The sequence below is a fragment of the Phocoena phocoena genome, chromosome 16 (assembly GCF_963924675.1).
Source record: "Phocoena phocoena chromosome 16, mPhoPho1.1, whole genome shotgun sequence".
NCBI lineage: Eukaryota > Metazoa > Chordata > Mammalia > Artiodactyla > Phocoenidae > Phocoena > Phocoena phocoena.
Genome location: NC_089234.1, coordinates 44,229,348 through 44,301,436, shown reverse-complemented (window position 1 = coordinate 44,301,436; position 72,089 = coordinate 44,229,348). Strand labels below are relative to the sequence as shown.

Sequence of the window (72,089 nt, the reverse complement as noted above, 5' to 3'; positions counted from 1 at the left end):
ATAAACAAGACAAAAAGACAACCCTCAGAATGGGAGAAAATACTTGCAAACAAAGCAATGGACACAGGATTAATCTCCAATATGTACAAGCAGTTCATGCAGCTCAATATCAAAAAAACAACACAATCAAAAAATGGGTGGAAGACCTAAATAGATATTTCTCCAAAGAAGACACACAGATGGCCAACAAACACATGAAACGATGCTCAACATCACTAATTATTAGAGAAATGCAAATCAAAACTACAATGAGGTATCACCTTACACCAGTTAGAATGGGCTTCATCAGAAAATCTACAAACAACAAATGGAGAGGGTGTGGAGAAAAGGGAACCCTCTTGCACTGTTGGTGGGAATGTAAACTGATACAGCCACTATGGAGAACAGTATGGAGGTTCCTTAAAAAACTAAAAATAGAATTACCATATGATCCAGCAATCCCATTACTGGGCATATACCCAGAGAAAACTACAATTCAAAAAGACACATGTACCCCAATGTTCATTGCAGCACTATTTACAATAGCCAGGTCATGGAAGCAACCTAAATGCCCATTGACAGACAGACGAATAGATAAAGAAGCTGTGGTACATATATACAATGGAATATTACTCAGCTATAAAAAGGAACAAAATTGGGTCATTTGTTGAGAGGTGGATGAATCTAGAGACTGTCATAGAGAGTGAAGTCAGAAAGAGCAAAACAAATATCGTATATTAACGCATATATGTGGAACCTAGAAAAATGGTACAGATGAACCGGTCTGCAGGGCAGAAATTGAGACCCAGATGTAGAGAACAAATGTATAGACACCAAGGGGGGAAAGCCGCGGGGGGGTGTGGGTGGTGGTGTGATGAATTGGGCGATTGGGATTGACATGTATACACTGATGTGTATAAAATTGATGACTAATAAAAACCTGCTGTATAAAAAAAAATAGAAAAAAACTTATTAGAAAAAAAGAATTGTAAATCAGGATCTGCAACCATGGCAATCCATGTGCAAAAAAAAAAAAATATATATATATATATATATATATATATATATATATACACATGTATCAACTGTATAGTGAGATATCTCAAGATTCTATTTCTAATCAGGACATTTCCACTGAACTCCCATGACAGTCACCTCATCTCTCCACCAATAATCCCTAGAAACTGCTGATCTGTTCTTCATTCCTATAGTTTGCTTTTTTGAGAATGTCATATAAATGGAATCATGCAGTATATAACCTTTCCACAGTGGCTTCTTTCATCCAATATAATGCCTTCGAGATTCTCCCAAGCTGCTGTGTGGATCAACAGTTCCTTCCTTTTTATTTATTTTCTAATATTTATTTATTTGGTTGTGCCAGGTCTTAGTTGTGGCATGCAAACTCTTAGTTGCAGCATGCATGTGGGATCTAGTTCCCTGACCAGGGATCAAACCCAGGCCCCCTGCATTGGGAGTGGGGAGTCTCAAGCACCACACCAGCAGGGAAGTCCCCTAGTTTCTTCCTTTTTAATGTACTTTCATATTGCATGGATTTACCAGTTTATAATTCACCTGTTGAAGGACATCTGGATTGTTTCCAGTTTTTTTACTACTATAAAGCTGCTACTAATACTGTTGCACAGGTTTTTATGTAAGTATTTCTTTTTTCTAAGGCAGATACATAGGACTGGGGTTGCCATGCTTAACTTTATAAGAAAAATTTTTATATGTTACATTTTTATTGGAGTATAGTTGCCTTACAATATTGTGTTAGTTTATACTGTACAGCAAAGTCAATCAGGTATACATATATATATATATTTCTTTTTTGGATTTCCTTCTCATTTAGGTCACCACAGAGCATTGACTAGAGTTCCCTATGCTATACAGTAGGTTCTCATTAGTTATCTATTTTATACATAGTATCAATAGTGTATATATGTCAATCCCAATCTCCCCATTCATTCCACCCCCTTTTATCCCCCTTGGTATCCATACCTACGTTCTCTACGTCTGTGTCTCTATTTCTGCTTTGTAAATAAGATTGTCTATACCAAATTTTTCAGATTCCACATATATGTGTTAATATACAATATCTGTTTTTCTCTTTCTGACTAATTGACAAATCATTTTCCAGAGTGACCATATCATCCTGCATTCCTATCAGCACCATAAGAGAGTTTCGGTTTCTCTGTATTCTCATCAGCACCTGGTATCATTAGCATATTTTTTATTTTGGTTGTTCTACTAATTGTGTAGCGGTTTCGTTATTTTAATTTCCATTTCCCTAATGGCTAATAACATTGAACAACTTTTCATGTACCTGCTTACCATCTTTATATTCTCTTTGGTAAAAGCTCCTTTGTATGAATATCTTTTACCCATTTTTAAATTGGGTTGCTTGGGTTTCATTTTGTTTTGTTCAGTTTGGGTTTTTTGTTTGTTTGGGGGGGTTTCTGTTTTGTTTTTGGTTTGGGTTTTTTTTTTTTTTTTTTGGCCATGCTACGCAGCTTGCAGGATCTTAAGGTTCCTCGAGCAGGAATTGAACCTGTGCTGTTTGGCAGTGAAAGCACAGGGTCCTAACCACTGGATCCCCAGGGAATTCCCTTGTTTTCTTCAGCTTTAAAATTCATTTTATATTCTGCATATAAGACCTTTAGCAGGTATGTGATCTTCTCCCATCTATAGGTTGTCTTTTCATTTTTCTTGTCTAGAGCAAAAGTTAACTTGGATGAAGTGCAATTTATAAAATTTTTTCTTGCATGGATTGTGCTTTTGGTGTCATGTCTAAGAAGTCTTTACCTAACCCAAAATCATGACGATTTTCTCCTATACTTCCAGAAGTTTTATAGTTTTGTGCTTTACATTCAGATCCATAATCCTTTCTAATTTATGTTTAAGATGTGAGGTTTAGGTCAAGGATTTTTTTTTTAATGAAATGTCCAACGGCTCCAATATCAATTATTGAAAGGGCTATGCTTTCTGTAATGAATTGCTTTTGCACCTTTGTAAAAAAGAAATTAATTGGGGCTTCCCTGGTGGCGCAGTGGTTGAGAGTCCGCCTGCCGATGCAGGGGACACGGGTTCGTGCTCCGGTTCGGGAAGATCCCACATGCCACGAAGCGGCTGGGCCCATGAGCCATGGCTGCTGAGCCTGGGCGTCCGGAGCCTGTGCTCCGCAACGGGAGAGGCCACAACAGTGAGAGGCCCGTGTACCACGAAAAAAGAAAGAAAGAAAGAAATTGGCTGTATTTGTGTGGATCTATTTGTAGGTTCTCTGTTCCACTGATCTCTGTTTCTGTGTCTTCACCACACAGTCTTAATTACTGCATCTTTAGAGTAACTCTTAAGTTGTATAATGTAAGTACTCCAAGTTTCTTCTTCTTTTTGTTCTTTTTTTTTTGAAAACTGTTTTAATTATTCTTAGTTACTTTGCCCTTTCATATAAATTTTAGGATCAACTTATCTACATCTACAAAACAACCCTGCTAGAACTTTTTTTTTTTTTGTACTTTGTTAAATCTATAGATCAGTTTCTGAAGAACTGACATCTTGATTATGTTGACTGTTCCCCTCCACGACCATTTATTTAGGTCTTCTTTCATTTCTTTCATCAGCATTTTGTAGTTCTCAGTGTGCAGACCCTGTACATCTTTCTTAGATTTATACTTAAGAATTTTTTATTATTTTTTATTGGAGTATGGTTGCTTTACAATGTTGGGTTAGCCTGAACTACACAACAAAATGAATCAGCCATACAGGTACAGATATCCCCTCCCTATACTTAAGAATTTTTTTAAGCTGTTGTATATTGTATTTTAAGTTCAGCTTTCAACTACATATTGCTAGTATACAGAAACAGATGATCTTTGTGTGTTGACTTTGTATCCTATAATCTTGTTAAACTCACTTATTAATTTCTAGCAATTGTTTTGGTTTTTTCTTTTGTTTTTGTAGATTCCTTAGGATTTTCTACATATTCAATCATATCACCTGCAAATAGGGACAGTTACATTCCTTCCTTTCCAATTTCCTTTTCTTGCTTTGTTGGACTGGTTAAAACTGCCAGTACTATGTTGATTACCTGTGATGAGAGCAGACATCCTTACCTTGTTTCAATCTTAGAAGGAAAGAATTAATTCTTTCACCATTAAGTATGATGCCAACTCTAGGGGGTTTGTAGTTGCCCTTTATTACCTTGAGACAGTTCCCTTCTCTTCCGAGTTTTCTGAAAACTTTTGTTATGACTGGATGTTATATTGTCAAGTGCTTTTTCTGCATCATTTGGTACGACCACGTGTTTTTTCTTCTTCAACGTTTAATCTTCTTTAATGTAGATTACATTGTCTGATTTTCAAATCTGGAACCAGCCTTAAATTCTTCGGATAAACCCCACTTGGTCACAGTGTATTATTCTTTCTATATTCTTCTGGATTTGATTTGCTAATATTTGAGAATATTTTGCTTCTATGCTCATGAGAAATATTGGTCAGTTCTATTTTACTGTCCTGTCTTGTCTTAATTTGGATAAATGCCACACTTTTAAAACAGAAAAATCTTTGAAAAATCCAGAATTATTTTAAAAATCCAATAATTACTATTACCATTTTGTAATATTTTATTATTTTTCATATGCTAAATTAGGTTACCTCAAGAAGATAAGCCAGTACCCAGGCTATGTTCATGGTGCTTGACAACTTGCTTCCACTGAACTGTGTACATGATGTAGGTAATGGTAGAGCATGCTCTTCTGAGACTTTTAACCAACTCAGTCAGATACATTTTACACATTCATATGCACACACGTTATACATACATATATGTATGTGTGAATATATGTATGTATGTATATAGATATATCTATATAAATATATATACACACACTCACACACCAAAAAAAAAAAAAAAAAAGGACAATAATTATCCCTAACATGGTACCAGCTAACATTTACCTTAGGCTTACTATGAACCTGGCATTCAGTTAAGCATTTTAAAAGTTTCTCCTTTAAGCTAAGCCAAGAAAGGTGTTTTGTTTTACCTACAAAAGGTAGATACTTTGATAGGCTACATAACTTGAAATGGCCTTACAAAGTAAACAGAAGTGAGCTACATTTTGCACCCTGACTTCAAAGCTTATGTTCCTAATTGCTGTCACACAGCTTTTATATACTATTCTGTAATCTACTTTTTTCACTCAACATATCTACTCCATCTTTTTTACTGGCTGTATCATATTCCAGTGGTTAACTGTATCTTCCAATATGGGCACAATGTCTCTCTTCTAACGTGCTCTTCTTGCAATGTGATTCTAACACTCCTCCCATGACAAAGTGTGGTTTGTGTTCCCTCCCCCTTTGAATTTGGATCAGTTTGACTACAGAGGAAGTAACAGTTATTTCAAGGTTAGTTCACAACAGATAATATTGGTTCTCTGCCTGATTCCCTTGGAATACTCTCTTGGAATCCTGGCCACCATGCCGTGAGGAAGCTCAAGCAGCCACATGAAAAGACCATGTGTAGGCATTCCTGCAAACAGCCTTAGCTGAGATCCCAGCCAATAGCATCTACCACCAAATTTGTGAAAACGTCTTGATATCACTATCAACCAATTAAAAATATTATGTGAACCCCAAGTGTGGGTCACAGATGTAACTTTAAATTTTCTAGCAGCCACATTAAAATCAATTTAAGTAATGTAAATATATTTAACCCAACATATCCAAAATATATATAAATATATACATTTATATAAATAAATTTGACATGTAATCAATCATTTAAAAATTGAGATATTAGTTTCTCTTTGTCATACTAAGTCTTTGAAATCTGGTATATGTTTTACAGTTACAGCACTTCTCAATTCAGACTAGCCTCTTTTTAGCTGCTCAATAGCCACTTCGGGCTACTGTGCTGTGGCTGCTTCAGATTATTCCACCAACTGTCAATTCCCAGCAGAGACACAATCATAGAGTTATAAAGTTGTTCCTGCTATACTCTTTCTGAATTCTTTCCCCTGCACACATACACACACACACCATGCAGAATGTGGGATCTTAATTCCCCAACCAGGGATAAAGTCGTACATTGGAAGGCAGAGTCTTAATCACTGGACCGCTGGGAAACGACCTTTCTGAGTTCTTGATCCACAAAATCTATGGGCCTAACAAAATGATAACTAAGTTTGGGGTTGTTTATTATGCATCAATAGTAACTAGGATACCAGGCTATGAAAATCCTATAAACATTTCCCTACTTGGCTGCTTTTTCCATCTCTTTCCAGGATTTTATTACAAACAATGCTATGATGAGCAATACAATCTCTTTAAGCTAATCTAATTATTTCCTTAAATAGTTTGAGAGTGGTTTTTCTGGGTCAATGAGAATATACATTTAGTAGACTTTCATTCATATTGTGAAACTAATATCCAAAGATTAACCAATTTTCACACTAACAATAATGCACATATGCCCAACTGTGCTGCTTCTGATTTATTTTGGCCCTTTTCTAGGTTCTTGAGTTGAATGTTTAGTTCCTTTCTTTTCTATTCCTCTATAACATTGCTTTATTTTATATTTTAAACTACCAGTGATATATTTTTATTGTAAAAGATCCAAGCAATGTGTAAACTATATAAAAGGGGTACGATTATTGAACGATTTGGGTTTTTCCCCACTTAATGTCTTAGACGTCTTTCCCTGTCGGTTCATAGTTTAACTCATTAAATGTTAATTGATTAATTAAACGACTGCATGACAGTCCAAAGAATGTATGTGCTGTATTTCAAACATTGCCCTGGTGATAAGATACTTCAGTGACTTCAACTTTTCATTACTATAATTATCTAAAGACTATTTATACAACTTTAGAAATAGAAATGTTAGGTCAAAGAGTAAAAGCTTTTTAAAAGTTGGTGGATATAGTAAAATTTATGCTTCTCACCATCACACTGTTAATTCAGAATTCTTTCAACATGTTAAGTGTGCCTGTTTTCTTGCACCTTCAAAAGCACCAAAAGGACTTCCCTGGTGGAGAATCTGCCTTCCAATGAGGGTTCAATCCCTGGCTGGGAAACTGAGTCCACATGCCATGGGGCTACTCAGGCCATGCCTCAACTAGAGAGCCCACGTGCTGCAAATTATAGAGCCCATGCACTCTGGAGCCCGCGGGCCACAACTAGAGAGAGAAAACCTGCACTCCACAACTAGAGAGAAGCCCACACACCACAATGAAAGATCCCACATGCTACAACAAAGACCCAACACAGCCAAAAAAAAATTTTTTTAAAGAAGCACCAAATATCTTATTAATTTTTGCCCAATAGGCAAAAAAAAATGTGATCATTTTAATTCACATCTCTCTAAAGCTGGTCATCTCTTTTTAAATTTGACCATTTGGGGATTGTTTTTGACAACTGTACAATCATACCCCACACAACTTCTCCCCTAAGGTTTTTATATTTTTCTTATGGATTTTTAAGAACTCTTTAGATATTCTAAGTATTATTTGTTACATACAATGGTGGTAGTATTGTCTTCAAGTCTGGTTCTTTGTATTTTAACACTGTGAAGCCACTGGTCATACAAAATTCTTTAATATTTATGTGTTTTTTATGGCTTCTGAAGTTTCTACTTTAGAAAGACAACTATGTTAAATGATAGAAGATACATGAATGTATGCTTGATTAAATATTTCAAACAACACAGCCAAAGTCAAAATTTCACTTCATCAAATCAATATCACAGTCTTCTCAAAGATAACAACTGTTTTGGCCTTTATCTTTCCAGATCTCTTTCTCTCTCTATATTATGTGTGTGTGTGTGTGTGTGTGTGTGTGCACGTGCGTGAGCGCACGCATGTGCACGCATGTATATATTAACAAGAAATAGCTTCATTTTTTAAAATATAAATAAGACAATATATAAAAGCAACTTGCTTTTTTTAAAGTTTATTTACAACATTGTGTTAGTTTCAGGTGTACAACAATGTGATTCAGTCATCATATAAATACATGTTCTTCTTCAGATTCTTTTCCATTGTAAGTTATTACAAGATATTGAATATAGTTCACTGTGCTGTACAGTAGGTCCTTGTTGTTTATCTATTTTATATATAGTAGTGTGTACCTGCTAATCCCAAATTCCCAATTTATTTCCCCCCCATCCCCACCTCAGCTATCCCCTTTGGTAACCATAGGTTTGTTTTCTATGCCTGTGAGTCTGTTTCTGTTTTGCAAATAAGTTCATGTGTATCATTCTTTTAGATTCCACAAATAAGTGATATCATATATTTGTCTTTCTCTTACTTCACTAAATACGATAATCTCTAGGTCCATCCATGTTGCTGTAAATGGCATTATTTCATTCTTTTTTATGGCTGGGTAATATTCCATCATATATATGTGTACCTATATACCACCTCTTCTTTATCCATTCATCTGTCAGTGGACACAAGTGGCTCCCATGTCTTGGCTATTGTAAATAATGCTGCAATGAACATTAGGGTGCATGTATCTTTTTAAATTAGGGACTGCTGGATCATATGGTATCTGTTTTTAGTTTTTAAGGAGCCTCCATAGTGACTGTATCAATTTACCTTCCCACCAACAGTGTAGGAGGGTTCCCTTTTCTCCACACCCTCTCTAGCATTTATTGTAGACTTCTTGATCATGGCCACTCTGACCGGTGTGAGGAGATACCTCATTGCAGTTTTGATTTGCAGTTCTCTAATAATTAGCAATCCTGAGCATCTTTTCATGTGCCTATTGGACATCTGAATGTCTTCTCTGGAGAAATGTCTATTTAGGTTTTCTGCCCATTTTTTGATTGGGATTTCATTTTTATTCTTTTTAATTGAGCTGTATGAGCTGTTTGTATATTATGGAAATTAAGCCCTTCTCAGTCACATTGTTTGCAAATATTTTCTCCTGGTCCACAGATTGTCTTTTTGTTTCGTTTATGGTTTCCTTTGCTATGCAAAGTTTGATTAGGTCCCATTTGTTTGTTTTTGCTTTTATTTCTTTTTCCTCGGGAGACTGACCTAAGAAAACACTGCTATGACTTATGTCAGAGAGTGTTTTGCCTATGCTCTCTTCTAGGAGTTATATGGTGTCTTACATGTAAGTCTTTAAGCCATTTTGAATTTATTTTTGTGTACGGTATGAGGGCATGTTCTAACTTCACTGATTACATGCAGCTGTCCAGCTTTCCCAACACCACTTGCTGAAGAGACTGTCTTTTCTCCATTGTATATTCTCACCTCCTTTGTCGAAGATTAATTGCCCATAGGTGTTTGGGTTTATTTCTGGACTCTCTGTTCTGTTCCATTGAGCTATGTGTCTGTTTTTGTACCAATACAATGCTGTTTTGATTACTGTAGCTTTGTAGTATTGTCTGAAGTCTGGAAGGGTTAGGCCTCTAGCTTTGTTCTTTTTTCTCAGGATTGCTTTCACAATTCTGGGTCTTTTGTGGTTCCCTGTAAATTTTAGGATTATCTGTTCTAGCTCTGTGAAAAATGTCATGGGTAATCTGATAGAGATCACATTAAATCTGTAGATTGCTTTGGGTAGTATGGCCATTTTTACAATATTAATTCTTTGCAATTTGCCTTATATCATGGAGATATATCTATGGTTGTATATAGAGCTCTACCTCATTCTTTTCACTTGCTACATAGCAGCATTTAGGTTCTTGCTACATTTAAGTTCTTCAAATATTTTGCTAGTACAAACCATACTACAATGAACATCCTTACAAATGAGAAGTTTTCCAGGATAGAGGATCTCAGAATACATTCATTAAGTGCATTATTTACTGAATGTCTCCTCCTTGATGGTCAAAAAGGAATAAACTATCTCTGCATGATTTAGCAAACTAACTACATTTGATGGCTCTTTCTTTGTTATGAATTTTCTTATGTTGTTTGAGGCTTGAATTCTGAGGAAAAGCCTTCCCATATTCATTACATTCATAAGGTTTTTCTCCTGTATGGATTTTCTGATGTTCAGCAAGGCCAGAGCTATGCCTGAAGGATTTCCCACATTTCTTACAGCAATGGGGCTTTTCTCCAGTAAGAATTCTCTGATGTTCAGTAAGGGCTGAGTTCTTGCTAAAGGCTTTCCCATAGTCATTACATTGATGTAATGGGGTTTATTGATGGGGTTTATTTCCACTATGAGTTTTCTGATGTCCAGCAAAGGATGAGCTATACCTGATTTTCCACATTTACTACAGAGATAAGGTTTCTCTCCTGTATGCATTCTTTGATGACTAACATGACTTGAGCTCTTCCTAAATAAAGCATTTTCCACATTCATTACACTGATACTGTTTCTCACCAGTATGTATTCTCTGATGTTACAAGACAGCTGAGTTATCCCTGAAAGTTTTCCCACATTCATTACATTTAAATGGCTTCTCTCCACTATGTATTTTCACATAATGAGCAAGGCCTGAATTCTGAGCAAAGGCTTTCCCACAATCATTATATTTGTAGGGTTTCTAACCAGTATGAAGTCTCTGGTGACTTAAAAGAATAGAATTATTTCTGAAAATTTTCCACATTCATTGCATTTATGGAGTTTCTCTCTAGAATGAATTTTCTGATGATTAACAAATGTTGACTGCTTCTTGAGGAAATTTCCCATATTTAACACATTTGAAACATTTCTTGCCTATGTAAATTTTATGATGATTTAAAAGGGATGAGCTGCTCATAAAGGCTATCCCACATTCTTTACATTTATGGGGTTTCTCAGCAGTACGATTTCTCTGGTGGCTAATACAGGAGGAATTATATTTGAAGACTGTCCCACATTCCTTGCATTTATAGTGTGTCTTCTCTATGCAACTTCTGCCTTCCCAATCCAGGCCTCTTTCCATCATGACACTTTTTGTTTGTTCTCCCAAATCAGATCTCTCAGAAGTATTTTGCTGTAGGGCTGACATCTTTGTTTCAAATATGTACTCCTGAACTGAAAAAAATTTTTTTAATTCAAATGTTCTCTATGTTGAAATACTGAAAATGAGAGCTGCACATGGATAAGAATAACATTCTATTCTATACAACTAAAGGTTATGTAAAATTAATTCATCCCACTTGTGATTCTTGCTAAGAAAAGATGGCAAGACTAAAGATGGGAGAAGTACATAGGATCTAAGGAAATAGAAGTTATAAATATTGTGTTTGAAGAATGCAAGGAGCATCTAATAAGTTGGTAAGTTAGGAAAGTAACACAGGCAACACCAAAAAAGAAAAAAAGATAAAAATTTGAGGATAAACACAACTTTGGGGAGAAAACCAAGTATCACAAAGCAAGCCAGGATTACTAGGACAGACTCCTATAGGGTGGTACATTTGAGAACATTGTAATATAACACTGTACATCTCCAAGAATTTGAGAATAACATTCCTCTGTGAGAATTTAGCAGAGAACCAACATTTAATGGCTCAGAGATAAAGATATATACATACACACACACACATGTATTTATATTTTTGTTTTTATATACATTTATATTTATTAGCTTGAAGAGAAATTCCATTCATCAGATACTAGAGCTAAGACTTATGTTTTTAAATGCAAAATTGGAGGTGAAGTCTGGTAATAAACAGCCCAGATGCTTCAAATGGCCTTTGATGGGATATGTATTTAATGTGTAATGATTAAGCTAGAGAAAATTTCAAGATTCTGATTGTAAAGGTAAGTGGAAGCAAATCAGTCATATGAAGAGAAAGGCACCCTTATGAATTCATGTTCTGTGACAAAGGTAACTTTGCAGAGCAGCAGTGAAAAGGAGACTACACTGGCATATTGGGGGGAGGGAGGAGTAAACATGAACCCTATCTCATACCATGCACAAAAATCAATTCTAACAGGATGGCAAATGTAAAAGACATTCAATAAAGCTTCTAAAAGTTAACACAGAAGAGTATCTTTATAAACTTGAGGAAAGGAAAGATTTATTAAACAGTACACAAAACACAATGACAATAAAGGAAAAGATTAATAAAATAGAGCTCATTAAAATTAAAACCCCTATTCATCAAAAGGCCACTGTTAGTGAAAAGCAAACCACAGAGAGAAGGGCAATACAACATATATAATCAACAAAGAGTTTTTTTTTTAGTAGACACTCCATAAAAGATGACATATAATGGCCAATACACATTTGAAATGTCCTCCTCCTCATTAGATATCAGGGATATGGATATTAAGACAAAATGAGGGACTTCCCTGGTAGCACAGTGGTTAGGAATCTGCCTGTCAATGCAGGGGACACGGGTTCAAGCCCGGGTCTGGGAAGATCTCACATGCTGTGAAGCAACTAAGCCCGTGCACCACAACTACTAAGCCTGTGCTCTAGAGCCTGCGAGCCACAACTACTGAAGCCTGCGCGCCTAGAGCCCATGCTCTGCAACAAGAGAAGCCACTGCCATGAGAAGCCCATGCACCGCAACAAAGAGTAGCCCCCGCTCTCTGCAACTAGAGAAAGCCCGCGCGCAGCAACAAAGACCCGACACAGCCATAAATAAATAAATAAATAAAAGTAAAATAAAATTCTAAAAAAAAAAGAAAGACACTATGAGATACACGATACACCCAAAGAACAATTAACTTCAAAGGACTGACAATATTAAGTGTTGACAAGGATACGAAACAATGAGTACTCTCACACACTGATGATGGAAATATAAATAGGTACAAAACTTTGAAAAACTATTTGGCATTATGTACTAAAGCTGAATATATGCATATGCTATAAACTAGAAATCCCACCCCAAAAGAAATGTATCCACGTATGAACCAAGCAATAACATATATGAAACGTTCATACCATTTGTAATTCTCAAAAGCTTGAAACATCCCAAATATCCATCCAAAATATGAGATAATGAAATACTCTTTTGCAGTAGTTTTAAAAGCCTGGTCTCCAGATCAGTCACAACAGCATCAACATCACCTAAAAACTTGTAGAGATTTTCAGTCCACATTTCAGACCTAATGAATAAAAAGTGCTGAGGGTGGGGCCTAGCAATTATGTTTAAACATGCATTCGAATGATCCACAGGAAGGACAATGCATGAAAATGAATGAATCTCACAAAATGTTATGCATAAAAAGCCACATCAAAAAAATATATAGTTCCATTCATATAAAGTTAAAAAAACAGGCCAAAATAAATACAGTGTTAGTTCAGGGGGAGGAGGAGAGTGTGGCTAATGATTGGAAGGGATCAGGTATGATTTAGTAGAGTACTGCCAGTGTTCTCTTTCTTGAGCTGAGTGCAGGTTACATGAATATTCATTTCAAAAATACCAATTTAGACCATATTTTTATAAAATCTACTCTTCTATATATGTGTTAAATTTTAAAAAGGTTTTAAGAAAGAAAAAGGAAGGTTAGCTTATGACTCTCTTAATATTTTGATCAGAGAAATCAAATTGCAAAATATCTAAAAAATTATGACAATAAAAACTACAATACAACCAAAACACTACACAAACAGAAGTTTACAGCTTTAAATATTTATATTACATAAATAAGAAGAAAAATCAATGAATTAATTAATCAACTATAAAAGGTTAGAAAAAGTAAATAAACCTAAGGGAAAAAAAAGAAAAAGGAGTTAAAGATTAAAATCAGAAAACAGTAACACTAGTAAATACATCTAAGAGTCTATAAAAAGTAAAACAAGCTAATGAAGGAGGGAAAATGGAAAAAAAAAACAAATAAATAATGTAAATCATAAGAAAGTAACCATGAACATATAGGATAAAAGTAACCGTAAATGTAAAGGATATATGTAGAATCATAAAAGTCTACTTTGTTCAATACTATGCAGATAAATTTGAGAACTTTACTGGATTACTGGATATTTTTTAGGAAAGTGTAAATTACCAAAACTGTTTCAAGAGAGAGCAAAAATCTAGTTGGCCAAGTTACTATATAAGAGAGAATACTGCTAAAGAATTACCCCCCAATTCCTCTCCCCTGCTCCCTACCACACAAAACAAGTTTAAAAAAAAAAAAAACACCCAAACCTTCAGGGAACCAGTTATCATGTGAATTAAATTATAACAGAGAATGAAAATAGGAAGGATCAAAAATTTTCACAAAAATTATTACAAAATTTAAATCAAAACTCAATGAAAATGGCCCAATGAAAAAGAAAAATATAAAAAATTTCTTGTAAGTATCAATGCAAAAACTTAAATAAAACATTAGCAAAGAGTATCATCTACTGACATGTTAAAAGAATAATGTAATATGCCATGACCAAGTGGGGTTCTACTAAGAATGCCAAATCATTAAGAGAATTAAGAATAAAATGTACCATATTAACAACGAAAAGGGAAAAGACAGATGTCATCTCCATATATGTTGAAAAGGCATTTGATAAAATTCAATATCTATGCTGAATTTAAAAGAACAAGAATTTCTTAATAAAAGACATGGATTAAATACTTCCTTGTATAATAACATATATCTATCACAACCCAATACCAAAATTTAAACAGAAAGATTAAAGAATAAGGAAGACTGAGTTACTACTGTTACTCTATAAAGAATCTACACAAGCACTTAGGGGGGAAATGTTCAACATAGTAAAAACAAATGGAATTACTGAAAAGCATTAAAACACACACACACACACACACACACACACACACACACACACAAAATTCCAGTTATAAAATAAGTCATGGCAATGTAATGTACAGCATGGCAACTCTAGCTAATAACACTGTAGTGCATATCTGTAAGTTGCTAAGACAGTAAACCTAACAACTTCTCATCACAAGAAAAATAATTTTTGTAACTATGTATGGTGACAGATGTTAACTAGACATATTATGGTGATCCTTTCCCAATATATTAAATCATTACATTGTACACCTGAAACTAATATAATGTTATATGTCTATTATATTTCAATTTTAAAAAAGAATAGTTTAGAGGTCTAAAGGAAAAAAAAAACAGTTTAAGCAAGATTATGCATCACTGGTATTTTCCATGAAACACAATTATAAAAGTTTTCCTGAAGATGATATAGGAAAAATGACAATTCACGTTTTAAAAGAAGGATACACATTTTAGGTGAGAGAAATATCCATGTTTAAAGATTCAGAACTGAACAATGACATGGAGAAAGTGACATACATAAATTTATGCAAAGTATACACAGAAAAAAATGAGAACCAAGAGCAAATGATAACAGAGAAAAGAAATAAAAGAAGACCAGAGGGAAAGGGAAGAAAGTGCTTCCCTATCAGTTTCTTTGCCAAAAATAGTAATCACCTGTCAGGAAAATATGCTTATAACTGGAATCTGCCACTGCCCCACTGTATGACCAGGGATATGGATATTAAAACTAGAAAGGGTTAAATAGCCATTCGTCTAGCTAACCATAGGAGAATTTGGAAGACACTGAGAATGGACAGAAGGTAGAAACAAAGTGTAGCCTGACAAGTGCCTGAAAATGGGGAGGAAAACAACACATAAAGAGACTGACTTCAGGGTGTGAAGTCAGAGGCCGGAGGCCCTTGTGAAAGGAGCAGGAGTAGAAAGAATGAGAAAAATGGCAAGTCATTTGACATGAGGATGACGTTAAAAAGAGGCAACTAGTGTCAACTGCCACAGCCCTTCTGCATGGACGTGGACTCTCTAAGATGAGCCTTCTGACCAAGAACTTCCTCCTCACTGTTCTGTGTGCTGAGCTCTGGACTCACTCACCTGTATAGGTACCTGATGGAACCCCGTATACTTCCATCCATGGCTCTTCCATCCAACTGGGTTATTAGCTTGGGTTTGGAAGAGAGAAGCCCTGTTCACAGAGAAAGAAAAGGAACATGACTGTGGTTATGAGCACAAGGAGTTATCCCAAATCTCAGTCTCAACTTGGGGGTCTACACAGAGCATGGATATGTCAGGAAGGCCTAGAGGGTGGTATCAAGGACATCCAAATCAGTCACAGAAATGAAGGAGTGGAAGTCAATTAGAAAACCAGGCCTCTCTGAGGACAGGAAACTCCTGTTGTTGGTGGCAGATGAATGGTGACATGCAAAATTCAGAGAACTGGGCTAGACTGCACACAAAGCTGCCCATCTTAAACTCTGTATGGCTCTGACCTTTCTGACTGAAAGGAGCATGAACTCCAGCCTCTAAGCCCATGGTAAAAACAAACAAACCAACAAAAACCTCCCATTTTAAGAGTTTAAATACCCCCAAATCATTAACGCTGTGAAAATGCACAGTTGCCCAGCAGACCAATTTTGAGTTAAAGAGAAAAAAATCCTTACCCACAAACACCAGATTCCCATAGTTCTCCAGTATCACATCCCTGTACAGGGCCCGCTGAGCAGCATCCGGGTGTCTCCCTTCAATCTGGGTAAAGGCCACAGCCACATCCCCAAGTGTCAGTGATCCCTGCAAAATCAAACCCAATTCCGTTTACCCAGGAACCGTTGACTCCCTTGCCCCTGAGGTAGGGAGCCAGGAAGGCCTCACTGGAGAAGGAAGGCAGGACATTCAAAGTCAGCTTCCGATAGCTCAGATTGTTTATGAGGAGAAAAGTGGGACACAGTTAACGAAAGGACCAACGAGGAACGTATGTGACATCCTTGGAAAGCAGACTTGTTTCAGAGGAACGAAATATTAAAAGATAAGAGGCTGCAAAGTGAAGTGATTCGTGACCCCTCATACTTCAATCACACTGCCCTCCTCGTGTTCTTCCAATATGCCTATCATGCTCGTTCCTCCAGGCCTGGTGTTTGCTCATCCCTCACTTAGTAGGGATGAAGTGAAATTGCTTAAATGTCACTTCGTCAGAAAGTTCTTTAATCTTCTCCCATCTTCTACTACTTCCTATCCCATGACCCACTTTATTTTTTTTTTTCACAGGGTTTCTCACTGCCAGGCAGGAGAGGTTTAGATTTATGGTCAGTACACTCTATAATGAGAGCTCCAGGAGGGCAGGGACCACTTGGGTCACTGCTATCTCCCCAGCCTAAAACACTGCCTGACACATGGGCATGTTCAAGGATGTGTCATTCAACAAATGAATAGAAACACTGAAAGACATGCAAAATGATACCGGCTTTATCCTAGAATTTACAGCGATAAATATGTATTTGTTAATTGCCATTCATAGCAATAACAACCTAATATGTACCAGGCACAGTGCTGAGCCCTAAGACATACAACATCTCTCTGTATTTCCACTAGAAATGTATAAAGTGTAAGGAACAGCACCAAGAAACGGAGGAGAGCTTAAGCAAGTTTAATTTGGGACCGCTCCTGGGTGAGGTTCACTGGTCCGAGAGAAAGAGGCCAGAGAAGTCGCGCCCTCGAAAGGCGGGAAGACTGGGCTGGGTGGAAAGTTCCCAGGTCAGTTCCTGGAAATGGGTGGTCCGGAAAATCCCCAGGTCAGTTCCTGGAACTGGGTGGTCCGGGAAGTCTCGGTCTGATGCAACCTGTGAGTCTGACTGCGTTCCCCTGCCTCAGGCCAGTTGGCCTTACATAAAGTATATCTATTTTACAGCTAAGAATACTAAGGCTCAGAGAGTTGAAAGAACTTGCTCAAGGTCACAGGCTGGTTGAGTACACAATATCAAAAAGGAGCTATAAAAAGTGGTAATGAAACTATGGAGCAAACTAGAAGAAATAGCTACGGCATATTAAAAGGAAAAAATGGGTAAGCCTAAAAAATACACATGCAAAGGTGTTTCAAATGAAATAATTTGATTCACTAGGGTGATAGGAATATGGGTAATCTTTAATTTTTAAAAATTTTTGTTACTCTTAGTTTGCATAATAAATACTCAACTATTTACTACTTCCTTCAAAATGTTCATTACCTCCTGTCAACTTCTCAAAGTCCTTCAAAACCCAGTTTTCTCCAGGATTAAGGCAAATTCCAACCTGGCATTCTAGACACTGAACGTTTCCAACTTTCTCTGGGGCTAGCTCATTCATGGTTCAGATGTAACAGCTTCACTCATGTTGCAGCACCTTCCCCTAGTCACCCCAAACTCTCCAAATATGCAAATTTCATTTATTCTTCAGTAAGAACCGTAATGATCACCACCACTACCACCACCCCACCCTAAAGACTCCTCTGACCCCTGAAGGTCAAGAGAGCATTACCATGGCTGTGTCATGTGTATCATTCATGCTTAACGTAAAGCCTGTTAGTCTTTTTATGCTACGTGTCTGTTTTTCCATTATCTCTGAGTTAGCAATGTCTTTGAGGTAACAGCTGTACCTTATTACAAAGTATGTTTCACTTTCTAGCACTCTAGAAAGCATGGGTACCAACAATCTATTTGGTGAATGACTCTGTAATGGGTAGAGAGAAGGACATGAAGGGATGACAGTGGGGAGAGGGGCCCCATCTCTGTAGAGCTACATCACTCCAGGATTGGCTCAGACAGCTTGGTCCATATGTTAGACCCAAACGGTCTCCGAGGGATTCCAACTCGCCCAAGAACCGCCAAGAGTCGAGAGCCGTTGCAACACGCAAGAGGTTTATTAGGAGCCGATGCACCGGGGCTCCCTGAACCTCACGCAGGAGGCTGATGGGGAACCCCTAAAAGCGGAATCACATACTTTTTATAGGTTTTATTCACTCATAGGGCGGGTATATTTCATAATGATTGGGTAAATGGGGTGACCTTTAAGCTTATTGGCTTATGCATTCTTGCCTCAGCTGTACTTGTTTGTTCATCAGTTTGCGGTTAGGGCATGTCCTGTATTTCAAGCCTATTTCTCAGAACTATTATTTCTTGAGCCCCCTTTTTCTCGGAACTGTTTTTGCCCAAAGGGATATTTCAGTATCTTACTCACCAGCTGGAAAGTCCAGAAAGGTTTGGGTATTGATAGGGAAATAGGGGTGTGGATATAGTTGGGGCCCTTCATTCCCCCCTTTTATTTTTTGTAACTAATTTCAATCATGGAATTTCAGTTTCTTTCTGCGAGTTTTGGTATTATTGTCTTAGCATTAACACTTGTACCGAACTGACATGCTGTCTAATAAAGGCTATCAAGCGATTCAAAATGCATGGTCCAAAAGTTAAGAGCAACAACAGAATAATAAGGGGTCCTAACAAGCTGGAAACCAAAGTAGTAAGCCAGGGAGATTTATCAAACCATGATTGGAACCATCCTTTTTGATTTTCTCTTTCCTGTTGTCTTTTGTCCAGGCGTTCCCTGAGTTTGTTCATAGTTTTGGTGATAGCCCCAGAATGATCAATATAAAAACAGCATTCTTCTTTTAGTGCAACACATAGTCCGCCCTCCTTAAGAAATAGTAGATCTAGTCCCCTCCTCTTTTGCATTACTACTTCTGAAAGCGAGGTGAGGGATTCTTTTAACTGAGTTATGGAACTTTCTAACGCCCGGAGGTCGACATCTACAGCTTGTCTCAAGGCATCATAGTAGTGAGGTTGTTGAATGAGGGCTGTTGCACCTGTTCCTACCCCGGCTGCCATTCCTAGTCCTAGGAGTACAGCCAGGGTGAGGGTTATGGGCTCTCTCTTAAACCTTCTTTTGCCTTCGTATTCGTCTAGAAAAGATGAATCTGAATGATAAATGAGTCTGGGGACAAGCTGAACTAACACACAAAAATCGGTTGAAGCTTTGAGGACCTCTAAAGAAATGCAGGGGGTTAATCCCGTGTTACATGCCCACCATCCATCCGGAGGAGGGAGGAGATACCCTGAGCCCTGTGGGAGGCTTAAATTGGTACAAAGATGTCGATGGGACAAGGAGGGCGTTCCTACACATGTACCGTTTCCTAATACTGAGGCCAGGGTCAATTTACTATTTCCCTCTTGTTTCCATCGACATTGATCTGGAGTGTTGACATTACTATAATTAGAATTATATCCTATAGCATCATAATAAGGGGGAGGAGCAGCGTAGCAGAGCCAACATGATTTAGTAGCCTCCGGATTTGTGGCATTTAGAACCTCAAAAGCCGCCTGGACCAATGAGAGCATTCGGTCCCGGGGGGTTTTGGGTTTGATTATTATTCCTTTTGGCCCAGAAGTCTGGTTTCTTATCCCTGGTAGCACTGTGGGAGGGGCCAAAGGTAGCAGAGAGTGCCCTATCTCAGGATTGGGGCCTATAGGAACTGGAGTAGGGGTTTCGATTTTTAATTTGATGGTCATCAGTAATCCATCATCATACCGTTCTTTGTAAAACCTGATACCCCATGAATGGCCATTTATCCAGTTTTTATCTTTTTTTCCTGGTTCACTAAAAGAAATTTTAAGGGGATGGCACCATTTTGAACATTCGGGCACATTGGCCCATTGGGGGTTTCCCTGGCTTCTGGTTTTCTGATGAGTGTAGTTGGCCGTTACCTTGATAAAGTCCCAGCCAGAGGTGGGTTTCCAGTAGGTGTCTCCTGTGGTTTCACATCCCCAGCTTTTGCAATAGAAATGTTCCGTTCCCCCGCATTGATAATTTAGAGATCGGTGACGATGGAACCCAGGGCATACATAAAAGGAGAGGGCCCTGAGCATGCTTCTCCGATCTTTGGTGGAACAACCCCCCCAAGGGTCTAATCCTTGGCGCCCGGGCGGGGAAGGTTGGGCCGGGACAGCGTGTTGATTATAGTATCCTTCTAGATCCCAGTTAGAGGGGGCTCCCAGGGCCAATTTACAAACATCGGGAAAAAGGTCTGGCCACCAGGTCCAAGGGGCAGCGGTATGGCTAACAGACCATATTACATCTCCAATTTGGGAAATTACCTGCCAGGTTAAACGCTGGGGTAGGTGAGGACTAAAATTACTCACAGTCAGTAGGGGTAACAAAGTTAAAGTTATAAGTCTGATGATCGCAGGAGCTTGAGCTTGAGCGGGTTGCTGGTCTTTTGCGCTCGCCATTCCGATGATGCAGATGCTGGCGCGGCCTTCACGTGTGAAGCGTGGATCCACGCAGCGATGCCGTCTACCTTTATAGCCGTGGGGGTGGTGAGCAGGACGATGTATGGTCCTTTCCACCGAGGCTCTAGAGTCTGGGTTCGGTGCCGACGGACGTACACAGAATCTCCGGCTTGGAAGGGATGAGACTCTGCTGGTGTTCCTGGTCGGTAAGCCTCTGCCAGCTGGGACCACACCTCCTTTTGGACCAACTGGAGTCCCAACAGCCTAGCATATAAGTCAGTGTTATTCTGGCAGTCAGGACTTATTTTCTCCCTTAGCGTAAGAAGAGGAGGTGGGGCCCCGTATAGTATTTCGAATGAAGTAAGATGATAGCGGGAGGGGGTATTTCTAGCCCGGAACAGGGCTAAGGGAAGGAGCACCGTCCAATCTGTACCGCCAGTCTCTATGGACAATTTAGTTAGGGTCTCTTTTAGAGTTCTATTCATTCTCTCTACCTGTCCTGAACTCTGGGGTCTATAGGCACAATGTAATTTCCAATCAGTCCCCAGGTATTTGGCCACACCCTGACTTACCTGGGCGACAAAGGCGGGACCATTATCTGATCCTATTACCTTTGGTGCCCCGAACCGGGGGAAAATTTCTTCTAAGATCTTTTTGGCCACCACAGTAGCTGTCTCCTTCTTCGTCGGGAAAGCTTCTACCCATCCTGAGAAGGTATCTATAAAAACTAGAAGATACCTGTTATCGTACCTTCCAGGGCGTATTTCAGTGAAGTCGACCTCCCAATAGGCTCCTGGGCGGTCTCCTCTGAGCCTTTTTCCGACCTCAAGTTTTCCTTTATGGGAGTTTACCTGTTGGCATGGAATGCACTCTCATGCAATCTGCTCAGCTATTTTGGTTAATCCAGAGGTATCATAACCTGTCTTATGTAATAGGGATATACCATCTTCTTGGTTCCCAAGTGTGTCCATCTGTGAATCTGTTGTAGCATGGATTTTGCTTGTTGAGGAGATAATGTTCCTTTGGTTATGGCTGGGGTAATTGCTCCCCTATCATTTGGTTTCCCAGGACTCTTGTCTGATAGTTCTAGTATGATTTCCCGTAGAGCCACTTCTCGTGCCACACTATCTGCCATGTTGTTGCCTCTTGTCACCGGGGTATTGTCCTTCTGGTGCCCGGGGCAATGAATGATGCTGACTTTAGTGGGGAGCATGAGGGCAGCTAGCAGGGCCACTATTTCTTCCTTGTTTTTAATTTCTTTGCCCGCCGAGGTGAGCAACCCTCTTTGTTGGTAGATGGCCCCATGAATGTGGGCGGTAGCAAATGCGTACCTACTGTCTGTATAGATGTTTACCTTTTTGTTTTCTGATAGTTCCAATGCCTTGGTCATGGCGATTAGTTCAGCCCGCTGGGCCGATGTCCCTTGCGGTAATGCGGCTGCCCAGATGACTTTTTTCCCGTCTACTACGGCTGCTCCCGCCCGACGCTTACCTTCTTCTAGGAAACTGCTTCCATCAGTAAACCAGGTAACGTCGGCATTGGGGAGGGACTGATCCATCAAGTCTGGTCTACTACCGTGTGCTGCAGCCAGTACTTCTTGACAATCATGGATGACGGTAGTGCTTTCCAAGTCGGGGTCGGGTAGCAAGGTGGCCGGGTTGAGTCCTGTGGCTGAGGTAAACTTAATACGATCTGAGTTTAACAGCAGGGCTTGGTAATGAGTCATCCTGGCATTTGTTAGCCATCTGTCGGGTGGCTGGCGAATCACACTTTCTAATGCATGGGGGGCTGTTATCGTTAAGTTCTGCCCCAAAGTCAGTTTGCCAGCATCTTTGACCAAAGCGGCCACCGCGGCGATTATTTTTAAACAGGCGGGCCATCCTGCTGCCACAGGATCCAATTTCTTTGATAGGTACACAACCGGGCGATTCCAGGGGCCCAGTTTCTGAGTTAGTACTCCCTTTGCGATGCCTTTATTCTCGGCCACGTACAGATGAAAAGGCTTAGTAACATCTGGTAGCCCCAGAGCCGGGGCTGATAGTAGGGCTCGTTTAATTCGGTCAAAAGCCCGTTGTTCTTTATCACCCCAAGCAAAAGGGATGCCATTTTTGGTCAGGGGATATAAAGGGGCTGCTAATTCAGCAAACCCCGGAATCCATAGCCTACAAAATCCGGCCATCCCCAAAAATTCCCTAACTTGTTTGGGACTCTTGGGGGCCGGTATCCGGGCAACGGTGTCTTTCCTGCTTTCCGAAAGCCATCTCTGTCCTCCTTTTAACAAGTACCCCAGGTAACTAACCTGTCGTTGACATATTTGTGCTTTCTTTGCTGAAGCCCGATATCCCAATGTTCCCAGTTCTGTTAACAGCCTCTCAGTTCCCTTGATGCAGTCCTCTTGGGTTTCAGCAGCTAAAAGAATATCATCAACATATTGAAGTAGAGTTACCTGGGGATTGGATTCTCTATAAGATGCCAAATCCTGGTGGAGAGCCTCGTCAAAAATGGTGGGGGAGTTCTTGAATCCTTGTGGCAGGCGAGTCCAAGTCAGCTGGCCTGACATCCCCGAGGCTGGATCCTTCCACTCGAAAGCAAAGTAGGGCTGACTGAGAGAGGAGAGTCTCAGGCAAAAAAAAGCATCTTTAAGATCCAAAACAGTGTACCAAGTGTGCTGAGGTGGAAGAGTACTTAAAAGATTATAGGGGTTGGGTACCGTGGGGTGGAGGTCCATTACCCGCTTATTTACCTCCCGTAGATCTTGTACCGGTCGGTAATTATTAGTTCCTGGCTTTTTAACTGGCAAAAGAGGGGTATTCCATGCAGATTGGCACCTTACCAGGATCCCTAATTCCAGCAACCTTTGTATTTGAGGACGGATGCCATCTCGGGCTTCTTTACTCATGGGGTACTGGCGGACCGTCACCGGGGTGGCAGTTGCTTTGAGTTCTACCACCATGGGGGGCCGATATTTTGCCATTCCCATACCGGCAGTTTCTGCCCAAGCCTGTGGAAACCTGGTCATCCAATCCTGCATGTCAACTTGTGGAGGCGAGGGTGCTTCATATATCCTATGTTCATCTTCCAGCTTCATGGTCAAAATTTGAAGTATTCTCCCTTGGTTGTCAGTTATGGTGGGCCCTTCTGGTTGAAAGTGGATTTGGGCCCCCACCTTAGAGAGTAAGTCTCTGCCTAGTAGAGGGTATGGGCACTCAGGTATGACCAAGAATGAGTGGGTTACTTGTCCCACCCCAAGGTCTACTGTCCTTCGTGTGGTCCATGAGTACTGCTTATTTCCTGTAGCCCCCTGGACCCATGACCTTTTAGTTGAAAGGGGGCCTTTTGAGTGGAGGAGGACTGAGTGCTGAGCTCCGGTGTCCACCAAGAACTGGACGGGTTCCCCCTCCACTTTAAGAGTTACCCTGGGCTCGGGGAGAGGGTTCGAGCCCTGACTTCCCTAACCTTCCTCTTCCAGGGTAAAAATTTTTTCTCTGATTGGCTTTCCCCCGTTTTTCTTTTTAGGGCATTCTCTTGCCCAATGACCTTTTTCTTTACAATAAGCACATTGATCCTTGCCTAATGGTCGCCTTCTGTTCATTGCCCATCCTTCCTGTCTATTTCTGTCTCTAATATTTTCTCCTCTGACTACAGTGGCCAATATCTTACTCAAATTTTTCTCTTGCCGCCTGTCCCGCCTTAATTCACGGGCCTCCTGTTCCTTCTGCTTTCTTTCTTCCTTTTCTTCTTCCGTTTCCCTCTTATTATATACTTTATCTGCCTCTTTTACTAAATCTTGGAGGGAAAAACCTTGCAGGCCATCCAGCCTTTGTAATTTTTTTCTAATATCTGTGGCCGCCTGGTCAATAAAGGCCATTGCTATGGTGGCCTTATGTTCCTCAGAAGTTGGATCATAAGGAGTGAATCATCTAAAAGCCTCCATTAAGCGTTCTAGGAACACGGTTGGCGATTCCTGGGGCCCCTGAATTACTTTTCCTACCTTAGCCAAATTCGTGGGGCGCCTGGCCGCTCCATGGAGACCCGCCACCAGAGCCTGGCGATACATTTTTAGGCGCTCCTTACCTTCTGGGGTATTAAAGTCCCAATTCGGCCTGACGAGTGGAAAACCGGCATCAATCTCGTTAGGCAACTGGGTAGCTTGTCCATTGGCGCCTAACACATTCTTTCTAGCCTCCAGGAGAACCCGTTGCCTCTCCTCAGTTGTGAGGAGAGTCTGGAGGAGCTGTTGACAATCATCCCAGGTGGGTTGGTGGGAGAAGACAAGAGACTCTATTAGAGCAGTAAGAGCCTGTGGATTTTCAGAGAAAGTAGGGTTATGCATCTTCCAGTTATAAAGATCTGCAGAGGAAAAGGGCCAGTATTGAAGGGGCCTATTCCCGTGGTCATCGGGGGGGCCATATTCTCTAAGGGGTAAAGCGGTAGAGTCCGGGGAAACAGCCCTCCGGCTTCTGGTGCCCGCCGAGGGACCCCCCCCTTTCTGCCATAACAGGTGGCACTACTGGTGCAGAGGGTTGTGGAGCTGGGGGATTGGGAGGCGGTACGGGGTTTAGGGCTGGAGGGTAAGGTGGTGGGGGATCGAAAAGAAGCAGATCGGACTGCAAGTCTGGATATATCGCCTTTGGTGGGTCCGGGGCTGCAAATGGCTTTTCGGCGTCTGGGGCTTTTTTTAGGGCCAGTACTTCCGACCGTGCTGGAGCGCATACAGACGTGCCTGTTGAGGAAACAAAGGGCCGGACCCACGGAGGTGGGGAGAGAACCAGATCTTCCCAGACCAGGATATATGGTATCTGGTCTGGGTGTCCGTGGGGTCCTGCGTTAAAGACCCTAGACTTGACTAGCCTGACCTTATCTAACAAAAAAGATCCCTCGGGTGGCCACCCTGTCTGAAATGTAGGCCACTCAGAGGTACACAGCGTTTGCCATTTTCCTCTCCTTACTTCTACTGAAAGGTTGTGGGCCCTAGCCCTAACTTCGGTCCAGTGGCTTAGGGTGAGAGAAAGAGGAGTCGTCGTAGTTTGTCCCATTGTCATCCGTCGAAAGAAAGATAATAGTACAGAAAAACAATAAACTTTCAGAAGACACACATTGATACTGCCGCCGCAAGCTTAAAACTGAAACCAACTCAAATTCAGATGGCAGCTTGTATAACCTGCCAGAACCAGATGAAGGGGAGACAAGATTTGTTTCTCCTTCCAGATGGACCACCAGGGCGTCCCCCGGGGTCCGTGGACACCAGCTATCGGCACGTCTGCCTAGCCAGGAGTCCAATACAGATTTCACAGCAAACCGATTCACACGGCTTCTTCCTAACGGCGGCTAGCAAAAAACGGGCGACAAACAAACAGACAATTGGGCTCGAGCCTACCTCCGACTCCCGATGTTCTTGTGACCCGGGGGTGAGTTGGGGATCCCGGACGAGCCCCCAGATGTTAGACCCAAACGAGGGATTCCAACTCGCCCAAGAACCGCCAAGAGTCGAGAGCCGTTGCAACACGCAAGAGGTTTATTAGGAGCCGATGCACCGGGGTTCCCTGAACCTCACGCAGGAGGCTGATGGGGAACCCCTAAAAGCGGAATCACATACTTTTTATAGGTTTTATTCACTCATAGGGCGGGTATATTTCATAATGATTGGGTAAATGGGGTGAACTTTAAGCTTCTTGGCTTATGCATTCTTGCCTCAGCTGTACTTGTTTGTTCATCAGTTTGCGGTTAGGGCATGTCCTGTATTTCAAGCCTATTTCTCGGAACTATTATTTCTTGAGCCCCCTTCTTCTCGGAACTGTTTTTGCCCAAAGGGATATTTCAGTATCTTACTCACCAGCTGGAAAGTCCAGAAAGGTTTGGGTATTGATAGGGAAATAGGGGTGTGGATATAGTTGGGGCCCTTCACATACACTGGTCAGAGCATTTTCCAAACAAGAGGCATAAACCCAACTTCATTCTGAAACAACAGAGATTTCTCAGGAAAAGGAAAAATCAAACTTACCTGGATCTGGGTTCTTGGTAGTCTTGGGGCCGTCTGTCCCGTGAACTGTTCTCCCAGGCAAGGACAAAGAATCTTGACTACGCCAACCTGGGAAAAAGAAAGGAAATATGAGGAAGTCCCTCCATGTTCGGTACTAGCTAGAACTCGCTCTCTGCACATTGAACGAGAACAGTCCGCCACCCTTCCTACTCCCCACAAAGGTCGAGAGGTGAAGGTGGTTGAGCTCAGGAAGAAAGGGCACGGAACGCCTGCCTGGAGTCCGGCCTTGCAGCAAGCTCCAGGCCAAGCTCTAACTGTGAGTCAGTCAGGCAGGCACCTTCGCCAAAACATGCGGAAAGTCTCGTCGGAGACTCAATCCCTGGGTCTCAGCGCAAGCCTTTAAACCTTCTGGGACAGCACGGCTCCTGGGGTTGGGGCCCCGCTCACATCTGCCCGCCCCTCCTAGCCCGCTCTTTCCTCAACTTGCCCCTCGGGGTAAGGAAAAGCTCACCAGGTCTTTGTGCCCCAGTCCGGCGGCGGCCGTTCACGACCTAGCTGGGAGGGTTGGGCCAGAAAGCCGCGCACGCTGAGGAGCCGTGACCACCCTCACTGTATTCACTGAAGAGACACAGGTGCAAGCCGAGCACGCCGGTGCCGCGCTCTACTCAAACGGAGGCGGGCGGGACCGGAAACGGAAGTGGCCGCGGAGGCCTCTGGGAAATGTAGTCTTGGATACAGTCCGGCGTCTTAGGTTTTTCATCCTATATGCGCACGTTGGCATCACCTGGAGAGACAGAAAAATTAATTCCGCCTTGGTCCCAACTCCACAGAATTTGCGTTAATGCTCTGGGTGTGGTCCCGGCATCGGACCACACCCAGAGCTCCCAAACGATTTTAATATTCAGCCAAGATTGGCACCTACTGCTAGAAACTGATTTGGATCTGAAAAACATGTTTTAGGTTACTTTGGGGAGCTATTTATGGTTTGTTCGTTTGTTTGTTTCCAAGTAATCCTGTTTTACTTTCAAACAAAGAAAAAGCATGTTAGAAAAGTATAGCACCCAGAACATTAAAAATTAGTTTCTCACCATTAACTGACACAGAAGATGGAACAAGATTGAATCAGTTTTAACAAATGTATTATTAAAACATTCTACTTATGGGCTTCCCTGTTGGCGCAGTGGTTGAGAGTCTGCCTGCCGATGCAGGGGACACGGGTTTGTGCCCCGGTCCGGGAAGATCCCATATGCCGCAGAGCGGCTGGGCCCGTGAGCCATGGCCGCTGAGCCTGCGCGTCCGGAGCCTGTGCTCCGCAACGGGAGAGGCCACAACAGTGAGAGGCCCGCGTACTGCAAGAAAAAAAAAAAAAAAATTCTACTTATAAAATCCAGCAGTTTGACAGCTTAGGAAGGAAAAATATATCTTTCATTCAATTAGGACTTTTCATTTAAAAGAAAAGTCCTCTGAATGGAGCATTTATTCACCAACCAAACAATGATTAACCAATGCCCCAGTATGTGCCACTCACTTTTCTAGATGCTAAGGATAAAGCAGTTGTCAAGCACTCCCTCCTTCACCAAACTTTAGTCAGGATCCTGCGAATCCTCTTCTCCTCTAGACCTTGTCTTTGGCCTGCTGAATCCAATTTTAGTAAAGAATCCTGTGAAGCCAGTTCATCAAGAATTCTCCCACCCTTGGTATCTAATCAAGTTCCTTTCTACCTCCCCTTGATACCTAACCAATTTCTTAGTAATTTTCCATTTACTCCCTCACCCTGCCAGTTGGCTATAAATCCCCACTTGTCCCTGTTGTACTGGGGGTAAGTTCAAGCTCTCTCTCTACTGCAGTAGGCTTGAATAAAGTCTTCTTTGCAGGTTTCAACAAGTGTCAGAATAATTTCTCTTTAACACAGTGAAAAAATAATGTTCCTCCCCTCAAAGACCTTACATTCAAATAGGGGGCAGGAAGAGAGAGATTAAACAAAAGCAAGGTAAGGAGATGGGAGGAGGATTCTTATTCAATACAGAGCTGTATGAACTGCCCTCTTTGATGAGAGATCATACAAGCAGAGTCCAAAGGAAGTAAGGTAACAAGAAGGAGTGTATCTGTGGGAAGTCTGGTCCAGGCAGAGGAAACAGTAGATGCAAAGCCACTACAGAGAGCGTGCTTGGTTTATTTGAGGAACAGAAACAGGTCAATGAGGTTGGAATACTAAAGACATAAGAAAAAACCAGATCATGTTTGTGATGACTAATTTCATGTGTCACCTTGACTGAGCTAAGGGATGCTCAGATAGCTTATAAAATATTATTTCTGGGCCCACCTATGAGGGTGTTTCCAGAAGAGATTAATATATGAATGGTGAACTGAGTAAAGCAGACTGCTCTCCTCAGTGTGGGTGGGCAACATCCAATCTACTGAGAGTCTGAATAGAATTTAAAAAGCAGAGGAAGGGAGATTGGTCTCTCCACTTGAGCTAAGACATCTATCTTCTCCTGCCCTCAGACCTTCAAATTTGGTCTCTCCACTTGAGCTAAGACATCCATCTTCTCCTGCCCTCAGACCTTCAGATGCTGGGACTTACGTCAGCATATCATTCCTCCCTTCTCAGGCCTTCGACCTCCAACTGGGAGTTATGCCATTGGCTCCCCTAATTCTCAGGCCATCAGATACAGACTGAACCACACCACTGGCTTTCCTAGTTCTCCAGCCTGCAGACATCAGATCATTGGACTTCTAAGTCTCCATAACCACAGGAGCCAATTAATAAATTAAATACACACAGTATTGGTTCTGTTTCTCTAGAGAACTCTGCTTAATACAATGTTGGTCCTTTCAGTCCGCTATAAAGACACTGGCTCTTATTTCAACTGAAATAAGAAGCCATCAGAATGTGGAGAAATCAGAATCCTCACTGGTTGTTAGTAGGGTTATAAAATAGTGCAGTCACTTTGGAAAATGCCTGGCAGTTCCTCAAAATGATAAATATGGAGTTACCATATCACTCCGCGATTCCATTCCTAGATACCTAACAAAGAACAATGAAAATATACATCCACACAAAAATTTGTATATAAGTGTACATAGCAGTGTTATTCATTAGAGCTAAAACTGGAAACAACACAAATGTACAACAACCGGTGAATGGATAAACAAAATATGGTATATCCAAACAATGGAATAATATTTGTCAATAAAGTTAATGAAGTACCGATACATGCTACATAATCAATGAACTTTGAAAATATAATCCTAAGTGAAAGAAGACAGTCACAAAATATAACATACTGTATGATTCGACTTATCTGAAATGTCCAAAATGTCAAATTCCATAGAGACAAAAATAGATAAATGGTTGCTAGCAGATGGAGGAAAGGAGGAATGGAGAGATACTATTGCTGGGTATGGAGCTTCTTTTGGGAGTAATGAAATGTTGTAAAATTAGATAATAATTATATTAGTTTCCTAGGGCTGCTGTAACAAAATGCCACAAACTTAAACAATAGAAATTAATTTTGTCACACTTTTGGAGGCCCAACGTGTCAGCAGGGTTGGTTCCTCCTCAGACTTTGGGTAGAAGCCTTCCTTGACTCTTCCTAGGTTCTGGCGGTTGCCATCAATCCTTGGCTTACATTCTCCCTGTGTGTCTCTGTCTTTATGTGGTACTTCCTCTTATAAGGACAGCTAGTTATATTGGATTAGAGCCCAACCTAACAACCTCATCTTAACTTGATTACATCTGCAACAACCCGATTTCAAATAAGGTCACATTTTGGAGTACTGGGGGTTAGAACGTCAAAGTATGGAGGCGGGTGGGAACACAATTCAACTCATAAAATTTAGCTTTGTGTTTTGTTCCTTAATGTTTTGCCTTTAATACTCTGTAATGTATTCTTTACAGTTCACATCTTATGAAATAGTATCTAAGTTTGTCTCAAATGGATAGATAACTTTTCAGCACCATTCATTGAAAAGTCTTTTTGTTCCTCCACTAAATTGAAATGCCATCATTATCTTATGTCACACTATACAGTCTCCTAAACAAAAGTTGTGGGGATTTCTTAACCTGTGGTGTTTTCTAGAAGCAAAGGGCTCAGATAAAGTTCAACACTCTTACTATTAATAAGGAGTGGTTAAATATATTATAGTAAATCCATATGACAAAATACTAGGCAACCATTAAAAATATCAACATAGGGTTTCCCTGGTGGTGCAGTGGTTGAGAGTCCGCCTGCCGATGCAGGGGACGCGGGTTCGTGCCCCGGTCCGGGAAGATACCATGTGCCGCAGAGTGGCTGGGCCCGTGAGCCATGGCCGCTGGGCCTGCGCGTCGGGAGCCTGTGCTCCGCGGTGGGAGAGGCCACAACAGTGAGAGGCCCGCGTACCGCAAAAAAAAAAAAAAAACTCTAAAAAAAAAATCAACATAGATATAGACATATGTTACATAAATGTGCTGACAAAATATTGTTGAGTGAAAAAATCAGTTTCCAAGACAGCCTGTATAGTTTAATTCCACATACTACCTCACATAATAATGAGAAATGCCAGAAAAGTACTCAGCAAAGATCTCCTGCAAGATGTGACTCAACCTATGCGAAGTCCTGTGATAAACCTTCTATTTGAATTATCTCTTTTAATCCTCAAAGCAACCCTATGAGGTAGGTACTATTACTATCCTCAATAGCAAAAACTTTTTGTTATAGAAATTTCAAATTATACACAACATAGAATAATACGAGCCACTATGTATCCATAACCTAGATTCAATAAATATCAAGATCCTGCCCATTTTCTTTTATCTATCAATCTCCCCTCCCTTTTGGTATTCTGGGAAAACTGGACAGCTACATGTAAAAGGACAAAATTAGAACACTCCCTAACACCTTACGCAAAAATAAACTCAAAATGGATTAAAGACCTAAATGTAAGGCCAGACACTATAAAACTCTTAGAGGAAACCATAGGCAGAACACTCTTTGACATAAATCACAGCAACATCTTTTTGACCCACCTCTTAGAGTAATGAAAATAAAAACAGAAATAAACAAATGGGACCTAATGAAACTTCAAAGCTTTTGCACAGCAAAGGAAACCATAAACAAGACAAAAAGACAACCCTCAGAATGGGAGAAAATATTTGCAAGTGAAACAACTGACAAAGGATCAATCTCCAAAATATACAAGCAGCTCATACAGCTCAATATCAAAAAAACAAACAACCCAATCAAAAAATGGGCAGAAGACCTAAACAGACATTTCTCCAAAGAAGACATGCATATGGCCAACAAACACATGAAAAGATGTTCAACATCACTAATCGTTACAGAAATGCAAATCAAAACTATAATGAAGTATCACCTCACACCGGTCAGAATGGCTGGCCATCATCAAAAAATCTACAAACAGGGGCTTCCCTGATGGCGCAATGGTTAAGAATCCGCCTGCCAATGCAGGAGACCTGGGTTCGAGCCCTGGTCCGGTAAGATCCCACATGCCGCGGAGCAACTAAGCCCATGCGCCACAACTACTGAGCCTGTGCTCTAGAGCCTTTGAGCCACAGCTACTGAAGCCCGTGTGGCTAGAGCCTGTGCTCCGCAACAAGAGAAGCCACTGCAATGAGAAGCCCACGCACCGCAATGAAGCGTAGCCCCTGCTCGCCGCAACTAGAGAAAGCCTGCGCACAGCAACGAAGACCCAATGCAGCCAAAAATAAATAAATAAATTTATATATATTTTTTAAATCTACAAACAATAAATGCTGGAGAGGGTGTGGAGCAAAGGGAACCCTCCTGCACTGTTGGTGAGAATGTAAATTGATACAGCCACTATGGGAAACAGTATGGATGTTCCTTAAAAAACTAAAAATACAACTACCATATAACCCAACAATCCCACTACTGGGCATATACCCAGAGAAAACCATAATTCAAAAAACCACATGCACCCCAATATGCATAGCAACACTATTTATAATAGCCAGGACATGGAAGCAACCTAAATGTCCGTCAACAGAGGAATGGATAAAGATGTGGTACATATATACAATGGAATATTACTCCGCCATAAAAAGGAATGAAATTGGGTCATTTGTAAAGACATGGATGGACCTAGAGAGTATCATACAGAGTGAAGTCAGAAAGAGAAAAGCAAATATTGTATAATAACGCATATACTGGACTCTAGAAAAATGGTATAGATGATCTTATCTGCAAAGCAGAAATAGAGACACAGACATAGAGAACAAATGTATGGATACCAAGGGGAAAGGGGTGGGGCAGGAGGAATTGGGAGACTGGGATTGACACATATACATTATTGATACTATGTATAAAATAGACAACTGATGGGAACATACTATATAGCACAGGGAACTCTACCTAATGCACTGTGGTGACCTAAATGGGAGGCAAGTCCAAAAGGGAGGGGATTTCTGTATGTGTATGTATGGCTGATTCATTTCGTTGTGCAGTGGAGGCTAACTCAACATTGTAAAGCAACCATACTCCAATAGAAATTAATTTTAAAAAGTTTAAAATCTTTTTTTAATTTAAAAATTAAATAAAATTAAATAAAAATAAATTTCAAAATATACACAACATAGAATAATACAACAAGCTTCTAGGTATCCATAACCCAGATTCAACAAATATCAAGATTATGCCAATTTTCTTCTTTTTTTTAAATTTTATTTATTTTATTTTTGGCTGCTTTGGGTCTTTGTTGCTGCACACGGGCTTCCTCTAGTTGCAGCTAGAGGGGGCTACTCTTTGTTGTGGTGTGAGGGCTTCTCATTGCGGCGGCTTCTCTTGTTGCAGAACACGGCTCTAGGCGCATGGGCTTCAGTAGTTGTGGCACGCAGGCTCAGTAGTTGTGGCTCACAGGCTCTAGAGTGCAGGCTCAGTAGTTGTGGCACACGGGCTTAGCTGCTCTGCAGCATGTGGGATCTTCCCAGACCAGGGATCGAACCCGTTCCCCTGCATTGGCAGGCGGATTCTTAACCACTGGGCCACCAGGGAAGTCCCGTGCCCATTTTCTTTTATCTATCAATCTCCCCTCCCTTTTGGTATTCTGGATTTTTTTTTTTTTTTTGGACATGCCACGCAGCACATGGGATCTTAGTTCCCCAACTAGGGATCGAAGCCGCACCCCCTGCAGTGGAAGTGCAGAGTCTTAACCACTGGACCGCTGGTGAAGTCCTGGTTTTCTGGCTTATTTAATAATGAGGTATATACCTGACTCAGGGCATTTTATTTTATTTTTTACATTGTACCATCGTCACACTGTAAAAAAAATAAATACTTTGAGAGACTGAATATGCAAATGGACAACAGCAAGACCACATAAAAAACAATCTGCAGGGCTTCCCTGGTGGCGCAGTGGTTGAGAGTCCGCCTGCCGATGCAGGGGACGCGGGTTCGTGCCCCGGTCCGGGAGGATCCCACATGCCACGGAGCGGCTGGGCCTGTGAGCCATTGCCGCTGAGTCTGCGCGTCCGGAGCCTGTGCTCCGCAACGGGAGAGGCCACAACAGTTAGAGGCCCGCGTACCGGAAGAAAAAAAAAAGAAAACAATCTGCAGCAACCAGCCCAGAAAACCAACCCATTACCTACAGTAACTAGCCCACGAAATTAGCCTGCTGTAAGTCAGACTTGTAAGAAGTCAGGTCACCATCTCTAGCACAATCAGTCCAGGAAGCCAAACTATCCATCACCCCCAAAATGTCTGGTCTTGATTAATAACTGTGAGTATCCCTAATTTTTGTGCCCACTTCCAACTTAGGACCAACCAGAGAAAACCAAATATACTCCCCAACCAATCACATAAGATGCCCTCTTGTAGTCAGCCCCCTCTAGTTTCCTTTCGCCAACAACCTGCAAACAGGGTGTACCTGAAGCCATTTCCCTCTTTTCCACTCTAAAGCCTTCTGACTCAGCTGCCTGCCTTTGAGTCTCTGCCAAAATGCAAATCATGGTGGCTGACTCCCTTGCCATTAGCTCCCTTGCCATTAGCAAGCTCTGAATAAACAGCCTTTGTTTATTCTCATTTGGTTGGTCATTTTCCCCACAAATTCTTTAATATCTAATATCCAGCCCATATTCAAATCTCCCTAAGTGCCTCACACATTTTTCTACCTGGTTTGTTTGAATCAGATAGGGGAGCACTTCAGGTTGGCCCTGGGTCCTTATGACATGATAGTAGTCATCTTTCACTCTCTGGAAGACAAGTTGTCTCAGGATAAAGCTATGCTTTGCCATGAAACAGCCATTTCTCCAGAGAGCCCTGGCTTCTTCAGTTTCCTGCAGTTCTGTGGATTCGTCCACAAACTGGAGCTTGTGGAGGAGCTTGTGGAACCTTAGCCATGTTTCAACAGTGTTCTCAGCTTCTTGCTGATGATTCCACTCAGAATGGGAAGCTAGGCTATTTGTTGGCAGTTTTGAGGTTCTGGGTTCCACGACCCTCACTATCTCAGCACAGCTGCTGAAACCTAGTGGTGGTTTGACCTGACCCATTCTGGAATTTGAGGGGAGACCCTGACTCTGGCTTTGTTAAAGATATTGTCCAGTGGGATGTTTCTCTGCTATACTGGTGACTCAGCCCATTTTTATGAGTGGCTTGAGGAGATTCAAAAACTCTGCTGCCAGCAACATGGATGAACCCAGAGATTATCATACTAGGTGAAGTAAGTCAGAAAGACAAATACCATACGGTATCACTTACATGTGGAATCTAAAATATAACACACATGAACATATCTACAAAGCAAAAACAGACTCACAGACATAGAGAACAGATTTGTGTTTGCCAAGGGGGATGCAGGTTGGGGGAGGGATGGATTGGGAGTTTGGGGTTAGCAGATGCAAACTATTATATATAGAATGGAAAAACAACAAGGTCCTACTGTATAGCACAGGGAACTATATTCAGTATCCTGTGATAAACCATAATAGAAAAGAATATGAAAAAGAATATATATATATATGTTTACATATGTATAACTGAATCACTTTGCTGTACAGCAGAGATTAACAAAACTTTGTAAATTAACTATACTTCAATAAAATAAGATTTTTAAAAACTCTGCTGCCATAAGGATCTTTCCCTACTCCCCATTTTTTGTTGTTGTTGTTTTTGTTTGTTTGTTTTAGCAGATGAGGAAGGTTTAGAGAGGCTAAAAAATGTAGCCTCAGTTTGCTCACATGCAAAACAGTTAATAATCTCTGCTTGCTTACTTCCCAGGGCTGTTGTGAGAATTAACCGAGATAACGGAAATGAAAAGTCAGAGATTCAAGGAGAGGGATGCTGCAGACAGCAAGCGCAAGGGCAGACACACCTGGAGCAGGTGCAAAACATCCTCCGTGGTGCCTCGGTCTCCAAGGGCATGCCCCTAATGACCGCTGCCACCCGAATGTCAATAATGAGAATGGTACAGCTAACTTATACTGCCCAGCACGGTGATAAGCACCATTCACACATTATTTTATGCAGTCCTCACCACAGCCTGAAAGGGGAGAGTATCGTAAGCCTAAAAGGGGTAAGTATCGTAAGCCTCATTTTATGGAGGAGGAATTCAGGGCTTAGTGACTGATACACTTGTTCACAAGGGTGCAGTTTTCTGTTGGCAGAACCTGTATTTAAACCCAGACTGTCTCATCCACAGCCCCTGCCTTTAGCTGCTCTGCTTTGGCTTCTGAAATGGAGAAGGTGGGAGTTTTCACTGAAGATGATGGAAAGACAGAGGACAGAGGACAGGATGAGCCAGAAGGGGCTGGTTAGGACTCTCCCTGTTGAAAGGTTTTGGGCAGCTAGCTGCAGAGCCTCTTTCTCTGAGGCAGGTGACTGAGTTGAAGGCAGGGCTTAGCACATCTTTTGGGTTAGCCTACAAGAGATCAATTACCCACTTAGAGTCTTTCAAGGAGTTCTTGGAAGCACACCCCTCCTCTAGGGTTGCCAGATAAAATGCAGCATGCCCAGTAACATCTGAATTTCAGGAAAACATTGCAGGGGACACATATTTTCTTAAAAACTATTCATTGTTTATCTGAAATTCAAATTTAGCTGGGCATACTGTATTTTCATTTGCTCAATCTGGCAACCCAACCCTCTTCACTCCTTACAGATCTTTGTTTTAAAACATCTCTATTATCCTAATACAACATCTAAAAAGCCACAGTTTTTTGGTTTAAAGATTTCTAGATCTTTAGGGATATCCTACGATACATTTAACCTTGGACTGAGGGGACAACCTTTAAGTTGTTATCTACTCATTAGAGTCCTTAGTTGGCTATACCCAACATCTTTCAGAAAGTCAACGTGTGGAGTGTGAATAAAGGTGAGAAGCTCAGCAACAGCACACAATAAGGGAGAAGAGGATGGGAGAGAAGAGAGGATTCATAACACTGAAAACCACTGAAACCCTCCTCATCCCCAGTGCTAGTGGAGCCCTGCAGAGAAACATCGTTTCACGTGACAAGGTAGAAAGAATATACTCACTGAGTGGTTTCGAATGAGTAAGTGCAGGAATGATGCTGAGTTGCTCCTAGCAGCATGTGAACTATAATGATGAGTTTCTACAGCCCTGAGGCCATCTTTCCTGAAGTCCTAGCAGGGCAGCACCAAGAGCCCTTCATTACTGGGCAAGATTAACTTCCCTCCTTCCTCCCCTCCTGCTTGCCTGGGTGCACCTGAACAATTCTCTTCTCCTCTCTGGGCCTCAATCCTCAGTCTGAAAAGTGAAGGCAGCTGGATGAGACCCTGCTTATCACCCTCTCCATTTCCATGGCTTTTGAGGACATTTTGGCAACAGTATGGGTAATAGAGCTCGAGACATTCTTAGAACTCACAGAGATCTGGACGGAGGGAGCTGTGTGCCCCTGCTCCAGTCAGAAGCCAGCCTGGTTGCGGAAAGGGCTCAAATCTACATAGGAGCCCTGGACCCCCTTTTCCAGCTCCAACTATGGTTTCTCCAGCTTTCCTAGAAGTCCACTATGGCCAGAATTGCATCTGCCACCAACCAGCTTGGTCAGGTGCATTTCTGTGTCAGAGTGATCCCTAGTAGGCTGGACTGGGAGGCAGCGCCCAAGGGGGCCAACAGAAACTCCTTTCCTCATCTCTAACCTGACCTGTTCCAATTGTGATTACCTTGAAAAGATGAAGAGACAGATGTGCTATAGTGAAAGCGACCCCAGTTCAATACCCAAGGTGCTGAGTTTGGATCCGGGGTCTGCCATTTACCAGAAGCAGGATCTTAGGCAAGTCACTGCCTCTCTCTCATTTTAAGAATAGTGAGGAAGAACCCTACTCCACAGTACTGTTCATCCGCAAGGATGAACTTTGGGCCATGAGCCCAGAGCAGGTCATCCAGGAGGAAATGGAAGTGCCTCCACCTTTCTTTCTGTGTGTCTCCCAAGGGCTCCCCAGATAAGACCTAAAGACTCAGATGCTCCCTGACTAGTGTGCCACCAGATCCCAAGACCTTAACATGTAGAAGATGTAGGCCCCAAACGAAGACCTCCCAGGTTTTTATAGAATGAAAATTGATAATAGAGAAGAGAGATAGGAATGCCCTGATGTGTGGGAAAGGCGATAAGATTCAGGGTACAAATGGAGAGTTTTCTTAAATAGAAACTGGGGCTGTTCATTCAGAAGAGAAAGTAGAGCATACAGACTCCATTGGAGAGAGGTGGGCAGATGAGCTTGTGTAAAGGTATAAAAGCTCTCTTTTCTCATAGAAAGCAAAAGTCATCAGCTGTGAGCGAGATGGAAGGAGTTGCTGGAGGCTTGAAGAAACAGGAGAAACTGTGAGATAGTCATTTCGGAGAATGGATGGACTAAGAAAATGTAATAGGATAGCTGGGCAGCATTAAGGGCCCACTTGACCTTAGCAGTCATAAATTGAAAGTGAGACCAATCATCAGAGCCATGTGTTTTTCTCAGGCCACATCTGCTACACAGGTACAGGTGTGGAACAGGCAGGGAGTTGGATTCAACTAGATTTGGTGTGTGATCAGGAGAATAAAACCAAGTAAGTTAGGGTCAAGAGACTGATCATAATGATAGGCCACTACCTCTAAACTGGGTGAGGTGGGAAGCGAGAACATGAAGGAGTGACAGTCAGAGCAAGAGTGATAGAATCAATGGAGAGAGAAGCAGTAGGTCCTGGCGAGACAGTTTGTGTTCCCCAGACAAAAGGCAGAGGAGCCTCAGAGATATGTCTTAGGCCCCCCAAAAATGTCCATGTCCCAATCCCCAGAAACTGTGAATATTACCTTATAGGGCAAAAGGAACTTTGCAAATGTGATTAAAGTAAAGGTCATGATGTTGAGAGATTATCTTGGATTAACCAGGTGGGCCTGATGTAATTGCATTAGTCCTTAATAGAGGGACACAGGAAAAGTCAGTGCCAGAAAAGGTAATGTGATGAGGGAAGCAGAGATTGGAGTCATGGGCTTTCAAGATGGAGGAAGAGGCCACAAGCCAAGGAATACAGGTTGTGAACGTACCTTGGAAAAGGCAAGGAAACAAATCCTCCTCTAGAGCCTCAAAAAGGAACCAGCGGTGCCCACATCTTGACTTTACTCCAGTGAAACTGATTTCAGACTTCTGATCTCCAGAACTGTAAGGGAATAAATTTGTGTTTGTTGTATGTCACTAAGTTTGTGGTAATTTATTACAGTAGCAGCTGGAAACTAATACACCAAGAAGGGGAAAGATACAGAGGAGAGGTCTAGGTAACAGCTCTTTCACCCCCAGGATAAATCTGCAGGGAAAGTATTCTGGAAAGACCTAGTGGCCCTGTGTTACTCAGTGAAGGGTGAATGCAAAAGCCAGTGGGGAGAATTTTGGTGCCACTTCCTTAAAGGCATTAGCAACTAAAAGGGTCTCGGTGAGCAAGGTTTCTATGTAAATCAGTGATACACAGTACTATCAAATTTTAAAAAGCAAACTGCAGGCCTGTATACACACAGCATGACCCCGTTTTTGTTTAAAAAGTGTATCTGTTTGTATAAACAGTTATGTCTATGTATGTTTAAGAAACAGTTCTGACTGCTGAGTGTCACAGGACTGATTCCCTCATCTCCTCAGTCTTTGTTTCAATATCCCCTGTTTAAAACTGCAAGGCAACGACTTCCCTCGTGGCGCAGTGGTTAAGAATCCACCTGCCAATGCAGGGGACACGGGTTCCAGCCCTGGTCCAGGAAGATCCCACATGCTGCGGAGCAACTAGCCCATGTGCCACAACTACTGAGCCAGTGAGCCACAACTACTGAGCCTGCGTGCCACAACTACTGAAGCTCGCGTGCCTAGAGCCGGTGTTCTGCAACAAGAGAAGCCACCGCAATGAGAAGCCCACGCACCACAACAAAGAGTAGCCCCTGCTCACGGCAACTACAGAAAGCCCGCGGGCAGCAACGAAGACCCAACACAGCCAAAAAGAAATAAAAATAAAATTGCAAAGCATGTCCCAACCTACATACCCTAGCACCATCACCCTCAATGCCCTGACCCAACTCCACTTTTTCCATAACACATAACCTTGTAACACACTATACCTTTTATCATAATTACGTATTGCTCTAGTGGGAAATGCCACTAGAATTTAACATCCACAGTGATTTTTTTTGTTTAAGTGTCGTGAACAGTTCTTGGAACATAGCAGGACCTCAAATAATGTTTGCCAAATGAACTTCAGAGGTGAGAAGGGGACACTCATTCCAGAATATTTTTTAGGGTAATGCGAAATTACGCGTGATATTTACGTTCTTTTCCCCCAGGAGCACTTTACCTAAACAAAAAACATTTTAATGGGCATTTCTAATATAGTTCTTACGCGTTTGCAATAAAAACCAGGAGAACAACCTGACAGACCCAATCGCAGGCCTCACAAACTGTGAAAAGCACTCGGCTTTGGACGGAACCCTACCCTTGGACTCAGCGCCTCGCGAAGCCTCAGGGTCAACGCCGGAAGTTGGCGCGGCCCACCCTCTGCTTTCTGGGACTTGTAGTTCGGGGCTGTAGGCGGCGGAGCGGGGCCGTATAGCGAATCCTGTGCTTCCAGGTGTCGGATTCCACGTGGGAGGTGAGGGCTGTATGGCCGCTCGCGCAATCCGCGCGGCCTGCAGAGAAGCGTCTGGCTGTCGAGTTGTGGGAGTGCCGCGGGGGAGGCGCTGGGCCAAAGGGGCCCGGAAGGCTGGCGGGCGGCCGGGGGAGGGCGCTTATCTTGGCGGAGGTGCGAGCACGGGCCGCACGTGTGTCCGCTCGCCGCGGCCGCCGCAGCGTTCGCCGGTTCTGGCCGCGGTCACCTGAGACCAGGCGGCCCCTAGCGCTAAGCCGGCCGCGGCTCCGAGAGGCTCTCCTCACGCCTGCCTGAGCTCCGGCCTTGGCCGGCCTGGGAGCTTCGCAGTTGGCCACACCGGCCTTTTCCGCGCCGGTGACTGGCCTTATTCGAAGGAGGATTTCGGTGGACGTTAGGGAACCGAGAGGGGCTCCTGTGAGAGACCGAAGTTTCCGTCCCCACAGGCCTGTCCTCGCTGAAAAGAGATTGCGTCAGAGCCCCCGCACCCCAGAAACGAGTCAGGCCTTCAGGCGTCTCGGGCAGCCGAAATCTCTGCCGAGAGGCGACACACACATCCTACCGGAGAGCTCCTACTGCCCTAACTAGAGCGTTAGGGCAAAAATCGCAAAGCCTGGGGAAACGGGCACATCTTAGAGCTGCTGGGGCCAGTGGGATTTTCTTACCCCCATGGGTTTGCGGGGGAGGCTTGGCCTGTTTGGTCCAAAGCCTAGTGGAGAGATGCGAGGGAGATGCAGCTTGGAAAGACAGAAAAGGCACCCCAGGAGAGGGTGTGTGAAGGTAGCAGGAGCTGATTAACTTTTTTCCTACAGTCTTGCTGGACTGCTTAGTCTGTGTCCTGCAAGGTGGACTTGATTTTCATGGTTTTTTCGCTTTCTCTAACTCTACTTTTCCAGGAATCTATCCTTCTTGAGAGGAGGAAATGACCAAGTTCCAGGTGAGTTGGGGTTTCTCTTTTCTGAGAATGTAAATAACCTTTCTTTCTTGGGAAGGACATCAGCATTAATTGAGTGCGTATCTGGTGTCAGGTCCTGTCTTGGTTGTGTGGTTTTTTTATTTATTGTCGGACTTCAGCGTGAGACATACATTATTTTATAAATATGGGTGTAGAAACATTAAGATACTAAGAGCATATAGCTATCATATGATGTCACTAGAGTCTGCACAGATAATCTGCTGACTTTAAATTCCACCTCAGTTTTCAGTGTACCACTCTGCTTCCATGAATTTGGCCCACTCCCCAGAGCACTGGGCTATGCTCTTTTATTGAAAGACTCCACACAGCATCTTTGTCTGGTCCTGTTTCTCAAAGCATGCCTTTTCCTGCCAGGCATTTCATGCACATTGAAAGTCATTCAAAGCTGTTACATGCTCAGTCCAGTGCCAAGTGGTCTCAGGAAGACAAACAGAATTATAAACTACGGTGCTGGGCTTCCCTGGCGCAGTGGTTGAGAGTCCGCCTGCCGATGCAGGGGACACGGGTTCGTGCCCCGGTCCAGGAAGATCCCACATGCCGCGGAGCCTGTGCGTCCGGAGCCTGTGCTCCGCAACGGGAGAGGCCACAACAGTGAGAGGCCTGCATACCGATAAAAAAAAAAAAAAAAAAAAAAAAAAACCTACGGTGCTTTTCTTCATGAGCAGGTGATGTATATGAAAAAAGGTATGCACGTTACCAATAATCATTTATTAAACCTGAATGAGTTAAAGACATGAGAAAATTTGTTATGTAACAACACCGTAATTACCATATCACTCCCAGAAATGCTCCTCAACCAGGCTGTGCATCAGAATTATCTGTGTTCTTTTAAGAATTAAAGGTTCCTAGGCACCATTCCCCTAGACCTACTAAAAGAAGAATTTCACTTTTTTATCCCTTTGACCTTTTGTACATCCAAAGATTTATTGCATTTATTGTGAAATACTTCTCTACATGCTTGGCAAAAACAATCCTCACATCCATAGGAAAACAGCATGAACTCTTATAAAAGTTGGTTTGTTTAGAGGACAGTAAGCTGCTTCAAGGTACTGAAAGCGTGACATCTCTGTGCCTTGAAAATAATTGAGAACGTCAGCAAAGATTGACATAAGTAAAACCCTGTGCTCTTTTTATGTTCCTTCTCTTCTTTCTCTTCCCTAATGAAGATTATTCACGGTGATGAAGTTGGGGATTGCTAGTATAGTGAAATTTTGAGATTCTGGCATATGTTAATAATTTTTTGAATTTAAAGAAAGGACTTCATTTCCACCAGTACTTACTGTTTTCTGTGTACCAGGAGTTGTCTTTGAGTCTGCTGAAAGGCAGGACTCCCATTTAACGCCCCCTCTCCCTCTGTGACCTTGGATAAGTCACTTCACAGTTATGAACCTTAGTTTTCTCATCTTTAAAATGAGAGTGCTGAGTTTGATGATCTCAAGTTTTATTTCATTATTTAAATTGAATGTGAATTTATAAATATTTACCATTTAGATTTTGAGTCAGTTGTGCTAGTTGCTGAGGATTTAAAGGTTAGTTGAGTGTTGCCTCTATCCCTGAGAATCTATCTTATAGCCAATTTGGGAGACAAATTTAATAGCTATAGTAGAGGTATATGCAAGATACTGTGAGATCTTTGAGAAGGAGGCATTTAACATATCCTTATGCTTCAGAAAGGAGGTTGTTGATTGTCCTGAAACTGAAGTGGATGGGACTATGGGAGAAATATAAGTCAGGGCAGGAGCAACATGTAAAGGGCTCTTCTAGACTAGAGCATGACATTCGGATGACTACAGGTAATCCAGGGTGATGACAGCTCCTGCCCATCACTGCCTTCTGGATCACTGTTTCCTGCCCCTAAGTAAATTGTTGGATCTAGCAGGGGTGGGCTCTGGAAAGGAAGTGCTAAGCTATGTGATACATGTAGTTTTGAGGAGTTTGACATTTACATTAGTACAGAAACTACTATACTGTAGCCTTATATTTTGGTTGGCCTTCAGGATACTGAGTCCATTCTCCCACAGGAAGCACAAGTTCCACCTTGGAGTGACTGAATAGCTCCACTGGTACCTGAGGAGATATTCATTATTCAGATTCTTTCATTTCCAACTTTGTCTTGCTTTAGCAAGACCACTGTTTCATCTTTTTCCTTTCCCCTGACACACTGAGTCCTCTAATTTGGTCCACTGTCATACCATTTCTCATCTTGGAATTTTCAGCCTACTACAAAGTTGGTAGTCCATCAACATATCCTTTCTGTTTTCAACATGGAATTCTCCCTACCACTTTATCTGTGGGATCTTAAAAAATTAATAACTTTTGACTGTCCGATCCTTGGATTGAAACATGACAAAACTTGTATTTTGAAGATTTGGTAAAGAGTTATTGTGGCCTAGCTAAGAAATGAGGGCCTTTCCTAGAATAGTAGGAGCAGAGATAAGAAGAAGTAACATGCTGGAGGGAGATTTAGGAGATAGAATTGACAAGAAGTGGTTTGATTATGGTCAAGGTAGGAAGGGAGTCTTAGACATCTCAGATGACAAGGTGGAAGATGGATTAAAAAATAGAAGAAAGATCATTGATGGACTTGAATCTCAAAAGGGAAGGAAGGATTCCATCCAGAATGTGTAAGGAGAGGTTAGCCATGGACAGAAAGAAACCTGTTGTCTCTGAAAAGAAAAAGTCCAAAAGAGGAGTAGCTAATCTGCTGATACTCCCCAGCCGTGTTTTCCTAACAGGTGTGTTTACGCCTCTAAGGCCACAGCCTCTGCTTCTGCTTCTTCTTTGTCCCACCTTTGCACAGGGCCTTGCAGCCTTCTCTAGTCCAACCTCATCCCTCTTCCTCAGACACAGTGGAGACTGTGACCTTTAGAGGAGAGCCTGGGAGGAAACAGCTGCTTCTCCTTTGTTGACTAGTGGGGTAGAGTCGCTCCTGCGGGGGGACCTGGTTGTCCTCAGTTTCCTGAGGAGGGTGTGGGTGGTGCCCCTTCAGGCTGAGGCTTATGGTGTCAGCACTTCTGAAGGTTACTGGGTACTCCCCTGGCCCCAAGTTGAACCGCTGCTTTAGGCTTCACTGGCTCTCAGTTGTTTTGTGTATATTCCATCCTCTGCTTTTCAGAGTGTGGCCTGCAGACTGGTGCCAGGCAACAAACTGCTTGTTACCAGTCTATAAAGATATAAGGACAGGGCTTCCCTGGTGGCGCAGTGGTTGAGAGTCCGCCTGCCGATGCAGGGGACATGGGTTTGTGCCCCGGTCCGGGAAGATCCCACATGCCGCGGAGCGGCTGGGCCCGTGAGCCATGGCCGCTGAGCTTGCGCGTCCGGAGCCTGTGCTCCGCAACGCGAGAGGCCACAACAGTGAGAGGTCCACATACTGCAAAAAAAAAAAAAGATATAAGGACAGAAATTGAGAGTTTTTTTAAATTTTATATCTGTTGAATCTAATTTTAAAAATTGGCATTGGTATTTTATATGTCTGCATTATTTTCTAGTAACTTTTTAGAAAATGTATTTTAAAAAATATGTGACATGTTAGAAAAATCTTAAAAGAAACTGGTCCTTCACCAGAGGTAGTTCAAGAAGTGTTGCTCCATCAATAGAACCTTGGAGGGAACCAGACTCACTGTGAGGTTAACTAAATAAGTACTTGGACTCTTTTTACATGCCAGGCCCTGCTTGAGGCCTTGGGGATGCAGCCATGAACAAATCAGGCAGCCTCTGTTCTTGGGGAACTTAGTAGGGAGAGACAGACTGTAAACAAGAAAAATGTATAGATTAGAAAATGAGATAAGGTATAAGTACAAAGATAATAAAACAGGGAGAAGTGATGGTTACTGGATGCGCCCATGGATTAGTCAGTCAAGGAAATGCTTCTCTGAGGTGGCAGCGGTTCGACTGAGATCTGAATGATGAGAGAAAGAACATTCTGGGCAGAGGGGATAGCCAGTGCAAAGGCCATAAGTGGGATGAGTTTGATGTGGTCACAGGGGCCAGGTGACTTGTGAGGGAGGAGGGACTCAGGCTGAGATTGGAGAATTGACAGGACCCCAGTCTGCAAGGCCTTGCAGGCCAAGATGAAGAGCCTGGATTTTACTCGGTGTCCATGGAAACGCCTTTGGGGAGTTTCATGCCTTGAGTGGTATGTGTTTTGAAAGATCACCCAGGCTGCTGTGTGGAAAATCCGTCACGTGGGGGAGCAAGAGATACAAATTTAGGAGGTTAGTGCAGGTGGAGAGTTAATGAAGGCTGGGACTTGTAATGATAACAGTGCAAGGTGAAAAGAAATGGGTAGCTTCAGATATGTTTCAGAGGCAGAGCTGAGAGGACTTGGTGATGGATAAAATATGAGGAAGTGAGAAGAGAATCAAAATGACTTCCAGGATTTTGGCTTGAGCAATTGGGTGTGTCGTGTGGCTCTTTACTAAAATGGAGACAACAAGGGAAGACCAGATACTGATGGAGATTGTTGGGAGCAAGAATTCTATTTGGGGCTTGGTGAGTCTTAAGTGCCTTTTAGCCATCCAAGTGTAGATGTAGGTGGGAAATTGGAGCCTGGAGTTGAGGAGAAAGGTTAGGGCTAGAGGTATATGGGAATACCTAAGGAGAATATTTTTTGGTTGTGTGTAAATGTGCTATTTTTATTTCTTCCAGGAATGGTCAACTACTTAGTTTAGAAGAAGAAAGGACATATGATTTATATGACTAGGGAAAAAATTGAGATCAGAAGTGTACTTTGGCTGAGAGGAAAAAAGAGGAAGGATCAAAGGATGGTGATCTTGATAAAGCAGATGTCATGGAGGAGGAAGAGGAGAAAAAATAGGAAGATGTTTTTAAGGTGTGAATTTTGAGATATTAATATTTCAAAAGAACAGTGGTCCAAATAGTGAAATGGCCCTAATTATGGTTGTTGAGGCAGAGATCATTGGCATTAAAGAGATTAAGAGGGACTTCCCTGGTGGCACCGTGGTTAAGAATCCGCCTGCTGATGCAGGGCACATGGTTTCGAGCCCTGGTCCGGGAAGATCCCACATGCCACGGAGCAGCTGGGCCCGTGAGCCATGGCCACTGAGCCTGCGCTCTAGAGCCTGTGAGCCACAACTACTGAAGCCTGCGTGCCTAGAGCCCATGCTCTGCAACAAGAGAAGCCACCGCAATGGGTAGCCCGCACACTGCAATGAAGAGAAGCCCCCGCTCGTTGCAACTAGAGAATGCCTGCCTGCAGCAACGAAGACCCAATGCAGCCAAAAAAAAAAAGAGAGAGAGAGAGAGAGATTAAGAAATGTGAGGTTAGCGTGTTGGGTAATTTGTTCTCATGAGTGTTGAGGTGGTCAGGATAACAGTAGGAATGGGGCAGAAAGGCCAACTCAGCAGTGACCATGATATGACACTGATAAGGAGAGATTCAGTAGTTGGATAGCTTGAGCTTGGGTGAGTTGTGGGCAGGAGGGGAAGTATTGGGAAGGAAGTAGCAAAGAAGATGAGAAAGGAAAGGTTTTCCATCCAAACTTGGATCACCCCGATCCTTGAACTGCATACCTCCTCTGTACCCTTCTCCCCTCTTCCAGTGCTCCCAACCTCACCTTCCTTCTGGGGCATTTGTGCAGATGGTTGTCAGTTGAGGAGGCATGTGCTTAATCTTTTAGGAACCAGTAACCTTCAAGGATGTCTCTGTGGATTTCACCGAGGAGGAGTGGGGTTGCTGGACCCTGCTCAGAGGAAGCTGCACACAGCTGTGATGCTGGAAAACTACAGTCACTTGGTCTCAGTGGGTAAGAACATGAACCTGGACACCAGTGCACTGCAGTCTCTGTTTCTTCAATTTTAAATATCATTTGGGCTTGGGCCCCGGGAGCTGTAATTCAGGAATCAGTTTCCTAATTTCTTTTTGGCAGAAAAGGATGTTTCTGATTATTCTAAGCAGCTAAAGAACTTTACTTGGTAAGAATTGGAGAATGGTAACCTTACTGAATTGTCCAAGAAACCATACCTGGTCCATCACTTATAAGCCAGAGTTTGGGACTGAATTTTTTTTTTTTTTTTTTCCCCACACAGTCACCCAATCCCTGTGTGTTTCTCAGATGTGCTCTCTCAGTTGGAGCAAGTTGAAGATCATTATATAATGGAGAATTCTCCATGCCCATTACTTTTAGTTCCTGGTGTAAAGCCTCTAAACTCCCGACCTGGCTTTCAAGGCCCTTCATGCCCTACTTTTACCTATAGAGCATTATTCTCTGCTGCCCCAATGTCACCCTCCTTTCCAGCTAAGCCTGTTTCCCTGAGGTCCTCTATGCTTCCTTGTCCTGGGACCTTTGATTACCATGCTCTGGTTTCTGGTTACTTTTGTCCGTTAAGATTTTATTTGAACTCCATTACCTGTGTGAAATCTTTGACTACCCCTCCCTTTCGACCTCCTTCTTTTCTCAGAACTTTCAATTTATATCTCACACAGCCTCAGACCTGATTATTTTATATGCTTTTATTTTAACCATTGGATCTGCAAGTCTGATTTATTTTCTTGTTTCCAGCCAGGTTTCTGGAGGGAAAGCAACGTATCTAATACTTCTGCTGCTATATGTACATAGTCAAGATTTAAAAATTGACTGCTGTAGAGTTTAGCAGCAAAGAAATATGTCTTACAGTCTTGTAAAAGAGACATTATGGTAAACACAGTACGTTACTGTAAATAAATTCAATAAGTCCTATGAAGCACAGAGAATTATGCTCTGAGAGAATGAAGGCATGGGATGGGACAAGGGTGAAGTATGTATTGTTGAGAGTTTCAAGGCAAGCTTCTGAAGTGATATTTAAACTGAGTTCCAAAGGATTAATGGGCATTAGACAGGTGACTGGGTAGGGGAAGAATATTCCAGGCAAGAGAATAGTGTGAGGGAAGACCCGAAGACCTAAAAGAAGGAGTGTGGCTAGAATACGGCGAGCATCTGGGAAGAATAGTGTGGCCTGGCTCATTCATGGCATTAAAGGCATGGATAAAAAATGTGAATTTGTGTTGAGTTCAGTGAGAAGCCATTAGAACAATGAAATGGTATGAACTGATTTACCCAGGATCACTGGGACTGCTTTATAGACTGGTTTGCAGAGAGGCAAAAGTGAAGTAGGATCTATGCTTACAGTTTCAAGCTCTGCTCTAGGTTTTCCTTTTTCTTTGATATAAAATTGAACATAGTTTTCCAACATTTTTTTATGCAAGTAAGATATAAAAATCACAAAATTCAAAGAACACAGATGAAGATTATGAAGTAAAATCACTAATAATAGCTTGTGTATCCACTTTTTCTGTGTTATCCATGTATGCATTTTACAAATACGTGTTAAAATTTTATGAGGTTATACTGTATGTATTTTTCAACTGGGTGTTTTACATCATATGTCTTAGAGATCTTTGTTTCATCATATTAACTCCCTGTGAAAGGACCCCTTTTCTCATTACATCAGCATTGTCTTCTACTATTACATACTCATTCTTGATAATATTTAAATATTTTAAAACAGTTATCACAAGATTTCACTACTGCTTATAAAACCTACCATTAATACAGTTCCTCCTCCACTGATTTTCATAGACCTGTCATTTCTGCAGCTGTTCCCAAGTATTGTACAGCAGGGATGTTGAAGCAGTGTCCTTTGGCCATTTAATAACTTCAGCCCACTCCCTGATTTAACTGCTCCAAACTGCACAGCTTTTCTCAGTGTTATTTTTTTCCTTTTTCTTTTTGCCACTACTTTTAAACTTTGTAAACTGTGCACAAAAAGTAATACATTCACCTAGGTAAAACAAATCCTATTGAAAGGCTTATAATACAAATGAGTTTCCCTGCTCTGCTGCTCTTCATGCCACAGAGTGGCTTCTCAAAGCACTCAGTTTGAATCCTTTCACTTGTTCTTTATGGTGTTTGCCTTCATATTTACAAATATGCTCATGCAGCTACTTATTTTCCTTTTTTTAAAGAATAAATGCACTCACATGGTTAAGAAAAGAAGCATTAAAATATGCACAATGTTACTTGCAGTTATGCCTAAAAAAGCCGGGAAAAAATGTACACTGAGGATTTTGGACAAGCTGGAGAAGGGCAGAAAACAAATTATAGATGAGTAGCAAAGAAAAGATTTGCAAATGTACTAAATGTTTTTAAATGATTAAAGTTATACTATAAAAACAAATTAAAAGGTGCACAGTGAAAACTCTTTCATGTCCCTGACTCCACTCTACCCAGGTTCTGGTCATTTGCTGTCACAAACTGTCTGCAGTGACCTAAATCTTGAGCAAGTATCACTTCACAGCTGTGCCAGGAAATCTGAAGAATAAAACCCCCAAGCTGGACTGCTGAGTGCATGCATTTGTGACTTTGATACATAATTGTTAAAATGTCTTTCTGGGGGGGAGGGTGATACCAATTTACACTTACAAGCTGTGTCACCACGCTTTGGGTTTTTTCCAGTGTTAACAGGTAGAAAATGGCACCTCATTATAGTTTTAATTTGAATTTATTATATTATGGTGTACTGCAATTTTTTTCAGTTTATCAATATTTGATATTTTGTATTGACTTCTTTATGTCATAGATGAAGATTTAGCTCTTTTACATTATTTCTCCCAACATGCCCATCTTTCCAACAATTTGTCAGTCGCATCAGTGATTAATGCTTAGTTGCTTTGTCTTCATAATTCTTGTTCCTGCAGAGTCAAATAGTATAATATGATTACAGTTCCTTTTTTTTTGTTTGTTTTTTCCCTTTCCTAAAACTAATACTTGCTTTTGAAAATATATTTTATTTGGGGTTTTTTCCTTTCCATTCTTTACAGAGTTTTGGTTGATTTGGTTAAGTATTGTTTTCTTTTATATATCAACGATTGATTCATCTTGTCTGTTTTCTTGACTTCTTTGCTCACTGCTATTTATTGTATATCATCTTATTGTTAAAGTAATTTAAAAATTTTTTGCAACAGTACATTGCTGAATAATTGTTTCAGTAATTGTTTAAATCCTTTCTTATCTGACAAAGTGTCTGTTCCTCCCACTGAAATGTTTGATTGGCTGGGTATAGAATGGAATGCTAATTTCACAATCACTTTACCTCCAAAATTAGAAGATATTGCTCAGTTGACTTGAGGTATACAATATTGCTGTTTAGTAGTTCATTGTCAATATAATTCTCATTTATATTTGCACATAACCTGGCTTTTCTGTCTGGATGCTTTTAGCATTTTCTGGGTTTGTTTAGGGTTTTTTTCCTTGACGTCCTGAGGTTTCACATTTAGTGACCTCTGAATCTTGAATTCTAGAAAACATTTTTTTCCTGTTAGTTCTTTGATCATTTCTTTCCCTTCATTCTACCTCCACTATATTCATCGAACTCTTACAAGATGGGCTTTTAACTTTTATCTTTGCATCTGTCTACCCGTTACTCTTCATTCCAGGAGTACCCCTCAATCTTCCACCTTAGCCAGATGTTCATTTTGCTCTTCAGCCCATCTAGATGGCAGGCCTTAGAATCAGACTGCCTGACACCTGGTAGCTATGACACAAGTTACTTGATCATTTCAACCTTGGTTTCTTCTGGTGTAGAATGGGTGTCCTAATAGTTCCTCTCACATAAGATCATGCAACCAGTATCTGAGTGCTTCAAATGAGCATAGTAGATCTTAAATATTATGATTATCATCTTTTTCAATCCTTTCATTAATTTAGAAGAATTCTGATTATCCTTCATAGCAATGTGTTTATATTTTATTATTAATTGTCCCGGTTTTTTTTTTCATGTTTTTTTGCGGTACGCGGGCCTCTCACTGTTGTGGCCTCTCCCGTTGTGGAGCACAGGCTCCAGACACGCAGGCTCAGCAGCCATGGCCTACGGGCCCAGCCGCTCTGCAGCATTCCCAGACCGGGGCACGAACCTGTGTCCCCTGCATCCCCACTGCGCCACCAGGGAAGCCCGATTGTCCCATTTTTTTAAGATGTGATATCCCCTCAGATTTCTCTGGGATTTTAATTATGAACCTTTTAAATTCTATTTCCTCTGTTTGTTGAGTTTGTGTCTCTCTTTATTGATGTTAGTTTTCTGCATTTTTTTTTGTCTCCTTATGTTTTCTCAATTGTCTTTTTTCCCCCCCTCCCCAAAAGTCTTATGTTCGCAGTATGATACTGGAGTGTACATCCTCAGCTGATGCTCAACCCTTTTTGGTGCATGCGTGTTCTACTTACAGGGGACACCTCTTCTGACTGGGCTTGGGATGGATCTAATAAGAATCCAGATGGTGAGTGATGTAGACCCTTTTTTTTTTGATGTTACCTGTTCAGGCCAGTAAGTTATCTGGGACATGCCCTGCTTCAGTCTCCAGCTCTGGGGTGTCCTCCTTGTCAGAAATTTCACTTCACAGGTTTTCTTGAGGCTTTATCCTGGGTACATGTGGAGTCAGTTGTTTCTTTTTGTACCTCAATCCTGTCATTGTACAGGTTTGGCATTACTTCTGCTTCCCTCTTCAGCCCAAATAATACTATTAGGAGTCCTTGTTTGGCGGACAATTATTTTGTTTTTGAAGCTTTATATGAGGCCGCTACCCTTAGCCTCCCAATATTTCATTTTTTGTGGGGAAGAGGGTCATTGGGAGAGTGGTGCTGCAGCAACTAGTTGAGCCATTAGAAATGCTTAACATGATTTGATAAACCTCTTTCCAGAATAAACCTCTCTTACTTCATAATTGTTGATTCTGAGCTTGGAATTTCTAGGACTTCTTGAGAATTTCTCCTACTTCTTTAGGAGGCTTTTTCTGTACATAATTTGAGCTGTGCATTTGTTTTTTTCCTACTTTCTCCATTAGACCTCATCCATCTACACTCTATCACTAGGAGTTCCCCAGCATTCTAGTGATGACAACCTTTCTTTTTTTCCCAGGACTATTGTGGTTTTGTTTTTGTTTTTTTGTCATTTCAGTGTAATATGAGGATCTTCATGCTAATTGTTTTGAGTAACATACATACCACAGATCTTCCTTGACTTACAATGGGGTTACATTCCCATAATCCCATTGTAAATTGCAAATAGTGTTAAGTCAAAAATGCATTTAATACACCTAATCTACTAGCTTAGCCCAACCTACCTTAATCATGCTCAGAACACTTAAATTAGCCTACAGTTGGGCAAAATCATCTAACACAAAGCCTATTTTATAATAGTGTTGAATATCTCCTGAAGTTTATTGCATACTATACTGAAAATGAAAAACGGAATGGTTATAGGCATATTGCTTGGAGCTGTGGCTGCTGCCATTGCCCAGCATCATGAGAGAGTATTGTCCAGCATATTGCTAGCCCAGGAAAAGATCAAAATTCAAAGTACTGTTTCTACTAAATGCACATCGCTTTCACACCACCATAAAGTCGAAAAATCCTAAGTCAAGCCATCGTAAGTCAGGGACCGTCTACAGTAAGTCTAAAATCTGTATTCCTAGCACAGTTCTCTCCCAGGAGTTCCAGACCCATGTATCTCACTGCTTACTGAACAGTGCAAGAATGTTCCACCAACACCACAAATTAAACAAGTCAGATTCTGAGTTTGTTATCTGTCACCCTTCCCCACTCCAGCCTTGGAGATTGATTCCCTATGTTATGGTATAGTACCCCCATACCTAAGTCACTCAAGGAACTTGAGGATCATGCTTTGTGCCTCCTTTCCCTTTTGAGTTTAATCAGTCATCATGTGATTTAGAATGAATCTCTCCCTTTCTCTCTTAGAATGAATCTCTCCCTTTCTCTCCGTAACTATCCTCCTTATCACTTTTCTTCTGATTCACTACAGCAGCGCTCTCTCTCTCTCTCTCTGCCTTAAAGTCTTGCTCATTTTTGATGGTGTTTATAATCAAAGTCAGTCGTTTCATTCCCAGTTGTAATCCTTTAATAGCTTTACATCTCGGAGGAGTCTCTGAGTACACACCAAGCCCTTTGAACATGTCATATTTTCTCTCCGCATTTCACTTTATTTTTTTCCTTACATTTGCTCCCAGAAATCTTCCCCAAGGTTTGAGCTGAATGCCCCTACTCTGTGCTCCTGTGACTTGCTGCGCATGCATCTACGGTAGCACTTACATGGTATTATTGTTGACCTATTTGTTCTTCTTCCCAGTAGACTCTAGTGTGTCAAGCAAAAGGATTTCTATTTTCTTCTTTGTATCCCCAGCACCTATTAGATTACCAATTAAATGCAAATTTAATTAAAATAAAATGAAGTAAAGTGAAATGAAATGTGGCAAGGATGTGGGATCCATAGCCATCTGCAGGGCTGGGGTATGAATACTTTTATTGGCTTTACTTAAAAGCAGAGACAAGATTTCTGTCTTGTGTACCTACGCCCTCTCCCTTCCTGACATTAACCCAAAGGACATGACTATACGGACAAGACTGAACTTTTTGCTAGCTACCTTAGGCACTGCAGTTCTGAAATCTTGAAATCTACCCTTTGTCTGTTATCATTGAATTCTCTTTGTTCCCTAGGAGACTTGAATGAAAATTCTGTGGAGAATCAACAGAAAGGACTTAGGTTATCTCTTGCCTGAATAGCTTTCCTCCTGGCAAATATTGGAAGAGATGTCCAGTACAATAACTGGGAGTCAGGATTAAATTGTGAATCTTCAGTGTACAGGAACACTGAACTAGATGTTCCCCCTTGTCAAAAGTGGGGAGAAGCATCTTCTCATATTTCCAAAAACAAAAGCAGTTTGGTGAATCTTCAGAGTGATGATTTAAAAAACATGGAAAGTGAAGAATATTTGTCTTTGAAAGTCCCAAGCCAAATGGCCACACAGGACTCAGTGACGTTCTGTAAGAGTGAGCCCCAAGATCCTCAGGAAAGCAAAAGTCTGTTTGTAACTGAAGAAAGCACTGAGAGGAAAATCTCAGAGAGCAAAAGTCCTCCCATCGACCATTGTTCAGAGAACCTTCAAAATAAACTTGTGTCTGATGTAAAAGAAGTGGTCTCGCCCTCATTCAGAGGTGAGACAATATGCCAGATTGGCCAGTCAAAAGAATCCTTGGATCCCTTTGACTGTAAACACAAGGACATTTGTGGTTGGAAGTCATGGGTGATCAGTCGTAGTCATCAGAGAGCTCATACAGAGGAGAAGCCCTGCACCCATTATGACTGTGGGAAAATACGTACCACCAGCCCAGGTGGTCACCCAGGTGAGAAAATCCACACTGCTGAGAAACTATACAGATGTAGTCAGTGTGGTAGGGACTTCAGTGAGCGCTCAGAGCTAGTCCTTCATCAGAGGGACCACACAGAAGAAAAGCCCTACAGATGTGATCAGTGCGGGAAGGGCTTCACGAGAAGCTCAAGTCTCCTTATCCACCGCGAAGTCCATGCAGAAGAGAAGCCTTATAAGTGCGACAAGTGTGGGAAGGGCTTCACGAGGAGTTCAAGTCTGCTCATTCATCACTCAGTCCACACAGGCGAGAAGCCTTACAAATGTGACAAGTGCGGGAAGGGCTTTACTCAGAGCTCCAAACTGCACATCCACCAGCGAGTGCACACTGGAGAGAAGCCCTATGAGTGCGGGGAGTGTGGTATGAGCTTCAGTCAGCGCTCCAACCTGCACATCCACCAGCGCATCCATACGGGGGAGAGGCCCTACAAGTGTGGAGAGTGTGGGAAGGGCTTCAGTCAGAGTTCAAACCTTCACATCCACCGATGCTCACACACGGGGGAGAAGCCTTACCAGTGCTATGAGTGTGGGAAAGGCTTCAGCCAGAGCTCAGACCTCCGCATCCACCTCAGAGTCCACACTGGGGAGAAGCCCTATCACTGCGGCAAGTGTGGGAAGGGATTCAGCCAGAGCTCCAAACTCCTCATCCACCAGAGAGTCCACACTGGAGAGAAGCCCTACGAGTGCAGCAAGTGTGGGAAGGGCTTCAGCCAGAGCTCCAACCTCCACATCCACCAGCGGGTCCACAGGAAAGATCCCCATTAAATGAGGTCTTCAATCGCATGCTTGTACTCTAAAGACTTAAATATTTTTAACATCACTCTTAGTTTTATATTCTCAGGATATAGTAAGAGTTATTCCGATAACTTCCCTCACTGGAAAATCATTTAAAGTATTTAACTACCAAGCACTTTGTTATGCTACACAGTGAATTGATTGCCCTTGTTCCTCAGATGGGTAGAGTGAAAATGTCTATACTGTGCTGTTCAGTCAGTGTTACTAGAACTACATACCCTACCCAGCATTTTTAAGTGCAAGAACCTTATATTTCTCCAAGCAGAACATGTTTCCTTTGTTCACATTCTCTGAGAAACTGGAACTTTGGCTTCTCTTCAAATCACGTGCCTTGTGTTTTCCTATTTCCTTCCAGCCCTGAGTAGCCCTCTCTAAATTCTGGTTATACAATATGTTAGTTTTAGGTTGAGGGGGTGGTTGGAGGTATAATGGGCATGGAAATCTGTTATTGCACACACGTACTACAGCCTGTGGCCTCACAAGAACGTGGAGAAGAGCTACTCGTGCAGTACATCCCACACACTACAGGATGTGGGAGCCCTCCCCCTCCTCCCCACAAGGCAACTGCTCAAGAATGTAAGTAGTTCTTTTTCCTGGGTGCAGTTAGTCTGTTGGGGTGCTTCCAGGTCTTGCCATCTCAGATGACACCCCCACCAAATTAAAGCCAAGTAGGGTACCTACACCATGTTGAAACATGTTAAATGAAGTTGAAATATATTTAAATGTATTTAGTTTGTCTCTCAACACTGAACCTCTCTTATTTCCTTAAATTTCTTCACCATCCATGTTCTGAACCAAACAAAGGAGTCAGGAGAGAGAGTTCTGATATTTTTCTCTTCAGACTCAACTTGTTTTAATATTTGATATACCCCCAAAAAGTCATTTGTTTTTGCAGCATTGTTATTGAACCAGACTTTGGTCTGCTTGCCCATGCACAATAAAGCCAATCTACTTACACTGGGTTGTGAAGGAAGTGCACCATTTATTGCAGGGCACCAAACAAGGGGTCCAAGCAGCTAGTGCTCAAAAGGCCTAAACTCCCTGATGGCTTTCAGGGAAAGATTTTAAAAGGGTGAGGAAGGGGGGACTGGGGTGCATGATCAGCTCGTGGACGTTCTTCTGATTGGTTGGTGGTGAGTTAATCGAGAGTCAACATTGTCAACCTTCTGTTTCCATCCTGTCTGGGGTCTAATTGTTTGTGGGAAGCATACAGTTAACTTCTTCCACCTGGTGGCAGATTCAGTGTCTGCAAAACAGCTCAAAGGACATTGCTCAGAATATTATCTATAGCCCTGCAGGAGGAACTATAGGTCCTTGACTTTATTTAATGGCTAAACTATTGTTATTTTGTCTTGCTTGACTGTTTTCCTTTCTTTCTGCATTTTCTCACTTCTCTGATTAAATTTACTCTTTGGAACTCTGGGAAGGCTTGGAGAGTATGTTTGGGATGACCAGGCTTAAAATATGCACAAATAATTCACTTGGGGTGTGGAGCTAGGACACCGCAAAGGGTTAAGCTAAAACAAGAAGTTAAAACAAGAAGCTTGTGCAACAGTTGAGAGAAACGTGATTGGAAATACATAACTAGAGTGGAAGTTACTATACAATGGACTCCTAATTGCAGCCCTGATTTTCTAAACAATGACTGATGATTCCCCAAGCAGTGCTCAGGAGGCTGCCCAGTCACCTATATTTCAGTTATCCACCAATGACTAATATCCATACATGAAGAATGGTGGGGGGGATATGGATGCAATATTTATTACCTTGAGAAGGTGGGGTTGTAACTGGTTTATCCTCATCAAAGGTAACCTGAAGCAGTTAACTGGACATAGATAACAGGGAAGTGACATGTTAGGGGAAATGTAGTTAATCTCAAAGAAGGAATGGAGGAGGGCCACAGATTGAGACTTGCCTTCCTTCAAGAGATAGTCCCAGAATATTTGACTCCAACTCAGAGCAGCCCACATGGAATGGTTAGGGTGGTGACCCAGCATCTGCCCTTCAGCATTGTATAATACACTCACTTGTTTGGATACCGTAAGATGGCATCACAAGTGATGTGATTCTGCTTCAGTGACCTCTAGAATGATGAATGCCTCCCAGTTTCTCCTGCCTTCATAAGATTATATCTGAGCATCTGTTCTGGATTTGACTCGTTTATCATATATGTCTTCTAATTGGCTGATGTATATAATCTATCTGGGACTTGGAGTCAAATAAGATCACAAGAATCCATGTGCACTGAGACCAGAGGGTAGATTTGAAGTCCAAGTTTCAAACGCGTATAAATTAGCCTGTTTTTCCAAGTCTCCTTTTATACGTACCTTAAGTTATCAATGTTTTCAATTATGGTTAGCTTTTACTGTTCTCTTTTAAGCATTACCTTCCTTAATACAACTGAAGTGTGATCAGAGTCCTTGGGAAGCATTTCACTGATTATAGTAAGGCAGTCTGGGGAAAAAAATTAGTTAGAAAAAGAGACTTTTGCATGAAAATTCAGGAAGAACAACAGGGGATGTGTCACATTTCATCAGATCTTAAAGATGCCAATGGATTGACGAAGAGAAAACAGTTTGTTAATTTTTAAGACACACACACCCCAGTTTCAGAGATGTGAACATGAATAAAAAAGGATATGTTGCAAAATGGTTCCTTTTCAGAATTCAAGGGTTGCCCTAGGATTGATCCTTTACCAGTACTTGACTTGAACAAAGAGCTTTGGAAATTCAGTAATTGTATTCAATTGATAATTCTAACACTAACTTAGCAAAGAATCTAGGTTACAGATTACTTGTTGAGTACTTGAGACAAGATTTTACAGTTCTTAAAATTCTTACCGGGCTTCCCTGGTGGCGCAGTGGTTGAGAGTCCGCGGGCCAATGCAGGGGACATGGGTTCGTGCCCCAGTCCGGGAGGATCCCACGTGCCGTGGAGCGGCTGGGCCCGTGTGAGCCATGGCCGCTGAGCCTGCGCGTCCAGAGCCTGTGCTATGCAACGGGAGAGGCCACAACAGTGAGAGGCCCGCGTACCGCAAAAAACCATGAAAAAATAAAAATTCTTACCTATTCGGTAGGTGCTATTTACTTTCTGTGTGGATCATTTAAGATCTTAAGGTCAAAATACTGGTGAATATGTGATCACTACTTGTAGTCACACTTCTAAATTATAACCTTTTAAATTCTTCCTGTCTCATCCCCCACCATGATAGCCAGAGTTAGGGGATAAAATATGGACGTTCACTTTTGCAGCTCCATGACCTTTCTCACTGTACTTTCATTGAAAAGAAAGGCACATAACAGCATGGAGGGCAAGGCTGAACCACAGGTAATGAGGACCAGGAAAAGTCCAAAGCAACATGCCCGAAGTAGTTGCGAGAGTAAAACTGACATTGAGTTGGTACCTGAGAGCAGGTGATACCAACAAGTAGATTCAAGAGGTAGAGCTGGGAAAAGCTAAGACAGGGAGTGTGTGGCAACTGATCGGCAGGGGCTACGAAAATCATTCAGGGTTTAGTCAGCTAAGCAAAATGCTTAAGGGGAAAGGACTAGAAAGTGTGCTTTTGTTAAACATCTCTCTGGAGAGCATTAAAATCCTAGAAAGTTTTTACATTTATAATACCACAGCAATAAAGAGAACAAATGAAAAACCACCAGTAAATAGGAGGTCTCAATAAAAATTTGAAATATGGAAGGAGGACAGCTACTGTATCAGAGCAGAAGCAGAGACCATTTATACTACCTGCATTAAGGACAAGAAGGAACCAGCTTGGCTCCAGACTCAGAAATGCTTAATACTGTGGAGGACAGCAGTGAGACATGAAGGGAAAGCAGTGAAATTAGTGGCCAGTCGTATACGGGACATTCCCCTCATTCCATACACACTTGCCCTCCTCCGCAACCCCTGTGCATTGTCAACCAGGGACTTACCCTCCAGCAAGAGATGGGAAATTTCTTCTCTGTAGAAATGGCCCTGTTGAATGGCCCCTAGAGACCTGTATTTTGACTTTTGTGAATCCAACAGCAAAGCAGTTATCTTCTAGCTCCAATATATAACAGGGCTTCAAAATTCATGAAATAAAAACATGAAATAGGTGTAGGCAGTTTATCAATTATAGATATTTCAACACTCTCAGGTAATTGATAGCACAAATGGACAGAAAATGACTATCAACTAACTCAACATTTATAGAATACTCCAACAATACTCCAATAATACACATTATTTTCAAGTGCACATAATACGGGCTATAAAACAAGTTTCAAACGATTTAAAAGAATGGAAATCATACAAGGTATATTCTAGCACCAGAACAGAATTAAATTAGAAATTGCTAACAGAAAGATACCTGGAGAGTCACCAAACATTTGGAAATTAATGGCTCCTAAATGTGCCATGGGGTAAAGAGGAGGTAACAGTGAAAATCTGAAAATATTTTGAACTGAATGAATATATAAAACTTTGTGGGATGCAGCTAAAGCAGCATGGAATTTTATTAATAATTATGTCAATAAATTCAGCAACTTAGTTGAAATAGAAAAAGTCCTTGAAAGGTACAACTACCCAAGTTCACTCAAGAAGAAAGAGAAAACCTGAATAGCCCTATTTAAACGATTTGTAGCTGACCACTTTCCCACAAAAACAAGTACAGGCCAGATGGCACAAGTGAATTCTACCAAACATTTACGGAAGACCTAGTAACAACTGTACACCAACTCTTCTAGGAATAAACATTTTCCAACTTATTTTACGAGTCAACATTACCCACATACCAAAGCCAGACAAAGACATCACAAGAAAAGAAAATCATAGATCAATTACTCTCATGAACATAGATGCAAAAATTCTTTTAAAAAATAGCAAATTGAAACTTCTAAGCTATAAAAGATGGTAATGCATCGTGCCCAAATAGGATTTATCCTAGAAATGCAAGGTTGCCTTAGCATTCAAAATCAATGTATTTCATTATATTAACATACTAAAAAAGAAAAACCATATCTTTATAATGTAGAAAAAGCATTTGAAAAAATTCAACACATTCATGATTTAAAACTGTCAATTAATTAGGAATTAAAGGAATCACCCTCAATCTAATAAAGGGCATTTATGGAAGAACATATATCTGACATCATATTTTATGGTGAAATAAAGAGCAGTTTCCTCCTAAGACTGGGAACAAGACAAAGATGTCTACTCACCACTTGTAGTCAACGTTGTCCCAGATGTTTAGCCTGTGCAACAAGGCAATAAAAAGAAAAGACCCCCACCCTCCGCACACCTTGTGCTGCCGTCCCAGTGTTACCAAATCAGGTCTGGATGTTTGCTGCTCAGAAATCAATACTCAAGAGAGACAAATGTTGGTAGAAAGGAAAGTTGCTTTTAATCAGAATGCTGGGGAGATGGTGGACTCCCCAAAAACCACCTCCCAAGATTCTGCTCAGCCATGAGAAGTTCTTAAAGGGAAAAGGTAAGTAATCTCAGTTAATCCTTGAGATAGGAGGTCAGAGGCATCGCCATCCCCCACTGCATGCAGGCTTGTCATGCAGGCTTGTTGACTTCTTATGATCTTTCTTTCAATACTGTCTTGTTCACACAGTTCGTTCGCAAGATTACTGAAGGGGAAGCTAGGGAAGAGATCGGGTCATGTGTTAATTACTTATTCATTTCTACTTCTTTGATCTATGGAAAGAACCAACAGATTAGGCAAGGTATTATGTGATCAATAGGGCCAGAGATGAGTAGAGCATGGGGGCACCTGGTTTAAGGTTAGTGACAAGACAAAAGCGGCCTCCGGCAGAGAGCTCTTTCTGGCAAAGAGCTTTTTCCTGCCAAAAGCTGCTTACAAACCCCCACTTGTCAGAACATCATTCCATTTTTATTGGATTATGGTCGAAGGTCTGTCTTCTGTAACTTCATGCTGACATAGGGCACCATATTCTTAGAGTGGAAGATGTCGACATGGGTCTGTAGTATGTCTTTACTGACAATTGTAGTTGACCATTTACATATACGGGCAGAACAAGCTACAATTATTTTGATGCCCACAAAGATACAGATTATTATGAGCAACAGTGTTAATCCCGTTCTCTTAAGGCCAAGTTCTTGAAATTGTGCTAGCCATAGATCTAGTACCTTTTTGTAAATAAGAGGCAGGGGATATGGAGGGGCCTTTGTCCTTGGCAGGGGGATAGGGGTGGGTGCAGGGTTCTGCTCAGTTCCACCAGTGCGTGCTGCGCACCGGCAGGAGCTAGGTTTGAGGCAACTAGGCTGTGCCTGAGGTTCTGGGCAAGCAGACAGGGCCATGGCCTTGCTGGCTCCAAAAGGAGCACAGAGACCTAGACACAGGAAGGGAGAATGCATGAGTCAGTGGAGACAGAGATTGGAGTTATGCAGCTGTAAGCCAAGGAACACCAAGGATGGAGAGCCACCACCAGAAGCTGAGAGAAAGGCATGGAAGAGATTCTCCCCGTGAGCCTTCAGAGACTGCATGGCCCTGCTGACATCTTGATTTCGGACTTCTAATCACCAGAACTGGAAGAATAATTCCTATTATTTTAACCCACCCAGTTCGTGGTACTTTGTTACTGCAGCCCTGGAAAACGAATATACAGACCTTCAAAAGTGGCCCTGAGACAACTGACTTTTCCATTTGCAAAAAAAAAATGAAAGTAGATCACTAATTTATACCATTAAAAAAAAAATTCCAGGGTTTCCCTGGTGACGCAGTGGTTGAGAGTCCACCTGCCGATGCAGGGGACATGGGTTCGTGCCCCAATTCAGGAAGATCCCACATGCCGCGGAGCGGCTGGGCCCGTGAGCCATGGCCGATGAACCTGCGCGTCCGGAGCCTGTGCTCTGCAACGGGAGAGGCCACAACAGTGAGAGGCCCGCGTACCGCCAAAAAAAAAAAAAAAAATCCAGACAGATTTAAAAATATAAACATGAAAAGCAAAACTTCAGTCTTTTGGAAGAATATCTTTGCAACCTCAGTCTAGAAAAGAATTTCTTAAACAAAGAGCAAAAAGACCTAAGAAAAGATTGTTATATTTGCATCAAAACTTAAAACTTCTATACAGTATAATATAGCATAAATAAAATTAAAAGATAAGCCACAGTCTAGGAGAAAGTATTTGTAACCTAATGTAGTCAACAAATAAATATACAAGTTATATAAACAAATCCTGGAAATGAAAGAACAGATGATCCAATTAAATACATATATATCTCCAAGCTCATGGTATTGTTGCCTGTATTTCAATTATCTGAATGCTGCAGCATATGTTATTTTTCTATCTCTAAAATATAGAGAGACTCTTTTGAAAAACATAATTATAATACTGGAGAAACTAATAACCCCTGAATATCATGAAATATCTGTGGTCATAGATAACACAGTCAACAGATGCCACAGCCAATGGTGGATACATAAACCTACACGTGATAAAATTGCACAGAACTAAATATACCTACACATAAATGAGTACAAATAAAATTGAGAAATTCTGAACTAATTGGTGGATTTTATCAATAATGTAATTATCCTGGCTGATATTTGTACTATATTTTTACAAGATGTTACCATTGGGGGAAACTGGGTAGAGGGTACATGAGGTCTCTCTGTATTACTTCTTACAACTGCATCTTACAATCTATAATTATCTCAATAAAAATTTCAATTAAAACCAAAAATTACATAGGTATTAAGTATGGGACAACTTATACACTTCATATTCATATTAAAATTATGAAATAAAAACTTTATGAGTTATTAAGCAAATATACATATACTTCCTACTACAATGCTGCATTCCAATAAGCAAACCTATCATGAAAAGTTTCTCTACATAGCATACTTATATTCTGCAAAAGGCCTCCTTTTCAAACTTCTTTTGACACTGTAACATCTTCAAAATATTAATAAAGTTATCAAATATTATTTGTTACTCAATGAAATGTCACTTCTAGGCAAAAGATTTCTCATATATACTGGGTCCCCCACCTCAGTCCCAGGTTGTTTCTGCTATGCAATGAGTCCAACAAGAGGGTGAAGGTTTCAGGATGTTGACAGGGGTTTCTTCTTAGTGCTCTCTGCTGTTTACTGAAATCGAGATGCTGGTGAAATGTTCCATTACACCTGCACTGTTTCTCTGTAGTGTGTTCTCTGATGTGTTGTGAGGAATGACTCTGGTAGAAGGTTTTCCCACATTGGTTACATTCATAGGGTTTCTGCCCTGTGTGGGTTCTCTGATGTACTGTGAGGGATGACTTATGGTAGAAAGTTTTCCCACACTCATTACATTTATAAGGCTTCTCTCCTGTGTGTGTCCTCTGATGTTCCCTCAGTTTCGACTTCACAGAGAAGAATTTTCCACATTTGTGACATCCATAGGGTTTCTCTCCTGTGTGAGTCCTCTGATGATTAATGAAGTTTGGCTTCTGGGAGAAATTCCTTACATTCATAGAGTTTCTCCCCGGTATGTATTCCCTTAGGTACTGTAAGAGCTGACCTATCACTGAAGGCTTTCTGACATTCATTACACTCATAGGGTTTCTCCCCTCTGTGTGTTCGCTGATGTACATGGAGATTTGACTTCTCACAGAAATTTTTTCCACATTCATTACATTCATAGGGTTTCTCCCCTGTGTGTGTTCTCTGATGTACTGCGAGGCCTGACCTATACCCAAAGGTTTTCCCACATTTGGTGCATTCATAGCATTTCTCCCCTCTGTGTATCCTCTGATGTAGGATGAGAGATGACTTATGGCTGAAGGTTTTCCCACATTCACTACATTCATAGAGTTTTTCTCTTACATCTGTTTTCTGATATGTAGGAAGCTTTGGCTTCTTGTAAAATGCAGTAGCACACTGATTAATTTTATAGACTTCTTTCCCTATATGTGTTTCTTGATGCTGCAAGAAATTTGGGTTCTTGCAGAATACTTCCCAATCTTCATAACAGTTAAAGGTTTTCTCTCCTTTATAAATTCGCTGAAGGAGTGACTTCTTTCTGAAACTATTCACTTTCAATACACTCACAGTATCTCTTCCCCATGATAACTCCATAGTGCTTATTTAAAGTTGACTTCTCACCAACAGACCACCTCCCACAATCATTCAATTCATAGTGATTCTCCCTTGTATGAGTCCCCTGATGAACAGTGAATGTTGGTCTATCAGAAAAGGCTTTGACATGTTCATTACCTCCATAGGGCTTCTCCCATGAGCTTGCTCCCTTATAGGTAATGAAAGTTGCCCCCTCATTGAAGGCTTTCCCACATTCACTATATTCAGAAGAAAGCTTCAGAGTTTGAGTATCTTGATGCTGAAATTTGTCCTTATTTTGACTAATGGCTTTTCCAGTTCTATCATATTCTAAAGATTTCTCTCTAGAATGACCTGTGCTTTGTACAGAGGAGTAATTTCCCATGTGTATTAAACTCATAAGGCTGCCTTACAAAGGAATGTCTATTACTAATGATTAATTCTGAAAGAGAATCCAAATTCATTCCCTATGAGTCATATTTACCAGGTATTTTTCTTGATAAAATAGAGTTTGTACACAGAGAAAATGCTTTTCCTAATACACTATTTCTCTCTTTAGTCAGTGTTCTGTTGTTGACAAAATCAACTTTCCACCAATGCTGGTCTTCCTTTTCCTGGCTCTTCTCCATCAGGTCAACTATGCAGAAGTATAGAAATGAAAATAATTTGCCATAGTTTATACATGTTAATATATTTCTTATGAAGAGAAGACATATTCATATGTCTTATTCTAGCCCAGTCATTTGCGATGAAAGTAATCTCAAGAGCATACTGCCTTGCTCCTCTAGGTTTGAAAAATAAATAAATAACTTGCAGTAGTGAAAAATGGGGAATCTGGCAACAAAATGCAATAATTTGACACTTCAAAAACGTTTATTGTGGTGATCATTTTGCAATATATACAAATATCAAATCATTACATTGTACACTTGACACTAAAATGTTGTATGCCAATTATACCTCAATTTGTTTTAACTGTGACATTCAAAAATAGAGAATTTGAAATAAACACAAGCAATAAATTTAAAATGTTTGAATGACTGCTTAATCTTGGGGTAGGGAACTTCACAGGTAATAGAATCAGCCCAACAACTCAACAAATATTAAGTAGAATCACAAGGAAAATTAATAGACAATGATGGTAAGGGGAGATATCAAGGAACAATTAGACTCGGAACAATTAAATCAGGGCCTAGTCATTATCAAAGCAAGAGCCTCACTAATGTACATGATTATAACCTCATCCTCCTCTTTTCTATTCCACATAACACCACCAAATTAAAATTTCAGAAAGTACTCATTTTCATTAGAGTTAAAAGGAAAACTATTGCCTAGGCTATATTTGCATTCTCATGGGGATTCACAATGAATAGTAGTGCCTAAATGAAGTATACATTCAGGCTATTCTTACAACAGGATCAGAGGCACATCTTTATTCATCTAGCATATCATCTAAAACTTACAGTCTGGGGACTTCCCTGGTGGTGCAGTGGCTAAGAATCTGCCTGCCAATGCAGGGGACACAGGTTTGAGCCCTGGTCCAGGAAGATCCCACATGCTGCGGAGCAACTAAGCCTGTGCACCACAACTACTGAGCCTACGCTCTAGAGCCTGCAAGCCACAACTACTGAAGCCTGCGTGCCGCAACTACTGAAGCCCATGTGCCTAGAGCCTGTGCTCCACAACAAAAGAAGCCACCGCAATGAGAAGGCCGTGTACCACAACGAAGAGTAGCCCCCACTCTCCACACCTAGAGAAAGCCCGCGTGCAGCAACGAAGACCCAATGCAGCCAAAAATAAATTAAATAAATAAATAAAATTTATTTTAAAAAAACCTTACAGTCTGAATTTCACTTATACAATCAATTATCCACTGTTATTAGAGTCTAGAGTACTTTTCCCTATCTCTTTACACTCATCTTCTGATTTGTCTAATAATTGTGGAAAGTATTCTTATGTCAATTTTCTGCCCTTTGCAACTAAAGGCAGAAAATAAAAATTCTAAATTCTCAACTATATTCAATGAAATCTAAAGAAAGAAAGAAAGAACAAATAAGGGGGACTCCCCTGGCGGTGCTGCAGTTAAGAATCCATCTGTCAATGCAGGGGACATGGGTTCGATCCCTGGTCTGGGAAGATCCCACGTGCCATGGAGCAACTGAGCCCATGCGCCACAACTACTGAGCCCACAAGCCACAACTACTGAAGTCTGCATGCCTAGAGCCCGTGCTCTGCAACAAGAGAAGCCTGTGCACCTGCTAGCTGCGACTAGAGAAAGCCCACATGTAGCAACAAAGACCCAACACAGCCAAAAAATAAATAAATAAAAATTTAAAAAGAAACAAGAAGTAAGGTCTCCAGATTGCTTTCATCCCTTCATTACAGCTGAAGCAATACTTCATAGAACTGAATAAGAAAACTGAAGGATGATATAATGGTGAGGATTTACTTCACTATTGCATTATCCTTCCAAGAAATTCCATCATTCATTTTCTTATATTTTAGTGTATTTTAGCACTATTGAACATAACTGATGAGTAATGCTGGAATAATTGCCAGGGGGATGAAGTAGCAAAACATTTCAAAATACTTTAAAATAAGATCACAACAATCCCTTATTTCTTAGATTTATAAATGGGACCAAGTCACCCATGTGGAAACTGCAAGATAAAATGAGTTTTATTCCATTTAAAAATATAAGTAAATTTTCTCTTTGTTCATTCAAGTTAAAATTTTATTTTAATTTATAAGAAATTATGAAAGTCATAAAACAACAACCCTTGCAAATAATTAGAACTGCTTCAAAAAGAAATTCAAAAACAAAAATTGGGTACACTGGATCCCTGATGGTATACCAAGGGTTAGTATTCTATTTTGTTTAATATTTGAAGTATATCACTATTCCTTTCTACATTCCAATAATGGAATACAGTCCATTATTTCTTTTTATATTTCATATGTACTTTTCAAACACCATATACCTATATTTGTAAAAAATCCAGATTGACAATATCTATCTTTTAACAAGAGGGTTTAGTCCTTTTGAATGTATTGTAATTACTAAAATATCTAGGTTGGTTTCCTTCATTTCACTTACAGTTTCCACTTATTCTAATTTTTATTTGCTTTTCCCCTCTCATTGTTCTTTTTTGGTCTGATCTAATATATATATTTTTTTTCTTTTCTATTTTCTTACCTTCAAAAGTTTAGAAGTTATACATTACTTTCTGCTAGCATTTACTCATTAAATTTTACCATTCATATTTAACTCAACAACACTTCTAAAAAATAAAAGGATTTTAGAACACCAGTCTGGTCAACTGATAATTTACATGCTACTGTTTTTCAATATTTTATTTTTGTTGTTTTTATACTCAACAGAACATTGCTACTACAGATCTTCCTTGCCTTACAATGAGGTTATGTCCCCATAAACCTATTGTAACTTGGCAATATCAAAAGTCAAAAATGCATAATCTACTGAACATCATAGCTTAGACTAGCCTACGTTAAACGTGCCCAGAACATTTACATTAGCCTAGAGTTGGGCAAAATCATCTAATGCAAAGCCTATTTTATAATAGCGTTGAATATCTCATGCAGTTCACTGAATACTGTACTAACAGTTGTATGGGTACAGGATGGTTGTAAGGTTGTTTATCCTCGTGGTCATGTGGCTGACCGGAAGCTACGGCTCACTGCTGCTACCCAGCATCACAAGAGAGTATCTTACCACCACATATCGCTGGCCCAGGGAAAAGATCAAAATTCAAAGTACAATTTCCAGTGAATGGGTATTGCTTTTGAACCAATGAAGTCAAAAAATCATGAGTTGAATCACTGTAATTTGGGGATCATCTGTAATTTATACAGATAATATTTGTATAAACATACCCATATCTTTACTTGTTTCCTCCCAGAACTGCTTCTCTTCAAGTTCCCCTGTCTGAGTTAAAGGTACTACCAGACATCTAGTGCCTCAGGAAAAAAAACCTTTCAGTTTTTCTCTTGATTATTCTTTTTCTCATCCCCATAATCCAATCTAACAACATATCCTGTTTTGGCTACAACTTCAAAATACATCAAGAATCCAATCATGTCACTTTACTTTCTATTTCCAAGCCGGTATTAAGGCACCACAATCCCTCACATGGAGAACTGCTAACTGCTCTCCTTGACTTTACTCATCCCTTCTCCCCACCCCCTCTGTCAACATTTCCACTGTAGAGCAGCCAGGGGTATACATGAAGCAAATCAGCACATGTGCTCCTTTGCTCAAAACCTTCCAATGACTCCATCTCAATTAGAATTAAGGAGCTTTTGGGACTTCCCTGGTGGTCCAGTGGTAAAGAATCCACCTTCCAATGCAGGGGATGCCGGTTCAATCCCTGGTCAGGGAACTAAGATCCCACATGCCGTGGGGCAACATGCCACAGTGTGCCCGCGTACCACAACTACTGAGCTCATGCACCTCAACTAGAGCCTGCGTGCTGCAAACTACAGAGCCCATGCACTCTGGAACCTGCGCGCCACAACTACAGAGGCCATGCGTCCTGGAGCGTGCAAGCCACAACTAGAGAAGAGAAAACCCACCGCCACAACTAGAGAGAGAGCTGTGCACAACAAAGAGCCCACACACCACAATGAAAGAGCCCATACACCACAATGAAAGATCCCACATGCCTCAATGAAGATCCTGCGTGCCACAAATAAGACCTGATGCAGCAAAATAATAATAATTAAATAAATAATAAATAAATCTTTAAAAAAAAAAAGAATTAAGGAGCTTTCGATACCCAGTAAAGCCAAATACTGGCACCAACTACCTCTCTGATATCATCTCTAACTCTCTGATCTCTATTCATCCTGGCAAATGCTATCCTGTTCTGCAGACACTAAACACTCCGGCCTCAAGTTCATGGCACAGGGTATACCATCTGGCTGGAATATTCAAAATCCACTGGCCCCCTCCATTCAGATCTGTGTTAATTATAATATTGATCTTAAAGAGGCTCTTTCCTGATCACTTTCATAAAGAGCACCACATTTCATTCTCTTTTGCCACTAAAATGCAGTCATTATATTGTTAGCAGTTGCAACCCCAGCACACAGACAAACCTGGCATATGGTAGATGTCAAATTAATACTTAGTGAATTAATACATAATATATGATTAAAAGACGACAGATGAAATTGATGTAGAAAGAACAACAAATATTTAAAATGAGAGAGGCAAGGATTGGATTTTTGGAAGAAAACCCAAAAAGAAACCATTTAGCTCTTATCCGCCAGGGTGATATATGCATCTGAGGCACGAAGGCCAATTATTCTTGGTCACTTCCAAAGTTCTATTAACTCTAAAAAAAATTTCCTAAAAAATCTCAAACATGCCAACATCTGAACTAACTCCCTGGGATCCAGTTTCTCCCAGGTTACAGTAACGTCTATGCTAACTCACCTGGGTGGCTCTGACTTTGGGACTCTTCCTCTAACATCCATGGCTCTTCTCCTTGATCCAATTTGAAAATCACCTCTGGTTTGGTAACACAATACCTTGTGAATGGAAAATGACACAGGACTTGGACCAGGTGGCCTGAGGTTCAGGACCTTTAAAGGAGGACAAAGTTAGCCTGCACGAAAATAAATCCACTGGAACATTTCACTGGGGAAGAGAACACAAGTGTTCTTTGTAGTGCCCGAAAGGGATCACCTTTGACTCCTGAATTTCAAATCTATAAATTATTAATCTCTACAAAGAAACCACCTATATCAGCAGCTAAAAAGGAAACAAATATTGTTTGGAGTTACAAATTATACAATCCCTACCCACTGAGATGAGGTGGCTATAGTTCTCCAGCATCATGTCCCTGTCCAGGGTCCTCTGAGCAGGGTCCAGGTGCTGCCACTCCTCCTGAGTGAAGCCCACAGTCACATCCTCAAATGACACTGGCCCCTGAAACAGCACATCTGTGTTCAATCTACAGTGACCAGAACTGGATAGCATGCAATATGTTGGGGATCTAACACCTGGTCATGTTCACAATTAATAGTTGAAGAGAAAATGCAATGTAGGATCCCTTCTCTCAGTACTATATGTTGTGGGAAAATGAGGAATCATGGTATAAGGTCTTGCCAGTGTATTAATTTCTTAATTCATACAAAGAGCATAGGAGTTCCTGCCAGTGTTCCAGGAACTGTCCCAATTTCTGGGAATACAAAGAAAAATAAAAGGTTAATCCTGCTCTCAAGGAGTTTATAATCAGGTCAGAAAACATATTTAAACATAAATACCTGCAACAAATTTTATAGAAGCAATGATAAAAAGTCTCTGAAAGGTAAATGGGTAGTTGCAAAGGGGGAAGAAATGTTAAGTTTTATTTTGTATTATCAGGTTGAGTTTTATTGAGGAGTAGAGTATTAAGTCTTGACACATGAATCACATATTCTTTATAAATATGGGCCAACGACACAAAAAAAGGCATGGAAGCATTAAAAAATACTTGATAAATTTGAAAACACATGGCTCAAAAAAAAAAAAGAATACTTGATAAGTTAATGGAACTATACAGTAGGAGAAAAGGGTTTGAGATGTATTAAGATAAAGCCTCACAGACATAATTAAGAGCAAGATTATAAGCAAGATTACAAGTTACTGTGGATATGTCCTCCAGCCTAAGGGTTTCAAAACATTTGATCATTTACCCCTTAATTAAATTTGAGCACTCATCCAGCATGGCTATTTATATCTTTATATGTACATGAAATCTCATTCTTATTTTTAAAACACAAATATCTGAACACCAATATGCTAATAATTCCTTCCCACATTCCAATAGCTTTTCTTGGGTACTCCCTGGGGCAGTGTTCTCAAAGTGTGGGCCATAAGTCAACAACATCAGCATCAGCTGGGAGCTTGTTAGAAATGCAAAATTCTCAAGCCCCATTCCAGACCTACTATGATAGCCAGTGTCCAAGATGGTCATCACCTCCTCCCCCAATGCCCTTGTACAATCCTCTCGCACATTAAATAGGGCTGACCTTTGTAACCAATAGAATGTTGCAGAAATAACAGAGTATGACCAATGAGGCCAAGTCACAGAAGAACACTGCTGCTTCCACTTTGTTCCTTCATGGATCACTTTC

General features: G+C 41.3%; 2 protein-coding genes and 1 pseudogene across 2 annotated transcripts; 1 reads left to right on the top strand and 2 right to left on the bottom strand.

Moving 5' to 3' along the window:
• Window positions 1-9,849: 9,849 nt before the first annotated feature.
• Window positions 9,850-16,406, bottom strand: ZNF485 (zinc finger protein 485). Its single transcript, XM_065894579.1, is given in 7 exon segments — window positions 9,850-10,190; window positions 10,193-10,274; window positions 10,276-10,529; window positions 10,532-10,613; window positions 10,615-10,949; window positions 15,714-15,804; window positions 16,280-16,406. Coding segments are annotated over 6 exon segments (1,146 nt in total). The 5' UTR covers window positions 15,766-15,804; window positions 16,280-16,406.
• A 24,480-nt stretch (window positions 16,407-40,886) lies between these two features.
• On the top strand, window positions 40,887-55,934 carry ZNF239 (zinc finger protein 239). The gene is made up of 4 exons (XM_065894575.1): window positions 40,887-40,925; window positions 41,816-41,856; window positions 52,115-52,212; window positions 54,399-55,934. Exon 4 carries the CDS (start codon window positions 54,656-54,658, stop codon window positions 55,871-55,873), a length of 1,218 nt encoding a protein of 405 aa, XP_065750647.1. The 5' UTR covers window positions 40,887-40,925; window positions 41,816-41,856; window positions 52,115-52,212; window positions 54,399-54,655; the 3' UTR covers window positions 55,874-55,934.
• A 7,946-nt stretch (window positions 55,935-63,880) lies between these two features.
• Window positions 63,881-70,887, bottom strand: LOC136136022 (zinc finger protein 33B pseudogene; annotated as a pseudogene).
• Window positions 70,888-72,089: the final 1,202 nt, after the last annotated feature.

Coding starts and splice junctions, on each gene's coding strand:
- ZNF239 (XM_065894575.1), top strand. CDS start 54,656: ATGGAAAGTGAAGAATATTTGTCTTTGAAAGTCCCAAGCCAAATGGCC.